At 37.7% G+C, this 72,089-nt stretch overlaps 2 protein-coding genes and 2 long non-coding RNA genes across 6 annotated transcripts in view; 2 read left to right on the forward strand and 2 right to left on the reverse strand.

Annotated features, from left to right (window-relative positions):
• The first annotated feature begins 3,860 nt into the window (after positions 1-3,860).
• On the forward strand, positions 3,861-27,019 carry AGTR1 (angiotensin II receptor type 1). Of its 3 annotated transcripts, none has more exons than XM_062602892.1 (3): positions 3,861-3,992; positions 8,691-8,834; positions 24,844-27,019. In XM_062602892.1, exon 3 carries the CDS (start codon positions 24,897-24,899, stop codon positions 25,974-25,976), a length of 1,080 nt encoding a protein of 359 aa, XP_062458876.1. In that variant the 5' UTR covers positions 3,861-3,992; positions 8,691-8,834; positions 24,844-24,896; the 3' UTR covers positions 25,977-27,019. The 3 variants fall into 3 exon arrangements, with proteins under 3 accessions (XP_062458876.1, XP_062458874.1, XP_062458875.1); XM_062602890.1 differs by having other exon boundaries at positions 3,862-3,992; positions 8,691-8,808; XM_062602891.1 differs by lacking the exon at positions 3,861-3,992 and having other exon boundaries at positions 8,335-8,808.
• A 25,769-nt stretch (positions 27,020-52,788) lies between these two features.
• Positions 52,789-62,955, reverse strand: LOC134155816 (uncharacterized). The gene is made up of 2 exons (XR_009961736.1): positions 61,926-62,955; positions 52,789-53,702 (listed from the first exon to the last, which is right to left on the reverse strand). It is a non-coding gene; the product is annotated as an uncharacterized LOC134155816 (long non-coding RNA).
• CPB1 (carboxypeptidase B1) overlaps positions 53,324-72,089 on the forward strand; it is a 20,500-nt gene continuing 1,734 nt past the window's right edge. Inside the window, exons 1-9 of the mRNA XM_062603388.1 lie at positions 53,324-53,455; positions 53,562-53,637; positions 55,284-55,408; positions 57,661-57,760; positions 59,218-59,319; positions 60,626-60,727; positions 62,984-63,094; positions 63,193-63,283; positions 63,995-64,197. Of these exons, the coding sequence (XP_062459372.1) occupies positions 53,385-53,455; positions 53,562-53,637; positions 55,284-55,408; positions 57,661-57,760; positions 59,218-59,319; positions 60,626-60,727; positions 62,984-63,094; positions 63,193-63,283; positions 63,995-64,197 (981 nt within the window). The 5' untranslated portion in view covers positions 53,324-53,384. The remainder of the gene's footprint in view (positions 53,456-53,561; positions 53,638-55,283; positions 55,409-57,660; positions 57,761-59,217; positions 59,320-60,625; positions 60,728-62,983; positions 63,095-63,192; positions 63,284-63,994; positions 64,198-72,089) is intronic.
• On the reverse strand, positions 62,968-64,001 carry LOC134155814 (uncharacterized). The gene is made up of 2 exons (XR_009961735.1): positions 63,591-64,001; positions 62,968-63,548 (listed from the first exon to the last, which is right to left on the reverse strand). It is a non-coding gene; the product is annotated as an uncharacterized LOC134155814 (long non-coding RNA).

Here is a 72,089-nt window from a genome sequence, read left to right on the forward strand (position 1 = left end):
GCTTCCTTAAAGTCTTCATATTTACCAGCCTCCCCTTTTGCTGTCTGCTGTGATGATTACAAGGGATACAATTAAAGCATACAAGCTGAGGAAGACTAGGAGTTAAAGTATATACTTTCCTGGAAAGAGATTAACTGTCTTAATTATTCAAGGACCTCATCAGACAAAGAATAATAATGTAAATTTCCATAACTCTGGAGAGGCAGACCTCACGGATATTAGCACCACTGCTGCTCAGAAGTCTGCAAATGACCTCCCTCGCTTGTTCCAGAACACATTTCTCCCTTTCACACTCTCTCCTTCACTCACATACACAAATATATATTACTTTCAGTAGAGTCTGTTAGCCTTACCAAAACCTTATTGTTTCAAATGATCTCAAGTAGAGTGGATGACAACAGGAACATATATTCCTATTCCTACAAGACAAGCTACTAACATTATTCCTACAGCTGAAGAAGTTTGGGATCAAGAGAAGGACAGTGAGAGGTACATTTACCTTTTTCACAAAATTTTCTTTCCTCAGCATTTTCCAGTAACTTTCAGTTGAAGCAGACATGAAGGAAGGGAACACTGAAAACACAGTTCATTGACAAAAGAGAAGGAAAAATTCTAATAACAGACGCATTGACTTGGGATTGGTTCTTGGTCCCTTTTCTCAGAAAAGGTTTAGATGTGTAAGCAGGATATTCAGAAATATTCATTATAGCAGAAGGAGTCTTTTGACAAGAAGCATTTGTAAGTTTCTCTTCAGATTTCTCATCAGCACACTCAAAACACCTTGCTACTAGGACATGTACAGGTTTTCAGTACAGGCAAAGACCTACTTCTGAATCACTCAATTTTTTCCAAGTAAACACACAGCTATAGTCTACGCGCAAAAGTCCAATCTATTCCCTGAAAGAAGCAACAGTGGGAAAATGCATCAGAAATGTATACAAAAAAATACAATTAATAGAAACAGCATGCCACATATCTTGCAACCTGTGGTGCTTTCCTCAAGCTTGGCTCTTGATGCCCAGAGGCATGGGAACCTATGTATGGAACAGCAACTGTCACCAAAGAAAATAACTTTCTACTTCTCATTCTCGCATCTTGAAAATGTGAAAAGAAACCCAAACAACCAACCAAACAACCCACAAGCAAAAGGTTAAGTTGTGAATCATTCCAAGTGTATGATTTAGTTTTAAAGGCAATGTGACTTTGTGGTCCCAATGAAGATTTGGTTTAAACAATTTATTCCCAGTATAGTATTACTGATTTAAATAAACATTGCTATTGGAAGAGCTATCTATTTAATTTGATAGCAATCAAATTGTCCAGACCAGTCTGCTTCTTAATGACAACTGTTTCTTCTAACACATGCAGGAAAATGAAACTTGCTCCCTAAGGCCCGTTCTGTGTTATAGACATCACAATCAGTCTGCTGAGAAGAAGCCCCTTTATTTACAGCAGTTCAATGAAAACACAATTCTAGTCATCAAGTCTATTATTCACTGGATGTTCCTGTAACTTACATTTCTATAGCTGGTGCATGTTTCAATGCTTATCATCTTACAGTTCTTTCACTGGGATTCCAGACACAAAACTGCTGGTAGTGATATTTTACATGAAATTACATCTTCTCTTTTGTGTACACCCACCAGAGATGGACTGAACTCAACAGAGAGATACAGACCCAAATTCAATTATACATGCATTTAAAAAAAAAAAAAAATCCAGTTTTAAAAGAAAATTGGGGGTTGGGGGTTGGGTTTGGTTTTTTGTTTGCTTGTTTGTTTTCTTTGTGCTGTTGGTTTTTTTGTTGATTTTTTATTTTTAAATTCTGGTTAAAAATACAGTTATTAACTACTTTTCCTATACCTTTCCTGAAGAGAAGGGATAATGATAGGTAGTGAAGGGAACAACTGATCCCACGCAGTGATTCACACATCCAGAGGCATTTTGTGACTCTAAGTAGCTAATGTTTGATGCTGGCATTGAGATTTGGCTGCAGTTCCTTCAGCTCATCTCTAAGAGAACTGAAAGACCACTATAGGGCACAAGCACCACCTTATTTATGGAGATCTCCTCCTCATTCGCAACATCCAGCTGTTTTTTCCATAGAAAAGACTGATGCAGAATTGTTCAAAACCTGCCAAATACATTGAAACTCACTAGAGTTTTGTAATCAGTCATACATGTAAAAAGTTATTTGGATACAGTAAATGTGTCCCATATGTCAAAAGCCCTATGTAATCCAACCAACAACACACATAGGAATAAAAGAGTACACTGCTGTAGTGTGCACACTTCAGGAACCATAGAATCCTGAACAGTACTTACTGGCAAGTGGCTCCCAGTCTCTGTCATAATAAATCTGCAAATATGCACATAGCTCATCATTAGAAGATATCTCAGCACGAGCTCTTCAGAGAGAAAGCCAATTACAAATTGCTTAAGTGGCAGGAGGGTAGTATGCTGCCAATATAGTCTGCTTCAGTCCTGACTGATGTTCTGATGAAAATGCAGCTGATTTTTCTTGACACAACGTACGTAAGATCAGGACAAAAGATTATGTCACAGGTGAATTAGTGCCTCCAGCTAGGCAACGCACTCTTGGTCCATCAAACACAGCCTGGAACGATTAAGTTCAAGTAATGGGCCTCAGTTCTTCATTTCTATCTGAAGCTCTGATTTGGCTAACAGACTTGCAAAAACAAATTACACCCAGACAAGATCTTACTGATTATACATGTGCAGATGCTGAGAAGAAATTATTATTTCAGCTAAAGTTATTACTGCAGAATACAAATGTTTCCTCGATTTACCTTCTCCTATCACTATCACTAGCTACATCCAAATTACTCTTATCCACAATGAATTTACACTGCCAAGCCTTGAAAGATACTACCATCCTAGGTCACAATGTCTTTCTTCAGAGGGCCTTCAAAAACTCACTAGGTGTACAACAAGATTAGAAAGCCATCTGCATTTGTGCAGTTCCCATTGGTAACATCAGCTTTTTCCACAACTATGATTAGAGGACCCTAAAATAAAACAAAACTTCTCACAATCCTGTTCTTTGTGGGAATGATAATCTCAGAAATCCTTCTTGAAAAGCTGCTCCTTGCCCCGTCTAGTAAAGCAAGGGAAGAGAGAAACAACAACAAAAAATACCTCATACACAAAATCTTTATGTCAGCCAGCAGTGATGTGAAGAGCAGACCTCCTAGGACATGTATTCCAAAGGGGCTTAACATACCTGTTTCCTTCTGCTATAGAATAAAGTTTGATAGATTCATGATGGCAGTTCTAGGTATATTACGATTTCACTAGAGATGATCTGATCATTTCAGTTGGGCTTACAGGTGGCCTGTGGGATTCCTACAGAAACAAGAAATGTCTGTACACTGCTTGAGACCCCTACTTCAGAAAGTTGAAGGCAAAAGAAGCAACGGGCGTTCTATGCCCATCCCTCGCACTTCCCACCCAGCCTGCGCTGCGCTGGATGTCCTCCTTCTCCAAAGAACCCGCGGGTGCCCGGGCGTTGGCTCTGCCCTGCGATGCCGTGCGCCGGGAGACACCGTCCTGCCTGTCCCCCCCACCCTGGACCGTCCCTCGCTGCCGGCGGACCCGTGCGGACCGGCCGCCGCCGCACCCGCAGAGGGCGGGGGGGGCTGCGGATGCGGGCGTGCCAGCGGGCGGAGACGGGGACGGGGAGGGGGGTAGGGAAAGTAGGGGACTTAGAGGGAGACGGGTCAAGAGGGGTCTGTCCCGGGAGAGGGGTGGGGAGAGACAGAGGGTGAGCTGGGCTGTGCTGCAACGCCCCTCGCTATAAATGTAGGGGCCGCGCAGAGGGAACAGAGACCACGCAGGGTCCAGCGCCGAGCCGAGCCGAACATGGTACAGGGAGAACGCTGTCGGGGCTGAATCGCGCCCCACTCCGCCCCAGCAAAACCGTGGTCGCTCCCACTCCTCCTCGCCCCAGGGCAGGCCCTCCGCGGAGCCAGGTAAGGCGCGTCCCTCCGGCTTCCGCGGGCGCGGGGCGGCTTCTAGGAGCCCGGCCGGCAGCCTGCCGTCGCGCCGGTTAAAAAGCCCACGTCTCGCCGGGAACACGCTGCCGCGTCCCGGGACAGGAAGGTGTTGGTGGCTTCCGATAGCGTCTCCTGCTGAATTTAGACTGTTAAGATGAAGTTGTCAGAGGAAATCTCGGTTCCGGGCAAAACGCAGACCCCTAAGCCCTGTGCCCCTCGAAGGCTTGCCTTCCGAGGCCCGCTCGGGAAGCCCACACCCCATAGTTATTTAGGACACAGCTAAATGTTCTGCAGACTCACAGCCATGCCGTGTATGTGAGCTCTCATGTCCTGCAGAACAGGAGATGCCTTTTTGAAGATAAATCAAATGCCCTCTCTGACAGAAGGTACAGCACCCGGGGCAATAACACCTTCTCACCATGAAAGCTCTTCCCACCAGCCTGCAAGAAGCAGCCGCTAACCTCTGGTCATGATCAAATGAGCACTTGAAAATTCTATTACTGTGCTAAACTCATGATATAAATTAATCAAAAATCACTAAAGGCAATGTTGATGATTTTTGAGACTCACACAAACACATCTGGTTTTCAGTCTAACAGGCAATACAACTTCCACTGGTTAGCAACTGGTATTGGTTTCATCAAAATTGGGTAGCATATGCTTTCCATAACCAGACTTACCCATTTTCTATTTAAAAAAAAAAAAAAAATGTGATCTGCAACCAAAGATTAGATTTTAGTTGGTAAAAGTTAAACGCCCCTCTTTTTTTCCCAGATTTTAAACTTAGCATGGATTCTTAAAAATGAAACTGGACTAGAATTCTTCAACATGTTCAGGTGAGCTCCTGTAACATATTTACTGTCCTCCCACTCTCCATACATTAAAACACCTAAAATGTTACCAGTTATTAACAGGTGCACAAGCCCTATATTCTTCTGAGAAAGTCCAGTGGCATATTGGTAACTACATAACTTAATGGGATCACAGTACATACAGGCAGGAAATTTGCAGGATTCATGACACCCATTTATATATTTCTGCAAACCCACCAGAATTAATGAGATGTACAGCAGCAAGAGACAGCAGGATTTTGTCCAGAGTGTGCTACACTTCACTGTAAATTTCCGTCCCCTCCATTAGTAGCTGTGCTTGTTTCAGTTGTGTTGTGTGCATAGCATGGCATGGACTAGTAAACGGGTTCAGTAAAATTACAACCCCCAAAAAAGAGATGAGGGTAAAGAGGGACTTTTGTTCAGTGGGGGAGTTGGGAGGGCTTGACCTGTGTGAACCCACACCACTAACATAAGTAGATTTTTGCCTGAATAGGGAGATGGAATATGGTGTAGAGCAGGTAATTACCGTGGTGATATAGAAAGGCTCTTTTATCTCTGTTTCAGTGTCAGATAAATGTTTCACGCTCCTGACTGTGGCAGTCCATTTTGCTTGTTACCACCATAATCTTTGAAACTACAGCATCTTTCAAAACTATGGTGAAGTGCCTTCAAATAAGCTATCCTTCATATATTAAGAATTTTAATTGTATGCCTTTCCAGAATGATTGTGGTGTTTCTCTACACTTTTCCTCTCCACAACTTGAGCTACATAGCAGAGAAAAATCAGTTACAGCTATGGAGTGCTTCCTAGTTTTTGTTGCTAAACTGAGAAAGAAAAGCAGCCCTGTACAGTTAAGAGTCACATTTATCATTAAATTTGCAAATAGTCGATTTCATTCTCACCTTACTTTTGTCAAGGTAGTAGATAGAAACAAGGGTTAATTCTCACACTGGAGGAGAGCAGAGGTGTGCCCACTTCCGATGGTGTGGTGTGAGGTGTCCTGCCTGCCTGCTTGGAAACGGTACCTTGCTTGGGTTGCACAGCATGTGCAAACTTCACCTGGAAGTCACTGGTTTAAAAGGCAGTAAATACCAGTCTGAAATGCTTGTATCCGCAGCACTGCAGAAGTGAGGAGGGTGCTGCCTTTCAGTTTAAATCATCCCAACCTCACAACCTACTTTTTACAATCTACTTAGAACAAGAAGATGGATGATTTATATTTGTGTTACCTGCTGAATGAACAATATTATCTCTAATTGTATTAAATATCTTAAAATGTATTTCATCTCTTTTTGCTCTTTGTAGCACTATAAAAACAGAGGCAGATGCAGAATGTAAACATGGCGATTTATTTACGCTTTCTAGAATAATTCTGTAGAAACGTGTGGACTGTGTTTGCAGACATGGACATAATATGTCAGAGTTAATTCCTGTTAAAAAAATCTTATTTCTGATAAAGGGCAGTCACTGCGTTTTCCTGCACTGTGGCAGTTCTATCTTGTGTTTGTTAAAGTGATACATTTGGGTAGTCACTCTTCTGGCACTGCCTGTCGTTCCTTAGTGCAGCTCCGATAATTAATATGGTAATTTAAGGTTACATAAGCTACAACCTCTGATTACACTGTCCTAGTTAAACTCTCGTTTTTGCAAAAGTATAGTATTAGTTGAAAACATTTCAAGCAGTCACAAATCACTTTCATTTGCTGACTACTTCTCGTTTTCTTTGGACCTTTTTGAGTGAACCTCCTAGTGTCACCAGGAGTATCGCTAATCTCTCATGTGGCTATTACTGCCCACATTTTAGGGCATCTAATCCCCTTGTGAGAAGGATACTGTTGTTTCTGGGTGCTTGGCACGTATCTAAGTTTCCTACACTTCAAGTCTTCTTTTCTGCCTTGGTGGGTTCATAAAAGGTCATGTTCTATCTTTACTTGAATAAAGAACATGCACCCTTTTAATCAAATACTAAGTCCAGCTTACACTGGATGGTTAACGTTGTGCTTTTTTTACCTGAATTTAATGGTTATCTTCTAGGAGACACCTCAATAAGAGAAGAAATAGACTAAAATTTAATTTGGATATGTTATACCTAGAGCTGAATTGGGAAACAGGTTATCAGGATTCATCGGCATATGACTAGATCTGCTTTGGCAGTATATTAGGTATGCCGAAGAAAGTAGCCAGATGGCTAAATCAGGGGAATGGGGGGGATTACTGGCAACCCAGCAAGCATCATCTTTCTACAGAAAGAGAAGTATAATCTTGGAATCCTTTCAGAATTGCAAGCATGGTAAGAGTTACAGCTTACTGGGAGGACTGGGTCAAGATACAGCCTGGCCATAACAGGCCATGGCTGTCTGTGTGTATTGTAGGCTCTATTGCATATGAACCTAAATCTCTACTCTTTGGGTAATCTTGTTTCAGTTTTCAATCCTCTTCTAGATTACTGCTGATGTTTGTGCTTTATGCTCTCAGCTGTACAATAATTCTATTGGAAGTGCAGTGACACAGATGTTATGTTCTACCACGTGTTGCTCTCAAATATTAATTAACAATTTAGCAGTATCGTTGGATAGCATTTCAGTTTTTTGGACAGTTTGTCCTAAGGGTGACTATGGTATTTTTAAGAACTCAGCCTCTGCATTGTTAGGATCAGGTTTGAGAACCTAGGGAAGATAAAATTGCAGAGCATCACAAAGAGAAATTTTTAGATATCTCATGGAGCTCTGAAAGCAAAATGGTAAATGTGGTTCACTTAAGAGAGGGGAAAGTGGAGGGAAGACTTGCTATGTTTTCTTCACTATTGTAGGATTATCTTCCACCATGCTAACAGGAATAAACAGGTTATTATTGCTGAGAATTGAACCTCAGCTACTTATCTCAAATCAGAATTTTATGCAAAGTTAAAATTTTGGCATGTATACCCAAGACAAGTTCAGCTATATTGGAGAGTTCGAGTAGATGGCAATAAAATTTACTCTAGAGCTTAAAGGTGTACAAACCTCATGCATGAGGCCCAAATGCTGCAGCCTGAAGATCAAAAGGCTCCAGCAGAGCTGTTTTCTTATATACAGCTGTTGTTGCACAGAAATTACTAACCACAGTGTTATTTTCTGTCTCCCTCTGGTCCTAAAAACCCTGCAGTGAAAAGCAAGCCAGTAAGCTTTTGTCAACCACAATATTATTTTTTTTGTTCCCTTTCCATCAACAAATTTGTCTCTTAAGATCACTTTCACCAAGACAGTCATTGTATTCAGAGCACACATACCATGTTCTGTACCATCTTCTAAAACTTATCCTTTGCAAAAAAAAAACCAAAATTATGATTTGACAGATGTACCCTAGAAGAATCTGTGTAATTTCTGAACATTTTAGGTAGTTAACAAATCTGACACACAAGGGGATTAATGATACTTGTTACTTCAGCTATAACAAGCAAATGAAAAGATGCTATCTTGACTGCAAGTCCTAAGAACAGTGATTGTTTTGAGACAAAGCATGTATGAAATAGAATGGCTGGCACAATCATTTATGTCCTTATCTTCAGATAAATGATGGATTATACTAAAATTACTTGGAATTTTCAAGTGAATTTCAGCTATGGGTAGGAAAATACCACGCTGCAAATGGCATGCTGTTAGTATTCTGTATTGCACCATCATCTGAAAGAACTACAGATTTTGGTCTGTCGGGTGTCTCACAATTTTCATTCCATTTGGTTTTTGTTTGATAGCAAAACTGTCCAGGTATCTGCTGTATAACAATGCTAGCTAGAATGCTTGGTTACTATTTGTGGTGTTTATCTCCTTTTATTGTAGTTGAGTGGCATTTCTCTTATAGGCACAAAAAATGGGAAATAACTGAAGACTACCTCACAGCAGGAAAGTGAGATCAGATTGTCAATGGATCAGTGAGTGGCATGACTGAAAACAAGACAAAAAGCAGGCTACAGCAAAAGGTAACTGCCAACCTCTAAAGAAACAGGTACTGAATTTGGGCAAGGTCAATATTCAGAAAGTATTTCACTGTTTGAAATGAAAGCTATAATTAGAGTGAAGGCCAGAAAAAAGAATAATTTCACCAAACACCTCATTTCAGCTAATTCACCTATTCCTTTACTTCTAAGTCATACAAGTTTGTCAGCTACTGATAGATTTGGCTAGTAGACTCTAATAATCAGTAGATGAAGTATAAGACCAGAAACAGAAAACAAAACAGCATTCCTGAGTCCCCTCACTTTTCTGAAAATTGAGAGGGATACACTGAATGAGAGTTCTGTGTCTCAGCATTTCTAGCTCAGAGGGACCCATGGAAATAGTAAAACATTCCAGAAAACCACTGAACAGCTGTACTTTTATGCTGGGGGGCTTACGCAAGGGAGAAAAATGCACAAGTTGACTTCCCTAAAAAATGTTCTGTTGGCAGTTAGCCTCCATTTAACCCTGCTTTAGCAACAGCACAGCCTGGCCAGACCCTTTGCTTGAAGCAGGCAGCACATAATGTACAAAGACACAGCCTGAACTTGTTTACTGAGGAACCATGCATGCCTCTCCCAATCCAAGTTTATAGGATGTATGTTGCCTTTTCATCTTTTTCTTCACAAGTTTCTATTAGTTTTCACCTTCTCACCTTTCTCCCCTCATCCTTGTTACCCAAGCCTAAAAGTTTTCACCATTTTCCTCCCTCCTCCCCCAAGGTACACTGAGCTCGAGTTAGTCTGCTGCTACTCAAGCTGCTCAGAATTTCCTCCCTTCTCAGATTCTTTACTTAATGGACAACAATCAGAAGGGGAAAGCATGGGTCAGGAATCAACCTATGTTTTCAGAGTTGGACTCCAGCTCTGCTGTTAGATTTCTGTCTATGTTGTTTTCCTCTTGGCTTTGTTATTAGCAGCTTATCATAAGGCAATTATAGTGTTTCTCAAATCAGGATTTATTTCTTGCAAAGTATATTTCTTTAACCATGAGCTTCCCAAAAAGCACTTCAAAGGAAAACTCTTCAAAAGTGGTGTCCCTGCCAATGGGGGTGGGGGTGGGGGTGGAACTAGGTTTTCAAGTTCCCTTCCAACCCAAACCACTCTGATTCTATAAAAAAGTTTGCCTTCAGATACATTTTATGATGCTGTTCCATGTTCTTAAAAATACCATCAAATAAAGAGAAAAAAAATCATGTCAGTAGAAGACAGCCACGCATCCAAGCATTTGCTCAGCTCAGTCAGTAATTCTCGCTACCTTTCTGGGCATCTGTGCAGTTATGTTTGCTTGAGAACAAAGACTGCACTTCGTTGAGGAAGCACTGGCTCATTGCATCATAGCTTAGCTGGCACTCTGGCTGTAACAGCCTACTTTGTTTTGCTACCTCTGTTGCTGGTCCTCAGTACCCCCAGGGAGCATCTCAGAGCCAGGACAGTGAAGGGAGTTCACTAATAAGTTTTATTTTCAAAATAGAACAATAAATTTTACTTTGGGGAAAAAACAAAAGCAACAACCACAAAAAAAAAACAACAAACAAACAACAAAAAACCAAAAAAAAACCCAAGAAAACAAGCTGTACAAATTTGGCAGAACATCTATTTTGGTATCATTCTATTAAGTGTGCTGCCTTCCAGACAAAGCACTAAGCGTCACAGTATTTTGGTTTTTTCATGGGTGATAATAGCTTTCTCACTTGCATGGATTAAGGTGTCTGTATTTGACCTTTCATTGTCTTTGATTAACCCCTCAGCACCTCAGTAGTCCAGCTGTACAAAAATCACAGATACATTGTTTGTCTTTATATCTGGCTACTCAAATTTTCTTCTAGTCCTCATAATGATCTGCCCTTAACAGCAGTTCTGTGCAAGTGAAAGCACAATCAGACCTCTATGTTTTCCACTTTATACTTACTAACAGTTACAGTGATACTAACTTCTCTTGGGCTTAGCTGCATTACCATTTTAAAAGATTTTTTTTTGTCTGAATAAACTCTTGTACTTTACCAGTTACTCATACTGTTTTCTTTCCTTTCTGCCTTTGGTTCCCTTTCTCTGACCCTAATGAGGTATTCATTAAGAAGCCTCCATGCTGATCCTTTGCTTTCAGTCTTTTAACTTTTCCCTCCAGGCTGTTCCCAACATTCTCATTAAGGAAGAAAAGTCTTTTCTGGTGCATATTGCCATTGTGTGATATTTTCCCACTGTAAGGATATCTAAATTAATTGTATAAAAGAAAAGTAATCAAGTTTCTCAATCAGACACAGCGAACCAAATCCTATTATGTATTGCTGAAGTATGACATGGAAGACAAAGCTTCCTCTGAATGGTGTTAAATCTAGCACCCATTTCCTTGCACAGAAACCCACAATATAATTGCTTTTGCTTCTCCAGTAAGACAAACATTTTTTCGGATTGAAGGCAAAAGAAAAATAAAAATGTTCAACGTGAGGTTTGTTTTCCCCAGAGCTGTAATGCTTTGTCTAGAAGGATGTTATGTGAAAATCACTACTGGTTGTGTTGGAAATGTAGTGATAAAACTTCCACATTAGTTGGTTTAGTTAACATAGAATCATAGAATAGTTTGGGTTGGCATAACAGATACTGTAGTGATACAGGTATGGCTGTGTCTACACAGACATGCTGCATCTGCATGCGTGTTTGTTTTTCAGTTAACGTTTTTATTGCGTTTAGGCAAAAGCTTTTATCAGTCCCTCCAACAGCAATGGTGATAGGTAGGAAACAGAGATGTGATTTGTTAGAGGTTTTTAGAGAGGGAAAGTCTTTTTAGGTAATAATGTGCAACATGAACTACTCTCAGCTAACTCATCCAATTTCCATTAGATTAGAAAGTGGAACACCTCTGTTTAACAGACATCTCTCTATTTCTGCAGCAGAAGTAGAGAATTTTAAGTGTTTCTTTTCTCTCCAACTTTCTGACGGATTAGCCATTATTGCATATGAAGGTAACTGTACTGCTTTGCACAATGCATTTCTAAAGGTTGTAATTCATTAATTTACACTTCTTTTTTTGTGGGGAGGAGAGAGGGAGAGTAAAAGTAAAAAGCACATTCTGCAAAAGGGACTGCGTATTAAACCTGTAAAGCTCTGAGGAATGTCATGACTCCACCCTGGTGGTTTTGCTTAATGGCAGGAAAATATCACACCCATCAGAATGTGCATTACTTGTGCACAACAAATCCATGTATATAAGCTCTCTTCTAGGACCTTTCTTACTGTTTTACAAGAAAATAGAGAAAGGCATTTCCTTGTACCAGAAAGGTAGAACTAATATTATCTTGCAGAATTCATTGCTCATCAGGTTATTAGCTCACATTTGACTAAAGAAAGTTGTTCAGGGGCTTAAGCTGCATACAGATGTTAATTTTTGCCTCTGCATCTTCTGGCTTAACAGGAGAGTAACACAACTGTGGGAGAGTAGGCAAATGACATCATCACCTCTGAATAAACTAGCAGGACAAAGCAAGGAAGCCTTTAGTTGGATTAATTTGGTAACTTGGATTAACTTCCATAAAGAAGCCTTATCACCTCCCATCTTTGTTTGCACAGCTAAGTTACTAGCAATGTCCCCTACCCTTCTTTCTACAAACACCTTTCCTGGAGGAATCAGCAGGAACTTCAATTAAAACATCACTTTCAGTAGCTTTATGATAGTAACACCACTGACTTTCATAGTAAAGCTAGCTGTAAACTTAAAGCTAGCTGTAAACCCAAAGCTAGCTCTAAACCAGAATAAGGCCAAAGAATTTGCACCTAGATTCAGAAAAGTTCTTTTATCTCAGAAGTAGGTGATTTGGTTTATGAGGAAACAATTGCAGCTTTGGCATTCCCATTCAATTTTCTATTGTGATCTCTGCCAGTGACAGAAGATTTTGACAGTGCTTGCATATTACTGTGCATATCACTCATGCATTAACCATTTTAGAATATTATCATTTCTAATTTAGATGCATGAAATCCCATTTTCTGCTAAATTATCAACAGCCACTAATATAACCAAGAGTGCACAAGCTTAAACAGAGCTTGGTACACATATACTTACTGACTCCAGGATCAGACCTTTCACAGCATAGATTGTAATATCATTCTTTTATAACCAGCCCTTATCTGGCCATACTGTTTTTTGGTGTGTCACCTCCCACCCACCCCTTTTTTTTTCTCTTGCCTCTCCATTATAATACTTATTTTCCATCCTTTAATAAAATATGACAGTTTTGTTATTTTAACACTTTTCACAGAATTTGTGAGACATTTTATTGTTCACCACAGGTTTTTTTGCCTGGACCAAAAAGCAGAAGAAGTCCAGGTTTCATGACACAATATTTCACACACATCACATTGCAGTACAGCTGCCTGTAAAAAACATTTACCTTTGTCATTAGCTCATTTCAATTAATAAAGCTGCAAGTGTGGAGAATCTTCATCATGGGAGGTAGGGGAGTGAGTCTAGAGGAGAAGTGAACCTGTGTGCCTGTACACCACATCCCTGTAGAAGAATCTGTCGCAGAAACTGCTTTGGCCAGCCACCATGTTAAGTGATGCACATTTCTAATATTTTAGGCTTCAAATTAAAATACAACAGCATGTTAGAGTTTTATGTGCTGCAAAAACTGTGAGGAAAATACATACACATGTCCTCTCATGTCCAAGACAAAGCAGTAGTTGTGAGCAAGAAATCCCTATGAGACACTAATATTTTGGGGCTCAGTTCTACAAGCCATAATCTACATGAGTAGCTGTTACTCTCAAGGTCCTCAAACATTACTTACACCATAACTATGATCATCAAATGGTAAATCTCAGAATGCAATTCATAACCTCTAAAGAAGCAAAGATTTCATAGAATGGTTTGGGTTGGAAGGGACTTTAAAGATCTTCTAGTTCCAGCCCCCCTGCCAGAGGTAGGGACACCTTCCACTAGATGAAGTTGCCCAAAGCCTCGTCCAACCTGGCCTTGACACTTCCAGGGGTAGGGCATCTACAACTTCTCTGTGCAACCTGTTCCAGTGCTTTAATGCTCTCACAGTGAAGAACTTCCTAATATCTAACCTAATCTCTCCTTCTTCAGTTGAAAGCCATTACCCCTTGTTCTGTCGCTACCTGCCCTTGTAAAAAGACCTCCTCCTCAGTAGGATTACATCGTCCCTTCCAGTGTGGCTAGGTTTTTCAAAGTTTGGCCAAGTTTCAGGAGCTTTGTAAAATCTACATGGTAAAAACCATATGGTAACTATGGGCTTTTTAAGTTAGCAAAAGCAGCTTCCCTCTTACAAACGTCTGTGCTTTTTGCAGTAGCACTCCAAAGCATCAAACCTTTCCAGTATTTTAGATAATAGAAATTAATCATTTCTGCTGGGGGATCTTTGATATTTGTAGACTACACACATTCTGTTTTCAAGCAGTTGTAAAGCTAAAAGGCTTGCAGTGGAAACAGTGTTTCATCAGAAGACTAACATAGCTATAAGGCAAGTTTCTTGATGCCTGAGTGAAACGAGAAAGAGCAAGTGGCTGAAGTATAGACAAGTCAGCTGGTTTAATCTCAGAATGAGATCATGTCAATAAGAAGAGAAATCAGAAAACTTCCCTTTCCTTGAGCACTGGAGATTCTCTCAGTTTGATAATCATATTGACACCTTTTCAATAGTTTTGAATTTCAAAATGAGCACAAAAAGCCGAAAGATACTCAATTCTGTAAAGATCTTTACACGCAAATATTGTTTATTCCTGTTAGAGCCAGTTCTGGCCTCAGCAATTATTGGGACATTTGGGACCTACAAGTTGCATCTAGAGCTGAAATTATTGTATTTATAAATTCAAATACTGTTAAACAGCAGCAAAGCACCAAGTTAATTGCCTAGATGTCTCTCTGTGCTGCTCAGAACATTGTCTTTTCCTTGAACAATAGTAGAAGAGAAAGGCTCTGTCTTGCATTCATAGCAATTTGTGGAAGTAGCCTTTATTGCCCCCCAAAGGCCACTCCAGATAATAGTCAGCTTCTGCTGAGCCAGTTGACTATTGGCTAAAACTGAGAAGATATGGGCAATGAAACTAAGAACTCTTTCAGTGTTGGATGCAGAAAAACATTACCTCCAGGAAGAAATAAGGATGACCAGAGACCAATGATACTTAAAACAGCATGTAAAATGTCTTGCAACCCCTTATTAAGCTCTGCATGCTTGAAATCACAGTAATATAACACAGTATTTCTCCTACAAGCTGGGAAGGAAGAACAGTTGTTACTGCTATTTTCATGTACTTAGGGAGGCACCCACACGCTTCAGTGAAGACGACTGTGTAACCTTAAAGACAGACTAATAGGTATATGGAATGTCCAGTAAGTCAAATTGTGATTTTTTTTTTAATTTTTTTTTTTCCTATGATCACATTGTATCTGATCTCTGTTCTGTTAGAAGAGGACATGATGAGGTGTGTTTTTAGGGAGTGCTTTTTATTTCACCAAGTTTGTTTCTTTTTCTCTTGCCTCTCCACAGCCTTTAAAATATAAGGCTGAAATATTGATCTGGATGAAGCCCAGAATTAGTGTAAATTCTCTTACTGCTCAGCTTGGAGGAGTTCACAATAGAAGCTTATGGTTCATTCCATATGGGAATAATGGTGCCAATAGAAATTTTAGGTGTGTGGTTAGGTATCCAGAAGCTGCATTTGTGTAGGATGTGCACTGCTGTGTAATTAAAAAAAGAATACTTTAAAACTTTTTATTCCATGGAACAAAGCTATCAGAATAGAAACTTAAAATCCATCAGATGATTTCACTGGCGCTTAGCAAATCTGAGTTTTATTTGTCTTTTATTAAAAATGATCACACGGGGCACACTATATTTTATATAGGCAATTCCAGCTGCAATAAAGGAAATGTGTTAATCCATTTGTTTACTGTCACTCAGAGAAAGTAACTGTGCAGCATGTAACCTTTCACAGCTCAAACTAATCTCACTTTTATTCGTTCTGGGACTTGATAGCTTAATTCTTGTTAACTGTTGACTCTTCCCGGTAGTTCCAAATGCCCTAAAGATACTACATAACCAGGCATCAAATTTGAAATTATGAATGTGCAGTTAGCTGTATATTCATAATGAAACAGTGCTTTATGTTGTGTTGCCCTTCAGAAATCTTCTCATGTCAATGCTGAAAATAGAAATTCTAGCCCTGCCTTGATCTGAAACAGTTTTATTTTTTGTTTCCTGGTATCTATGAACCTTTTCCTGGAATTTGTGATTCTAGGCTCTAATGTGCAGTAGATGGCATTGTTAGCAATATGAGGAAATGACATGTCGCTGGTAAGCGGACTTTAGGTTAGCCTGCTGGTTGTTGATAATTTTTAGCTCCTAAGAAGGTGCCTGTCATCCTTTTTGGTAAGCTGCCTGGTTAGAACAGAGGAACAAAACTCTGTGCTTGACTGATGGTGATAGTTAATGTCCTCATTTCAAAGTCTCATTTCAAGAGTCTAAGGCTCTTCAGTCTCTTTTTGGAAAAAGAGGCAGTTCTTTACCTTGTGATATAAACAAGAAGAGTGACTGCCACCTGCTATAACAATTTTTCATATTTAAATACTAATTCAGCTACAGGTTTGATAACCTAGAAAAGAAAAAGATGATCTTCATTCCTGTCAAGACAGAGCAACAGAGGTGACTAGCACAAGGAGATTCGCTTTTCAGACATTATCTTTTCTGAAGCTTAGCCTTTTGATGTTTAGTTTCAGAAGTACTAAATTATTAAGCTAGAAATATATTTCACTTTGTTTAATTAACTTTTCAGTTTTAAGTTACTGTGAATATAAAATTATGTTCATCTATCTTAAAGATACATAATACCTAAGACATATTAAACCCCAGAGAGGCGCCAACACATTATGCAGCACTGGTCAAAGAAAGAAAATAGAGATTGCTCTGGTGGGTAAGCACGCAGGAAAGAGATCAGAAAACTTTGTGGAAAAATCTAAGCTATCTGGAGTATCAGGTGCACTGTCAAGCCAGAACCAGTGATGTCTAAGACCATCACCTCCATGATCTTCCTCAAGAGATTAGGTAAATACATTGCATGTTGAGAATGGTTAATCCTTCAGTGTTTTGGAGTCCAGTTCAACTTTTCTTGAACCAAAGAATGTTTTTCCTCCCCTTGACAGCAGAGAACAAAATTATGAGTGTACAAAGGAAAAGCTTCCAGAAAACAGTATTTACTTTTAAACCTAAACCTGAAAAATCTGAAAAATTAAACCCATCAACTAAAATACTGAAACTTAACTGAAAGACTTTTGGCTAATGAGTGCTCTGTGGATCAATCAATCAACAAATTTTTGCACTAAAAAAAGCCTCAATCTGTTCTAATCTAATAGTAAACACTATTCTAGTGTTCCCTAAACCACTAAGTTCTAGTGAGGTTGAGAAACTCTAGTGAAGTTGAGTAATCCTGCCTTGGCACTAACATCTGCAAGTAACATTTTATACAAATATGTACATCAGTATTTCCTAACTTCTGGAAGAATACCCAACATAAAGAGGGAATTGGTAGAGTTAACTTTGGCCAAAGAACTTAGTAGCATGAAGAAATATTTCCAATGTTTCTGGACTCTCTAAGTACGATGAGACTATGCAAAAAATAGTCCAAACTTTCATTGTTGCTGCAACTGCTAAAATTCTAACATGATTATACTGTGGGTTGTTAAAACGAGGATACAGGAAATTAGTCACATATTACATTGTAGTATTATTTAAGCATTTAATGTACTGGGAAGATTTTATTCATCACTGCACAGCCACATATATCAGTGTTTTAGAGGTGGCCTTTCACATGCCGATTTTTGCCACTTTCATTTCTAATACAAAATCCTTCAGTGTGCAAATGAAAATTAGTTTCCTTTAGTCTGTGTTTTAAATCTAGCCAGCTGCTTGCTAGTTTTTTATCTCAAAATATCACTTCTGTTCTCTCTAAATGCTCCCTTTTTAGCAGCTTCAAGATATGTCAGATGCTTGTACCCAAACAGACCTTAAGTGCATAGAGGTACACTGACATTCTATAAACAATTTGATACAAATATAGGACAAGATACAAATTATTTCTGCTTATCTGACTTAGGACAATAATAATATTTTTTTTTTGGTTCTACTTTGTTCATATACTTGTTTCAATAAAATAGATGCCACCATAAAACTAACAGCCTTCTCTACCTGATTGAAAACTGTTTGCCCTTACTAGCGTTGGAGAACTATTCATCTAAATAATTTGAAACAGGCTAACACATCACTATGCACTGACACTGTCCAAAGGGGTAATGACAAACCCAGGTGTAAATGAGGTGGGAAGAGAGGGGCTAAAAAGCATTAAATATGATTTCATTTTCAGATTGTGAAATGTGTTACAATTCATGAAATATGTGGTGCTTGAGGTCTAAAAATCATCATTTAGATAACAAAAAAATGTGTAGACTCATGTTACTTTTCAATTTCAAAAAAATCACTTTAAAAAGTGAAGGATTAAACGTAGTTCTGAATTGGCATTTTCAATAATAAAAATACCTTCCTCCGAAAAGAAGAATACATATTTGAGTCAAGTTAACTTAGAATTACTTTCAAGAATACCGCCCTTGCCAATATGTGGAAAAAGAGTTGTATGATTAACAACATGCCAGTAACTAGTTAGTTTTAAAATAATCTTTTAGTCTAATGAGTATATGTCACTATTTCTTCATCTGCATTGTTAAACTATACTTTTAGTCTCTCTTTAAAAATATTCTTTTTAATTTGGTTCAGAAATATTAGAGAATTTAAGGTGCATATGTCTTTGAAAAAATAAAAGGATCTTGTTCCATGACTTAGAGGTGCAAGAATTGGACTGAAGGTTATCAAAACGAGGAAAGTATTAAAGAAAATTAAATGTAAGCTAGTAGATAGTAAAATAAACTGAAAATATTTCACTGTGGTATGTTATACTTCACATAAATGCAGAAGCTGAGTGATAGGTATTTTTCCTTTTGTTTGCATCATAAATAATCGTGAAGGAAGAGGATATTTTGAAAAGTGATGAAATGTAAAATAAAGCAATTCTCTTACTTTAAAATAGGAAATACAGACCTCTAGTGGTTGAAATATATATTATACAAGTTAAACTTCAATTTAAATGTCACTATTTTTAACCGTGTTACTTTCCTTTTACACATCCCCCCATTATTCAAAATTACACATCTCCCCACTTCCACCGTTCAGTCATTCCCCAAGCATTGATTTTTCCCAGGGGAAAAGGTCCCTTCATCTGTCCTTTTCTCACCTAAATTTTATGACAGAAACCTAGCACAGTTGAAAGAGACTGGGGAAGTGAAAGGAAAATTAATCAGAATAGTCTGTGAAAACAAACAGAAGAGACACATTCATTCTTTTCAGAATAAGATATGAAGCCATGATACAGAAGGACAGATTCTTTTGAAGTGTGCTGGAGGAAATAAATACAGAGGAGTTCTTACAGAGAAGGTCAGAGTACATAAACAGTTCACATTTACAAGGTATCAATAACTGGTCCTCCGCTAGCACTAAATAAGTAATAAGCAATTTGGAGTTTTGATATTATAGAAAAACCGGATCCTAAAAAGATCACAGACAGTTATTTTCCAGCCATGTAGAGCTTGCACAAATGAAGCAGACCAGCTTCAGCTCCTGAAAGGGGAAGACACGAAGAATGCCCATATAGGTTAGAGAATTTAAAAGATAAATACTTGTAAATAAACAAATTAAAAAAGCAAACACAACAAAATTAACAGCAGTTTCAACAGACTGGCAGTTGCTTCATGGAAGACTGACCAGAACAGCTATTAAAAATGCCCAGGCCAGTACAAGGTCCTGAAAATTCTGTTTGTTCTTGTGTCAGACCACCTCCTGATGCAAAAATTGCGAAAGCAACAGCCAGCCTGACAGTTACTAATACAGATCTTCTGAAGCTTTCTGTTCTGTGTGCTTATGAACTGATGTTCATGTGTTCATGAACAGTGTTTTGGTCCCATACTGCTTATTGCAGTTCTATTTCAGTGATATTTTGATTTATTGTCATTTACCATGAAGTCAGACACTGACTTCTGTGGAAGATACGGCAGAGATGACAGGGGGCCTATGCACACTGCAAGGCCATGACAGTTCGAATTAACATGCCTTTATTTGCCCCAGTGTTTGCATTGTCACACCCTCTGCATTTCACCTATCAACTTGACTAAAAACATGTAGGAAAGCCATGAATGGGGAATAAAGATGGTTAGAAGGAGCAGCAGAAATAAGGGCTAGGAGAAACGTAAACTTATGGCTTCACAGTGGTGGTACTACTCAGGAACTCCAGGAAAGCAGAGAAGATGCTGAAGTAAGCATATGAAGTAGAAGAAATTATATTAATTAAGGCAACAGGGATAAAGTGGGTTGTTCTGCTGGATAAAGCGGGGGGAAAAAAAGGCTCTGAAATAAAGCATGTAGAAAATGTCATTAGTTTCTCAGCAATTAGGAAAAAAGAAGTAGAAATTAGCAAAGGGGAGGACTAAAGATAAATGAAAAAAGCTTATGCAACCAGTAAACACAGCTACTGTATTGAACATATTGTTCCAAACATTTTTCAGCCTCTGTTCTCCCTGTGCAGTAATTTCATATAAAAATAGAATGCATCACCCTCTTAAACACTGCAATACCTTCTCATTTGTAAGAAAAGCAAATAATCCACCATCAGAAGAAAAAAACCCTCTCATTACCTACTGGTGAGGTGGCTCAGCTGTGGCAGGTTGGTCACCCTAAGTTTGTTTAGTCTTCCTCAAAGCAAACAGCAAAACCACTTTTTTTTTTTTTTTTTTTAAATCTGGCTTGTGACAGCTGCTTGCCTATTTATAGCTGATGAAGTTCGTACAGAAAGCCACAGTCAGTGCTCTCTTAATCTTTCAGTTGGCAAAGTGCTGTTTACCTTGCATGGGCTCAGCATTCCTTGTTTCCATAAGGAGGTTAATTAGGATGCACGTTCACCCAACAGAAGCAACGAATGGCATGGTAAATAGTGGTTGGTAGAGCAGTCTGAAGCATTTCATTACCAGCGACTTATTATAATCATTGTAATTAAAAAAGATAAAAGGTCAGCCAGGACAGTAACATACAACAGGGGTTTGCTGCTCACCAGATAATTTGCTTTGAGATTGATGTTGCCACACCATTCACAGTCACATCAATACTCTAAGAAAAAGCTCCTTTTGTATCAGCCTTAAAATGATCCAATTATCATATTTTAACTCAGGTCATTTGAGATGATTCAAATGGAATTATCAATGTGCATATTTTCAGTACTTGCATTTAACTGGCCTGTGGTTTCACCTGCTCTGGTGAATTCTGGCAGCATAAAGATGCACCAGTCATCTATTCCTGTAATGTTTTAAACAATCTGCTGGATCTTGGGACAAGCAGGTGAGCTGTGAGAATAACAGCAAAAATGACAGTGGTACAGAAAAGAAATCATTGCCTGTAAGGAGTTTACATCACCACAGGTGCGCTGTCTCGTCACTTGGCACTGCTATGGGCCCATGCCTTCTAAAACAAATCACATTTTTCTCATGTGTTGAAGCTTTTCTTAAAGCTCTGAAGTCAGAGATGCCCTCAAGGCAGCAGACCTACCTGAGGCAAGCTCTGAAACTTTAAAATTTTCAGGAAACTTAAAAATTCAGCTTGGTATTAACAGCGCCTTCCTCACTGCATTTCATATGTAAAGCTCTTATAAGGTTCATTCTCACAGCAACATTCAAACTGTTTTCAGATACACATATGGCAACTCATATCTATTTATCCAAAAGCAATCACACTATGTATTCCCACTTCCTTTTTATTTACCAAAAGTAGTGATGGATTTCTTTATTTATTGATTATAATTCCTTAGTAATTTAAAACTGGTAACATACCAAGCACATCCTTTGCGCAACTCACTGACTTAAGTGTTACACCAAAACCTTTAATTCCAAAAGGGCTACAGGGCCTTACAGAGATAAATCAAACTATTATATTATTTCTTGACCAAATTCCTGGTTATTTGTGGGAATTGGTCTGCCTTTTTTACTTCCCAAGCACTCCAAAGTAAGCTCAGAGAATTCAGTACCTTAGAGCACCAGACACAAGTTTCTCAACTCAATTATTTTTTATTTTAACACATTTCTGAAAATATAATCATTATAAGAGTTTCTTGGAGGCATATCTGCTATTAATTATATCCACTAAAGCTACTACTGGCATGAAAAAAATACAGGCCACCATGTGGATAGAAAAGGGAAATTGCAATTTAAACAATGGAACACAGCACACTGAAGGTGTGGATGAACTGACCATGAGAAAGGTGCCTTGGCATCTACTGCTTTGCAAAAAAAATCCCATCAAAGGGGGAGTAATCATCATCAGCTACGTTTGCCTTGTAGCCACATAATCTGCCAGTTAGTTCACACAGAGAATGATGCATTTGCCAAATGGCACCGCCATTGGGTTAATCTGATCACAGAGAAAGGGCTTGATCAGCCTCAACTGGACCCTGATCCACTTTACTGCAGGTGTAACTTGCAGTGGGTAATTTTCTTAGTAGAGACTTCGCTAGTTTCTTAGGGCTGAATTCTCAGCTGTAATCTCAGTATCTAAGTAAGTGAGCAAAGGCTATGATAATGAGTAGATCAAACAGCACTAACATGTAGCTGGGACAGGGCAAATATTGCCAGACCTTGATGTTGCAGAACACATCAGTTATTGTCAAATCTCCTTGGGCACTTTCACAACCAAAGGATGAGATAAGAAATCTTGAAATCTTTTTATTGTGGTTCTCCCTGTCCTGTGGATAACATGACCTTCCAAAGAGCCAAACAACATGTATTCTAGATTTGGCACAGTCTGAAAGTTAGGAAGCTTTGCATTACAATGACATGTGTGATCAGAATGGTGTACATTTCTTCGTGCCAGCTGTATTTGCTCGACTTTTTAACTTTCTAAAACATGTCAAAAATAGCTAGTCACTGAGGCATCTGTACCAGCTGAGGCAGCAGGACTAATTCACAGAATGAATTTGAGCTACTGGGAGGTGTCATATTGCACATCTTGACAGAGGCTTTATTCACTGCATTTAACTAGATATTCCAAACTTGATAGAATTATTAAGAACCTAAATCTTGAGATTACCCACAGCTCTATGGAAATGAATCAGCTTATTAATGCAAACACATAATAGAATGTGAGCTAAGACAGAGAAATATCAAGTCTCTGAAAGCTAATAGAGAGCCAAAGGGTGACCTTGATCACAAGATTCTGCCTGCAATCCATGTTCTGGGTTCAGTTCCTGCCTCAACTTCATACTTCCTGTGTGGGCTCTGCCTGTGCCTTGCTTGCCTATTAAGGAGATGGTACATCTGCAGTAAGGTTTGTCTCCCAACAAGAGCATGTCAAACACTTAACAGCAGCATTCTGCAGTTAACAGAAAAGTCAGTGCTGCACAATGCAGATAATGAGCAACCACCTAAGTCACAACATAGGCAATATTTCTGTAATGACAGGCATCTTTTCTTCCTGAATGTGTTTGCACTGCCCAGAGCCTTGGGGCATGTATATTTATCTACATAAAAGGACTTTGTTTTGTTTTTTTTTTTATGTTTGTGCTTTTGTTTGGTGGGGCTTTGGGTGTTAGTGGTTTTTTTGGGGGGTTGTTTTGTTTTTTGTTTTTTTTAACACCAACATATTTCACTTTATCTGTGTTTGAGACAGGGCAAGTTGGGTTTGGCTGACAGCTGTCAGGCTCCTGCAGCCAGCAATAAACACTACTCTGCTACCAGTTTTTTATTTTAGTTTTTAAAATTATGACTGTTTTTGAGGGAAGACTATTTGTACATCCTGAAAAGATTTCGTGTAAACATTACTTAAGAGCATATTACTTGCTTCCTAAAATCATTAATAAGGAAATCATTCTTGCAGAACACACAAGCCCCGGCAAACCAAACAGGTGCCCCATAAAGGAGATTTCATACCATTGTCATGCACTTAATACAGTCTAGAAATATTTTTCATACACTAAGACTACAACTTCAGCTCCTGGTAACATAACTTCTCAGTAACTGAAAAGGCAAAATAAATTTTCATTCCCCTTGCACCCTTCTTAAACTTTTCTGCAGTTACTAATGTGCAACAAATTTGCATGTGTCTTGATTTTCACATCTTTTTTTTTTCTCATTAGTAGTTAAATACTATAGTTCCAAGCCAGATGGGGAGCTAGGCAACTTCTGAATATTTAAGGTATTTGTGGTACAACATAACACTAGATTGTGTGTCTTAGTCTCTCTGTGATGTAAAAATTGTTTCAAAGGATTAAGCTTAATGTATAGAAAAAAATTCTAGTGATTCACATCAGAGATCAAAATGAATACCTCATCTGTATTCACTTATTTTTGTAATGCATTAGACTTTGCATTTACAGGATGAACTAGTATTCAGAGTGCTTAAGTGTATTTTCTGAGATATCTGAATAACTTTGTTCATTACATATATCACATATTTATGGAAAGAAAATAACCTGCTAATCTTGAATTTATTTTGAGTCTATATTATATTTTCATGACGTATGTTCACTAACCAGTCTTATTTTAAATTGGAATCTTGTAATTGAAAGAAGCGTTAGATTTCATACATGTTGAAAAGAATTAGACAGTGTTCAGTCAATTCCTAACATTCTCACTGCTGTTTTATTCTGCAAAGTGTATATTAAAACAACAATTATCATAGAATCATAGAATGGTTAGGGTTGGAAAGGACCTTAAGATCATATAGTTCCAACGCCCCTGCCATGGGCAGGAATGCCAGTGATTGAGATTGTTTGAGAAGACACTTGAAGATGGCTTATTTTTAAATTCAAAAACATTGACGCATTGTGTTATACACAATGAAAAGAGCTTGACATTTTATTTAAACTTTTTAAAAATAAAATCCCTGTCATGAACAATATTTTCTTCTTCTTTTCCCCTCCTAGGAGTGAACTTCGTATTTTCTCCTTGAAGCTAGGTTACAGCTCAAAAGGTCAAGATGATTCCAAATTATTCCACTGAAGAAACCATTAAAAGAATCCATGTTGACTGTCCCGTTTCAGGAAGGCACAGTTATATCTACATTATGGTTCCAACTGTTTACAGCATCATCTTTATCATAGGCATATTTGGGAATAGCCTGGTCGTTATTGTCATTTACTGCTACATGAAATTAAAAACAGTAGCCAGCATCTTTCTTCTAAACCTGGCACTGGCTGACTTGTGTTTTCTCATAACTCTGCCACTCTGGGCAGCCTACACGGCCATGGAGTACCAGTGGCCTTTTGGCAACTGTTTATGCAAGTTAGCATCAGCTGGGATAAGTTTCAACCTGTACGCCAGTGTGTTCCTCCTCACATGCCTTAGTATTGACCGGTACCTGGCCATAGTACATCCAGTGAAGTCCCGAATTCGACGTACTATGTTTGTTGCCAGAATGACTTGCATTGCCATCTGGCTTCTCGCTGGTGTGGCCAGTTTGCCCGTCATCATTCACCGTAATATATTCTTTGCTGAGAACTTGAATATGACAGTCTGCGGTTTTCGGTATGACAACAATAACACAACGCTCCGGGTTGGGTTAGGCTTATCCAAAAATCTGCTGGGCTTTTTGATTCCTTTTCTGATCATATTAACAAGCTACACCTTAATTTGGAAGACCCTGAAGAAAGCATATCAAATTCAAAAAAACAAGACTAGAAATGATGATATTTTTAAGATGATTGTGGCAATAGTATTTTTCTTCTTCTTTTCCTGGATTCCTCATCAAGTGTTCACTTTTCTGGATGTATTAATTCAATTACATGTAATAACAGACTGCAAAATCACTGATATTGTGGATACGGCTATGCCCTTCACCATTTGCATCGCTTACTTTAATAACTGTTTGAATCCATTTTTTTATGTTTTTTTTGGAAAAAACTTTAAAAAATACTTCCTTCAGCTAATAAAATACATTCCACCAAATGTCAGCGCACATCCAAGCCTAACAACAAAAATGAGCTCCCTCTCATATCGGCCACCAGAAAATATACGCTTACACACTAAAAAGACTGCTGGGTCTTTTGACACTGAATGATGTGTCCTGCAATATGCTGGTTTTGAACAACCTGGTGAACGAAGCAGCAAGAATGACAAAATTCATCTGCAGTCCTGAACATCACAGCTTACTGCTCATTATGGAAACATTAGATCACCTCAGGGAAATCATACTGTAAAGATTTAGCAGTGGCCTTTTATTTCACATTGTGAAGAGGACTGCTGGATTCTCATTTTGTTTTTCTTTACTGAAAGCAACATTAATGGTGGAAAGGCACATCACAGTTTCTGCCAGCATCCTGCCATTTACTCAGAACTACAGACAAAGGGTAGAGAAAACTCCTAACTTAAGTTCAGAGGTCTTTTTTAAAGAAAAAGCTTGTATAAGTTACATGAATTATGAAGGACCTCTTTTGCGCTGAGATGAGCTATTCTGAATTTTGTTCAAGGAGCTGATGGAGCTACACTGCTTGTTTTGTTGTTTTTTGGTTTTGTTTTTGTTTTTTTTAATGACGTCATATTGTCATATTTATAATGTATTTTCAAATATATGCTATATAGAGAGGCCAAATTTTAAACTCAAAAGGAAACTTAAGGTCCTTGAAATTAGTCTCATTCTGATTTATGCTACTATTTTAAATTTTAAAATGGCAAATTTTTTCATAATATATGCAATAAAATGCAGATTTATTTATTAAATATAGATGAAATATATTTTTAAACCTATATTCCTATTTGGTTCTCAACCATTGCTTCATAAATGTACATCTATATCCCAGTGAGTATTTTTATAGCAGTATAAAAGTATATATATACACACACACAAAAGAAACAGGGTTCACTCAGTCTTTCTTCGTGATATGACACACTGACTTTGAAGAACATCACTTATGGAGGTGGTTGACTCCATAGTCTTAGACTAAAAGTAAAATTCTGTATTTGAAAAGGATTTCTGGGACAGAGGTGATCAGAAAACAAAGCTGTGTTTGTGTAATAACCAGTGCACTCAGCAAGAGAAATTACCATCTATTCAGTTTTTCACATTCCTGGACATTAAATAAATTCACGTTCTGATAAGCAAAAGCGTGACAATGCTTATATTACAGTTTAACTAATAATGCTTTTAGTTACATCACAAAACACTTGAGACCAAACTTTACTCTTGATTTCTAAAGAATTTCTCTTCATTTATATAACTAAGCCTAGAATATTTCTCCCTGTAGAATTTTTTCTTATGTATAGGAACAAATTCATACTTATACTAGCATAAATCGGAACAAAGGTCTGGATCAAACTTCCCGTACAAATGAGGGAGGAAGGGCAATAAACACTGTAGGAAGTTTGAATTAATAATATCTCTCATGTCCTTTTTATCTCAGATAATGAATTCCAGATTCTTAATTCACACTCTTTTATTGTCTTCAAAGATAAACGAGTTCATAAATACTTTCTGACATAACAAAACTGAAGAAAAATTCTAAAGCTTTATATATCATGAATATAACTGCATGACCCTTCACAATTTGCAATATTTACAATCTTCAAAATTACACTTCTAATGCAGTTTTTTCTCAAGTACCGAGTGGCTGGATTATCCATATTGTCCAGTTATCAGTCTCTTGCATACACACAAATATTTTTAATTATTTTTATACTTTAGAAAATTATTTAAAGAAAACCAACGAAAAAGTTATGTAATTTAATACTTTTTAAGAAAAAAATGGGACTACAGCCAGATCCAGGAACCCTGTGGCTCTTCTGCTTTTTCATTCACTTTAAGACAAATTTCTTCAGTTTTGCCTTTGTTCTTCCAGCTGCAAAATGGGAACAATTTCTACTTACATGTCACAAGGTGCTGGGAGGAATCACTAAAACTTCTAAAGCTGCATATTTTCAAAAAAACCTCTATTCTTTAAGATTTAAGTTAATTTAATTGCAAGCTAGTCTCTCTAAATTTGAAACCTGAATGTGTCATTTAAAGACACAGTTAAATCATTATATAGAATAATTTATATTTAGCCTATATCCTTATAAGTGAGACAGCCATTGGTTAAAAATGAATATGGCAGTAATCCCATGCATTATAAATAGCATCCAGAGCAGTACCACTGCCTCACCACTTGGTGAGCTGATGAAGTATTGGCAGAGCTTGCCATTTATCTGTATGATATTTTGGTCGTGTACACACCAGGAACTTCCCCTGGAGGAAGTAGCTCTGTCTCAGACATAATTCAGTGTGCTGTGCTTGCCACCTGCTGGATGCAGCCACAAATATGTTTTTCATCTCAAAAGTTGTTACAGGAAGAGACAGCAGTATTTCCCTGCCTCCTGATGGATCTGGAGATCCTTACCTGTGGGCAGATCATGTAGAAACAAAATACAAACTTGTCCATCTGGAAGGCAGTTAACTTCTTTGACAGGGGTTAGACAAGCATTTCCTCATCATTTTCTCATCCCTTTGGTCACCAAAATCCAGTGTCCCCAATGATCACAAAAGGTAGCTCATTTGCGAAACATTGATTACATTACTACAAGAGCCATCCCCAAGAGAAAAATATATATGTATTAAAAAAATCAAAATCAAAGCATATTTGCATGGGTGATAACTGAGAAATACTTAGCTGAAAGGACACATTTATCACCAAGAAGAAAAATAAGCAGAATCAGTAGTGACTCTGAACAATAAAGATGACAGAGAAAAAACGAGAAGCCATTGGCTAATGATTTTGATCATTTCAGGCTAGATCCTGCATTTTTAAGAGCCTGTGTATCCTGGGCTGCTGGTGGCACCCGTGCATACCTGGGCCACCGAGAAAAGCACAAGCATGCACATTTGGCTGTGTTGCTGCAGGAAAGGTAGGAAGGACTTACAGCTGGTGTGCTTTGAAGGCAAGACTGACCTTGAATTGATAAGCAAAGAAAGTGGAGGGCAAAGCTGCCATTAAATAATAGTAGGAAATTTTTGTTCTTCTAAAGGATAGGAAAATGGTCATCAGCTGACCAAATATGCTGAATCCTGGTTTAGTGTTTCCTTAAAGGAAAAAAGAATAGACATACCAATAGATACAGAGATGAAACTCTCCAGCAACTATATCTGGCGAGCAGCAGAGAGTAAACTCTTTTGGAGCAGAGAGTTACTGCATACAGCCACATCCTGCAGTTTCAGGCATCCCCATGAAGCCCCAAACTGAGAGCTAGCTGGAAAGTCCCCATTTCCCTCAGCACACCCACACCATTTCCATCATGCACCTAGCTGCAGCCAGTACAGGTCTTCAGAAATACCTTGATGCTGAGCCTTAAGGTTCCCTGCCCATATACGCTGAAAATACCATGTTGGAAAGCTATGCATGGGGCATGCAAAGCAGCAGCATGACAGAGCGCACAATCTGGCCTTTGTTGCAGACCTTTGACTCTATGGCGCCAGTGAGGGTCAGGTAAGAGACGGCCAGGACATTCTTTGGTGTAAGAACCTACTCCTTGCCAACAGAGGAGGACAGAATAAGATTTGGTTCTGTATGACTGCCATGTGGGGGGAACTGTGGGCTAAGCCCTCTTAATTTAAGATCAAAATAAGAACTAGGTATATATATTTAAGAACAAACTCCCACTATCTTAAAGAACACAAAGTTAAGATGCGATAGTATGTTGTTATTTTTGAAAGGAGCATCCAAAATACTTTTCATTCTTGGGATGACCAAAGTAAAATACTTGGCAAACTCTTAGTCTGTCCCTGTGCACCCCTATTGCAAAGAACTCAATTAAAGGAGACAGCATACAGCCCTAAATACAGGCATCACAACTCTTGTCCTTTCACAATTATGTTCCGTTGACTTGTTTAAATGAATACTTTCTTTCTGCTGGCAGAATAATTACTAAATCAACATTATGTTTGACATGCATAATATTTATTTCTATTTATTGTGTGGTAATATTTTATGTGACTCATGTTTATGTTTATATGACTCATACTCTGCTCTCTGCTTCTTGCCTATTACACACCTATCCTAAGTCATTCTGTATAATCTGCACTGGGCAGCCCAAATTCCAACAAAACCGTTAGAGATACAGTAGGGATTAATTTGCCTTCTCATGTTAACAATCTCCTCATGCTTACATTGTTAATCAAGAACTTGCAGATTAAGTACGAGGCCAAAAGTCCTTTACTTTACCAGAATTACTATTCAGGCGATGGTTTTTATCATCTTATGTGGCAGCAGCAGAGTACATAGTAGGATTCCCTGGTCTGGTTTAGTTTTGCTTGCATAGCTTCAGGAATGGTTTATCTTTATGACCTCCTTTTTGACTGTACTGAAGCACAGGTATTCCCAGCGAGAAGTTTGCTGTGGAAGGCGGCCAAAAGCAGGGACTTGCTGATGTGGGGAATATTTAGTGTTAAATGTAAATACTTAATTTTATTTTTGCTACACATTAAAAAAACAAACACAAACAAAAAAAAAAAAAAAAAATCCACACCACCATAACCTAAAGCAGAAGCAAAGAGAAACCCTTAAGAGCAAATCTTTCAACTAAGTACTAAAATCTTCCAAAAAGTTTTGAGAGGCTCTTAAGTTTCTTAGTAACATCCTGATCAGTTTGGAAAATACCAAACTATTCTTACCCTGCTGACAAGGTCAGGGTCTCCAGGTCTACTCTTTTACATCACATAACAGGCTTGGCCAGACCATCATCCCACCAGCTTGTACAAAGCGATGAGGCTGTTCTATCCATCGAGCCCATTTCAACAGAGACCTCACTACAAGGCTGAATTAACAAATCCTCAATGTTAATAGCAGAGCTGTCAAGCTCATTCTTACTGAGGGGTTCTGCAGGTGTGGCTGGACACTTGAGAAAGAGGTACAGATAACATTTGAGAGCAACGTTGTGTGATCTTTTTAATGGACAAGTGCCATGACCTGCAGCTTTAAAAGTATTTGGTAAATTAAGTAACAAGAACTAGATACTATTTTCTGTCAAATATTTATGTGCAGTTGTAATTTGTGAAGTAGTAAATGCTAATGTTTCCTATTTCAATAGAGCTAGTTTTATATTGCAGAATTTTACCCCTATAAGAATTTCCATTGTCTGAAGCATTACTAGAAACGTGCACGTCTTCAACAGATGTCTTTGTGAAAGCCATCTCCACTGCTGTATCAATCCACCCAAAGCAAAGAAATGTTTCTGTACTATTGTAAGTACTATGCTATTATCCATGTATCTATAGCTGTGTATCTTAGGCAATATCATCCTTACCAAAGTATTTCTATGTAATGTGGTAATATTTTATCCCACCATTCCTTTTAATCCAAAATCTAACCCAGCTGTAATACTGCAGTTCAGCAATTCACTTGTGTTTTCCAGAACTGACTGTTAATAAAATTTCCTGGGAGTGAGCATTTTAAAAATTGCTAGTTTTCTTATGTACGGGTTAGAGTTTAAAGGATAATTTAGGCTTAAGTTTTTAGAAGCTAAATTAAATTAAGGGGACAGATTTACCCAGAATATTGCATCAACTGTAGGATCACATTACAGTATGAATAGCAGCCCTGAAAAGATAGGCTCCTGCAGCTGAGTATTCAGTGTACATATATCCACTTACTTAGAATAAGCTTTGGTGTTTCTAAGCAGTGCCACGTTGTAGAGTGGCTTCAGTGGAAAGGGGATCAGGTTCCAGCACAGTAAGAGGGGATTGGTGCTCTGCCTCCCCCAACAACAGTCGAAGGCTGGGCCTAAGAAATTCTGATAGCTTACCTACTAAATAACTTACTTATTTGCTATGTATTTTAACTATTCCTAAGCTTTATATGTTGGCACTGCTGTGAGGCTAAAATCAAGCACAGGCCCTGGTGCAGAAGGTGGCATACATAAACAGAGACATACCATCTCTTGGAGCTTTATAGCCAAATCAGAAAGTGAAAAATTGTTAAATTAGGGTGGAAAGCAAAGATTGTTGTTGAAAAAATACAAAACTGTGAAGGTATTTCACACTGTCATTAAATAAAAAAAAATATATGTAGAGGGTTTTATTTAAGCAAAGAGCTAAAAAGCTTTTTAAAAGTAGAAAATACTGAAAGGTTTTACGAGCAAGGAACAATCCTGCACAAACATACACATAGACTTTCAAGCATCTCCAAGCAAATGTGAACTCCACCATTTTTATGAAATTGAATAACCAGAAATGATTTAGTCAATAGATGGATATAAGACATTAGCAGCTGATTTGCTCCTATTGACTTTTATTTCAGCAGAAAAAAAAAGTTCAATTACGCACTAGAAACCCATCAGGTAGTTATATGCCCATGAAAGGAAGGCAAGGTGCTGCATATAGTTACATGGGCTTTCTCTACCTACCCTGAACTCCTCCTCATGCTTAGTTGTCACATGATACACAAATACACACACAAACAAAATAAAAAGAATCCATCAACAAAAAAAAACCCAAACCAAAAAACCCAGAAACTTAAAAAAATTTCACAAAAATATAATATATACTATAGTAGTGCTATGTATATTTGATTTTGTTGAATAGCTATGAAATACTAAAGGATCTAAAATATGTTTGGAGTCACAAGGTTTTATTCATTTATATAGCTTTTTAAATCTTTTATAAGGATTCAGTGTTGCACTGTCAGAAAACCTACCAAGTATGACAAAAATTTGCAGACCCAAAGTCCCCTTTCTATATAAAAGCACCTATAAAGTGAGAGAATGGGTATGATTTGCACGATACCTTTCAAACACAGGTCACAGATAAATGTACATAAGATGTAATTGCACCGACTAGAGAACTGTTAATGTTGAGCCTGGAGTTTGTGATATGATTACTCTAGATAGAAGTGTAAGGCAGCATACAGAAAGGAATATTTTACATTATAAACTAGACTGTACAGTGCAGTATATACATATTAAATCCAGCAAAACTATATTTCTGTTATTTTTTCATTTCTCTGCATATCTATGATAGCTCTCTTTACTGTCATCTGTAATTTTTACATGAGATTAGACAGTAGATATGCACTGCTCTGTTTCAGAAAAAAATTATCACATTTAAAATGGATTTCTGTCTAACATAATTGTGGGGAAAAGCAAGCATTTTTCACAGAAACACCTAAATCAGACCAACTGTATTTTGAAATACTGAAAATATTAAACAATCTGAAATAACTTTAAATAAGTGTTGGTTTAGCTTAATCTTCATGCCATCTGCTTAGTTTGTTTCTTCCAAGTTTTTTTTCTCAAACCTACAAGTACTGTGTTTTTAGCCTTAACTCTGAACACAGCAGAACAAAGCAGTCCAACTAGAACACTGATGAACATGAAACAACATTGATGAACAATGAAAATGTACATTATCTGTACACCTCATACCCCTGAAATTCTGAAGTTGCACATAATTTTGTTTTGATCAACATTTGTGACTACCTTGTTTATTAAAGAAAACTTTAAATGTATATTGGAAAAAAACATCGTACTTTTTGCTCAAGTCTAGATACATTCTACCAAGGGATATGCTCCTACAGTTCTTTTGCCCATGGCCCCTTGTGGGACTCACCTCTAATGTGCATATCAAATCTGTTTCAAGAGCTTCACAGATCAGTGCCAAAACATCAGCATTCATTACTGTGATGCGCGAATATGCACTGGATTTAAATTTATTTAAAAGTATACAGTACATTAAAAAAAAAAAATCAACAATAACAAAAAAATCACAAACAAAACCACCCAAACCACAAACAAAACAAAACAAAAAAACCTTCACAAACCTAACCAAACACAAAAAAAGCCCCACCACGTCTAAAGGCATGTTCTTGCCTCCAGCCCAAACGATGACTGCAAACTTTACAAGCAATATAAAATTTTCCTTACACTTCAATGCTTATCTTGGAGCTGTTTAAAGGCTGAATTTTCTGCCAAGTTAATTCAAATATTTTGACAAGGTTATTCCATGACACAACATGCCTTTACCTCTCCTGCGATATCATTTGATTGATGATCTGCCTATGTCACAGGAGAAGCTGATCAACACTGCAAAGCTCCATAATTTCCAACCACAAGCAGATCAGCGCCCCCAGCATTCAAGCTTACACAGAACATTAATGTGTTCAGTGCACATTAATGAAATCCAGTTTCATTTACAGAAAATAAAGTTCACGCCTCTGGCCCAAAACCACCATGGAGGCAATGGCATCCTGAAATAACAAAGTGCGGACAGGGACATGGATAAATTTCACCTACAATGGAATACCTGCATTTACTGCTAATATATATTATTGACTGCTATCCAGCACACACCATACACATGCTACTGCTACATTCCAGCATGCTGCAAACATGCACTAAAACACACTATGGCTTGTTTTATTTGGCAATGACTTGTATTTAATTAACCATGTCTAAATTTAACATTTGTTCTTCTATGATATGTTCTCCAAACACACAAAGAGTATTTCATGCATAGCTGTTAAGTTCACCATAAAAGTAGAGAACACATGGTCAGTACTAAGGATGTGTTCCGTATAACTGTGTTAATCCCACACTGTTTTTAAATGTGTGTTTTCACAGAAAACAAAGAAAAGCTTTCTCTATATGTTTTTAATTTGGGAAATACTTGATTTCCCAAAAGCATGGTACAATTCTCTCAGGAGGGCTCTACCAAATTTGAAAACAAACAAACATTCTTAGGCACAAGTTTCAAATCATGATTTAAACATTATTTTAAAATTTAAACAAAGTTCCTGGTCTGTTGTTCATTCTGCTGACTGTGCATTTGACAGGTTTTTGCTGGCAGCAATTCAGTATTTCTTCCTCCTTCAAGAGGCCTAAGTAACAGGAGATAAAATTTATTTATTTTTATACAGAGGGAAAAAATAATACACAGAACAAAAAACATGTGATGACAGGGCATGCAGACATGGTTCCTACAGCTGCATTACATACTATTAGTTTGTTACGTTGAAAATGGGTAGGATTGAAACTTAGAGCCTATCTAAGAACTTGTCTGGAAGCTCAATATTATTTCAGGCTGTTTGAAAGGCATAAATCTTCAGGCATCAGAGGAATCAAAGTTGCAAATATGCATTTAAGTGTATTTTAAACCCTTTGATATTCTATGTTTAGACTTTCAAATTCCACTTTGTAATAGCAAGCATTGCCATTGATTTAGAGATGTCAAAGCAGTTCTGCAAACATTGGCCATAAGCCTGTCGCAGCTGTTCCTATGAGCAAACACTGCAGTCTAAACACCACTCCTAAGACTTCTGTAATGCAGTACAGAAAGAAATCTGCTTTATTTCCATCTAAAATGGTATTGCTGTTTGGACAAGATTATAGTTGCTAGCCCATTAAGTAGGACTTCACATTTTGGGAATTATGGGGGAAAAAAGAAGAGGAAAATCATGCAATCCCCTGAAATACACAATAATTAAGAGCTTTAAGAATATGGGGAGTGGTACAGTGGCATGCAAAAGAAATTTATGGTGCAAGCACGAATGTTGGTTGAATCCTGTTCACTCTGAAGTCAGCTGGAATTTTACTATTGGCTTGAATGAAAAGACAACACTCAGTTCTAAAAAGCCTCACATGCAACCATTAATTTCGGAATGGAGTGAAAAAAAGGCATTTATGTCCTCTGCATAAAGATGAAAATAGAGCATGCAACCACAAGAAAACTACTTGCATCATCATGGCATACACACTGCACAAACAGCTGGGTGGCTCAACACACAACAGATCAAACCAAAACGATGGAACCCTAGCATTTGATCCTTCTGCTTGGAAAGGTTGTTTCAAATACAGATAAGACAACCTAGACAATAAAAACAAACAAACAAAAAAAAAAAAACAAAAAACACCCAAACCCAAACCAAACAAAAACCAAAACCAACCCCTCCCCTCCAAAAAAATAAAAAAAAAAAAAAAAAACAAAACACCAAACCACCAACTTTATTTCCTTATGCTATGAGGCAGCTTTCTAGCCATCTTTGTTTTTATTAGTGCACAGCACTTCTTTGTAGCATATATTAATCAGGAAATTAACCTGATGTTATTCTGCCTTACTACCAGAGGGTTTGAAGTCATTTGCATTAAAAACATGTACAGTGTTGCTTAGTAACAGAGACAGTGGAATAAAGCCATAAATTGGGAGGAGGAAGATGAGGCAGGAGGAAATCATAGCAGCATAAAAATTTTTATTGGCACTTAAGCATATTTTTCCCTGATTGAAGCAGAATTCATGAAACAATTACAAGCCCATGACAAAGGCTGGTAATGATTAGCCCTTAAGAGCTACTGTTACTTCTGATAGTTGGGAAGCTGGTTTTGTTTATTTCAGGAAAGGAAACATCAAATCTTCTTTGGACTATCTAAAACTGAACACACAGATTAGCACCAGTTAATTATCCAGTGTCAGCATTTTACTGATGCTCCCACTGTAGAACGGGAGACTTGTGTAATAATTTATAATTGTAATTAATTCTTGTCACCTAATCAGTTTTTAAAGTAATAATACGCACTTCAGTACCTAGTACTTACATTATGCTGCACAACAATGGAAAATATATAATCCAATTATAGTGAAGGAATTACTGGAAGGGAAAAAAAGAAAAAAAAAAAAGAGTTGTGAAACAATTTTAATAAATTCAGTGAGAAATATTGACAGAAAGGTAAATGCTATTTAAAAAAAAACAGTGTTGTAATAATGTCAAGCCTACACAAAGTCTTTCAGGCACTTCAACATTTGTACAATGACATAAACAAAGGCACACCTTTCTGATATTAGCTAATTATTACATCTATTCAGTCATGGAATGTAAAAGTTTTTCTGCTTTAAGGCAAGGCTTGCATAGAACTTTTAAAATTCCTCATAGCAGGGACCATGTTTCAGACCCATCATCACATGGATCATGTCCTTTTCTAATCACCAATCTAGTAAAAAAATCAGAAAGTATCCCTGATGCAACTAGACTGCAATACTGCTTTAACTGCTTAATACAGAAAAGCAACATTGAGAAATCATCAGTGAGAGGGTGGTGAGTGGGCTCTGTTGGGTTTCACTTATTTACTTGTTGGGGGGGGGGGCACAAGTGCATGTGGATGGGGTGCACCTATTATAATTATCTTCTCATTTATGAAAAGCACAGATCTTGCTGCCTGTTTTTGTTTTCTACTTCACATGCCTCTTCTAATTAATCTTTTTATTTAGGTATAAGCCCCCTTCTTCCTATTCTCCCTCCCCCCAAACAAGGCACTCTGTCTTGGTATTCTCTGATGTTAAAATCTTGGCTTTGATTTAATCGCATTATCTCAGTAAACTTCAAAAGGCCTGATCCTAACTTTATGATTCAAAAAAAATGGCTCGAAACTTTAGACAACAACATATTCCAAAAGCACTTCAAAGCCCACCTTCATCATGTAACCATTTAAGGAAGATAAAAATGCAACAGTCTTACTTCCTACCAACCAAGCAGATACATTTAACAAACAGGTAAGTACTGCAGGCCTTTGTCCAGAAGACTTCCTGTCCCGTGCTTATGCCACCAATTTCTAGAACACGCATGCTTTTCCTGTTATGTTCACTGTTCTTCAAGTGAGAGCACAAAGTTGTATGGAGTTGATAAGGAGAGAACCCCACAAGAGCAAAGAGCTCTATTCTCTTTTCTCTTCAAATTCTCATGTGTACCCAGCTTCTCCTGCTTTGTTGTTGATCTTGTTATGTCTAATCTTAAAAAGAAATGTTATGATGTGGACAAGAGAGAAGAATGCATCCATTTGCTCTAAAATTAATTTATATATTTGTGATGCTGGATAAACAGCAATACAATAATCTGATGTTTACTTAAGAAACTCAGAAACAAGACAGTATGCATTTGAGCCATTGGGAAAAAAATATGTATATAAAAAAATATATACTTTCTTATCACAAAAGTATCCGAGCTTACCTCAGGACCTACCCAGTCATAACTTTAAAGTAATAACATGAACCTTTGAAGATTTCTCTTTACCACAGTTTAAATGACCCTTTTGATAATCATTTTTAGACTTTTTTTTTTGTCACCTCAAGAACAGGAAAGACAGGAGGGCTAAAACTACTTCTCTTCATGAACTGTCATCTACCATATGAAACACGGAAGTACTACAGAAATGCAAAGTATTGGAGAAATACTAAGACTAGACTCAGGCTATCCCTGCTTCTGTTTATACATGTAGTCTGCTATTTGCTAGAATACATTTCCTCTCAGGCAGCTTCAAGACAAAAAACCCCCATATGATCTTCTGACCACAGCCCTTTAAAATAGCTACTTAGTTTACTACATCACGCCCTTTAACCCAATCCCAAGTGCATCCACAAAGTCACAACGAATTTCCTTTAAAGTTTCATTGAAAAATTGTTAAACACTCCCCAGTTTGCTGAATTTTCCAAGAAATACAAATCCCCATTAAAATATGCTGCTGTGAAAGACAACTCTGTGCGAAGTTAGATACACAAATAAAAATAAATCAAACTAAGACATCGCCCCATGTGATTTCCTAAGGGCCCATACCCCATAGGATTTCCCAAGCTGGGAACCAAATAATAAAGAGACAATCTGTGAATTAATGCTCAAATCCAAACATAAGGAATTTATCCTTAAATGCTTTTATCCCCCTTAAAACTTTTTAAACTGTAAGGACTATTATTTATCAGCTCTCTGGTGAAAAATATTTGTGGTTTTCTTTTAAAAAATGATGAAGCAAAACAGATGCTGCAGTGCAGAGAGCACAGCAAAACAAGGAACAGTTGTTTGCTCACTCTCCAGTGTGCCATTCACATTATTTGCGATCATGCAAGACCTCATTAGGCCATGTGCTGAGCCAGGATGCAGCCCTACTGCCTTGGGAGCTGCGCACGTGCAACTGAGATCAGGATTTGGCCATGTACTTTCTTTCCTGGGCCAACAAGCATAACCCCCATGACATAAATTCTTACAGATGCATGGACAAACTCAGCCATAATGTAACTTCACCAATGGCAGAGATCACATTGCCTGTGTCAGATACAGCTCACGGCACGTTTGCCTTTTATGAGGACACTGACCGTGTCCCCAGTAATAAATAAGAAGTAAAACCGCCTATTCACTTCATTTATCAGCTAGCACAAAAGGCAAGGATCACTTTAATTCTGTCATGTCACAGCCCACCAAATGATCAGCTTACCCCAGAAAGCAGCACTGTCCTGTCCCTGTTGGGCTCTCAGCAGCTGGTAAGGCATTAGTCCCGCGGCCTCGCATAAGTCCCCAGCTGAAGAGGAAGGCAGTTACACCAGTCTTTCACTCCCTCCAGCACAAGGAGGTTGTTTTCCACCCAGCACTGGGCTCACGGAGACCCCAGGCCAAACAGGGGTGCCCCCCACAGAGAAGAGGAGCAGCTGGGTGCTACACCCTCACAGCCCCTGACAAGACTCTGCCCCAGGGCATGCCCTAGGCTGCAGCCCAGCTCCTGAGGGAGCAACCTTGGGCCCCTGAGGATACTTAGGGACCTTAACGACCCTGATGAGCCCCACCCAGAACCTCTCCACCCTACCCTCAGCCCAGGCCCCCATTTCAGCCCAGCCTGGGGCTGTCCCAGCTTCTGTGACACTGAAGGACACTGGTCTCCAACCCTGTCCCAACCCAGTCTGTCCCTAGGCTATCCCCATCTCCATGGCCCTGCCTGGCTGTCCTACACTGCGTCTGACTCTGGTGCCCCTCACCTGGCACAATCCTGAAAGAAAGCTGAGAGGTTTGAAATTAGTCTGCGTGTGGTCTCTGGGGTCAAGATCTGGCTGAAGGTGAGACACAGGTATAAAACACAACCTCACCTAACACTAGCATTGCGTCCTACATAAATCACGCTTCAGAATTTGTAATGAGGAAGTGGTTTGGTTGTGATCGCCAAAGTAATTTCAGTCATGTTTAACTCCTTTTAAGACTCAGTCTCCTCTGGGGGCAAGTGTGAGCTTAGTAGGAGATTTAAGGTGATTTAAGATAAACCAAAGGTTTCTCCCAAAACCAATTGTCCACCTGACAGGCATTAAAAATAAAATAATAATAAAAAAAAAAAATCCAACCAGGAAAAATTGTGCAGCTCAGTCTTGTTCGGCCTTGTGATAAATCTCCAAAACTCCTTAGCAGGCAGGACAAGTGGGGTATTTACAGCCCTGAACTTGCCACTACAAGCCTCTACCATTTTCTTTTCAGCTCATTAGACTAGAAACCATGTTCAAAGGTCAACTAGGTTCATCCATTCATAAACAGCTTCTTTCAAAAGGTTACCGTTTCTTTTCGCAGCACCTGCGAGGGGAAATTTTGGCATCTGTAGCACTGAAGAATTAAGAGCAGGTAGTTTGGACAGCTATCAACAGCAACACAGGTTATCCAGCTTTGGGTAAAAACAGTGGACTAGCTAACTTGTAAGAAGCTTTCTATTGTTCTGGAGGCTACTTCTGAGGCAGAGGGAAAAGTGATGGAATAATTTACTTATTATACAGCTTCAGATTTCTCACTTCTTGCTGCAGTTCGTAACAGCATGCAAACTCACTGCCGTTCATTAGAAACAGTGTTGGCCTTGTGCTAAGGTTGCAGTTCATGATACTGACAACATTAATTTAGAGCAAAGACAGCTTGTGATAAGCTTGGAACAATTAGAAAAGGCCTTGGCAGAGCTTCAGCACACACTGTGATATTTTTTGACTTCTTGTCCCTTGGGATGGTATTCCTCTTGGACTACCTTTCACTCTTCCAGAATGTGCTGTGTCTCCCACCAAACACTTTACAACTCTGATAGAAGATATACAGTTCAAAGATGGCAGGAGAGACTGCTTTATGCTGTTATTTGTACATTCTGAAACAGGCATAAGTCATAGTGACATACTTATGATTAACCGTTTGTATTGTGAACACGTTTTACAAGATTCATCATTTTCCCTGTGGAGCTTGTAAAACCTTCGAAAGGACTCTAAAGACCTGCAAAAAGTAAAAAATTCTTCAGACCTTGTGGATTTGCAACGAAGATTGTTCTTAGATTGCAAAACCTGTGAGTTATTTGACCCTACATGTAAAATATAACTCCCTTCTCTCTACAGCCTTAAAAATTTGGTCTAGCTGGCAGACATATCAGAAACTACTCTCAGGATCTACACAAGAATTAAAAACAACAATCTGAAAGAATTTAGTTCTAAATGATATTTTAAAAAGACTCAGAGGAGCTAAGACAAAAAAGAAGTAAACAAAAAGTTTCATTTTTGTTATTTAGAGAACTTCAATTTTCTTTTTAAACAAACAATTTATTTTTTTTTTTTTCTCAGTACTGGGCTATTCATAACAACATGATCACATTTTTCCTAAAGAAGCATAAACTTTAAACAGCTATTGCATTAATGTGCAATTTGCAACAGATTAAAAAAATAAAATCAAATAAGTACCTGAAGTAGTATTAATGCAATTTTTAAAAATCAACTTGTAACTTTATATAACTCCCTGTAATGATCTGCAAAGAACTCCATACGTTTGCATCCTTGTGACTGCATGGGATTGTGACCTAAGTCAGCACTTCTCAAAATGTGGTCCCTAGGAAGCAGAATCTTTCCTCCCAAGTTTCCAGATGCTAAACTGCATAAAAAGAAGTATAACATCCATTAAATCCTTTTTCTACATAAGTAATTGCTGCTGTAATGTGAGAAAATTATGAAAGGAATGAAGGTCAGCACTATTTCTGAATGGAAAACAGACGATACAAGGCAATCTTCCTCTAACCATGTGGCCTAGCCCAGAAACAAGCTTAAAAACTCCTGATGCAAGTCTATTTGAAATGCAGATTTTATTTTTTTTTTTTTTTTAATGCTTTGTGTTTGTCAGGGTGCTACATATGCTTCCATAGTCTGTCTGCATTCTTCCAGTCTCCTAGCCTTCTGCCTGACTGCAGTTCCTCAGGGCAGGGTGAGTTATAAAAGAAAAATGTTATAAATCAAAAGTCCTTGCAGATTATTACACTGTGGGGGAAAAAAAATATAAAGAAACATAATGCTTTTACCACCCAACTCTGAATTATAGGAAAACATCAGTGAGAAAATTACTGCTTTCATAATTACTCCTCTCAATAACTGTTTTTTGAAATTCCGTGAAAAGCTCTCAGAGGATATTTTAAACTTTGAAGCAGTGAAGTAGATCAAAGTACATGTATGTTTATTCTCTCTTATTAAGGAAGCCTTATGGTATTTGACAGCTACAGGCAATGTGAATTGTATGAAACTTGTAAGATCATAAAAGCAATAAACCTGAAGCAGTATGTGTCTTGATAGATTTAAATACAAAATAGGAATGTAATGTTGCTAGTTAAATGGATTGTGGTGTATTTTCTCTCTTTCTCAGGCCAAGCATGCAGTGGTTTAGAGAAGAAAAAAAACAACAAAAAAAAAAACCCCAAGAACCAAACAAACCCACAGTTAGTAAAGAAAATTATACCTCTTTTAGTCATGAAAAGTGTAGCTTTCCGGTGGTTTAACCAAACTGTCCCTGGGGGTTGGGGGAAATAATTTTAAAACAAAGTCTGAATTGAAGAGATAGGAGGTAGGACATGGTTAAACGGATTAGATCATCTCTGGAACACAGAGTTTCATCAGGAGCATGTGTCACCAAATAAATACAGTCACCAAATCCTAATACAGATACAGTTCTATGAATAGGAATAAGGCAGAGTCAGGGTTAACAGATGACAGTATCTTCTTTAACAGAGAGAGAAATTGCTGAGAGATTAAGAAAATTTTTTTGCCTGTCATTCAAAGCCTTGAAAATTAGTCCATCAGCATATCGGTTTCTTACAAGACATGCTTGGGCTAGGGCTGTATCTGGAAAAAATGTGACCTCTTTGTGTTATTGGTCCAGCCTTTGCAACGAGAAACTCATAGAGAAGTAAAATATCGAGGAAGATGTTTTGCCTGAAAGCCCAAGTTCATCCTCTGAAGCAACATCTACCCTTCGTTTTGTCAATTTTCCAACAACAGCTGCTAGTTATCTGTTATATCAATATGCTTCCAATATACTGTGCTTTAAGCAGCTGGATGAACTTGAAACCAATTTGAAAAACATGTTTATAGAGAAAGGCAAAGGAAATGACCTGTAACATTGTAGACACAGTATGTTCCACATGAGAGCTCCATCAGTTGAGTTTTTACTAACTCAGTAGTTTTATTATCATTCAAGGACTCCAGTTTTCATTGTGCTGCTGTTAGTAGGTCTGGGATACCTCTGAATTCCAATCTGGCTTCCCAGTATTTTCTGTGGTTCTTTGGTCATCCCCCCAAAAAAAACAAAAAACCAAACAGCATTGAAGCAGCCATTTAAGTGAACATCTCCCTCGCACATTCCTGTATCTGCAATGGCATTCAATGACTGAACCACAGTTTGTTTGCATAGTAGTTGTGAGAGAATAAGCAAGCAGGTATTTCCTTTCTTTTGTGGCTATGAAGATACAAGAATGAGCTTCAAAGAATAAGAGCTACAAAATGGTTCAAAACAAATGTTTTTCCAAGCAACCTCCCTGTAAAATGTGAAGAACCTTCCTTGTAACAAAGTGATCCACCTCTGACCCATCCACCACTCATGACATAAGAATTTACTGAAATACAACAGTTATATCACAGTTTTAACTATTTTCGATGTTAGGGTCACATCTTAGAAGGTAATGAAGGAGAAAGTTGATGAAAAGAGCATTTTTTCTTCTTTCATTCTGCATAAATTCTTAATTTGATCCAGAATTACTTCTAGTAGGCAAAACTAGTCATTTTTCTTTCATGAACTTTGAGGCTGAAAATGTAAATCTGAAAAGAAAAAATAACCAAACTCACAAACAAATATTTTCCCTACAAGTACTATATTTTTTCCACTTTTCATAAAGAAATATCTATATGCTTTTAAATAGATATTTGATAAATGAAGTGCTGTAGGCCCATTGTTTTTGCTTGCTACCAATAATTTTGAATGTTGTGGTGGTTTTGCATTAAAATTCTCAAGCTTAATGCCAGCATTTACAGTACACTTCCTTTGCATGTCCATGCAATTTTAAAAAGGAAGTTATAAAGTGACCAGTGGCATTGGGCATTGAAGTAATGAGCTATGCAAAGTGTCAGTTAACTACAGAAAAGATTAAAGTACATGACTGAATAAAACACTTAGCCCTGCATGTTCTTCATCAGCTGATTAAGATGCTGTTGCTCTGCAGAAACATACATGTTTCAGCTGTGGTCAATACCAAGCTGATCATAAGCTCCTGATGCAATGCCATGATGGGAAAGCTATTGCAATGCTACAATATGTGACAAGAAGTGCTGTTAGGAAAACACTCATGTTATTAAGCAAAGTCTAGTGGTTCCTTCTCTGAAATGCTAGTTTGGTTAGTCACTGAAGCAAAAGTTGAGAGCACAGAGGAACGCAGTGAAGAATGGAGTGCACGCCTCTCTGCCAGACAAGCATAGAAAAGCTTGTTTAATCCAGCAAATGCTTTGGTTTGTTTAGTTTAGCAAAATAGAATCTAAGATAAGATAGGGTTATTCCTCATAAATACATTACAGAAAAGAAAATGAAGCTTTTCTAAAGCTAAGGGATGACACTGGTACTTGAATAATTATCAGCTTATCATGAACAATTTCAGGTTGTAAGTTAAAAGACAGTTTCAACCATCAGAAGAGTGATGTTCAGAAAGAGTTTGCAATGGTAGGAGTGAGAGCACTAGGCTAAACAGACCTAAGGTGGCAGTTGATATGATTGTGAACAGGATAACACAGCATGATGCCCAAGAAAGCAGACAGCAAACCTGGGTTTGAAGCACAAAGGTCCTGTTCCCCTGGTGAACTGCATTACACAGATTCTGATTTTGAAGCATTCATTAATCTGGAACATCAAGGGAAATAGATATAAGACCAACTTTTTGTGTACGTTGAACATTTTGGAGGTCTGTATATTACCTTTTTTTTCTTGCTTTTATTCTTTTCTGGCAGCTGAAGACAGCATTTATTTAAATAATACTTAGACATACAGTAAACAAACGTGAGCATACACATAACTTACTAATGACAACCAGGTTTTGGGGGGTTTAGGTTTTGGGTTTTTTTATTTTACTTTTTTTAACAGGACTGCATCCATTAATGAACTGAAAGTCTGCTGATAGTGCAGTAGAGATAGGATAAGACTTCTAATCATATTCTCAACTTGGCTTCTCACTTTTTATCATGCCTTCAGAATTTCTTATCTCTGTTTTGCCTTTGATCAGCCAGGGGACAAATTCAGGTGGAACTCAGCAGCATCAGTTTTTAAAGACTGTTTCTAATTTTCATTCAGCGTGTTGGCTGAACTGCTTTGCCATCCAGTTAGAACTGCTGATACTTTGATCCCAAATCTTTCATAAAATGTTGGGTCTCACAAACAGCACTTTTTCAGATATCTTCATTTTACTAATAGCAAAGCTCTAAGAGTAATTGTCTCACTTCTGCCAGACCACAGAATGGAAATGCAAAGCGTATTACATCAATCTTTGGCATATCAGCTTCAGCAAGCATATTAAGAGTAACCCTGAATCTGTAGAAAAACCTGCAGCAGCAAGATATCAGGACTTAAACTAGCAAATCTGCATTGCTTTACCTGTGCCACAATGGCCTCATGAGCTCAAGAGCCTGAAATATTAAGCAAGGCTGCTCCATGCTCCATTTATTAGTGCAGAGGGTTTATATGGGTTTGGAAATCTCACCATCCCGACAGACCCCTATAAACACTACCCACGATAAAAGTATGAACAGCAACTCACCTTGAAGACATCTGTGGGCTTTCCATGTGTACAAAGTCTTTGGAAGTCTGTAAATCCACTCATAAAATATCATGGAGATGTGTGTTACAGGACCAATGAATCCTTACCATATTTTTCATTCAAAATGAAAATCAGAGAACAGCAGTAGGGTAAGGAGAAGCAGATTTATTTCCCTTGGGCCTAGGTATTCTTTCAGCAGTGTTGTTAGTCAAACCCCTCTCTTACAGATTACACTGCCATCGAGTATATAACAGCCCTTGCCCATACAAATCTGTAAATCTTAAACATAAATAAATAATTTAAAAAATTAAAATCCAAGTATTATATGTTCCATTAATACGTTAACGTGTTTACTAAAAGTGTGATGAATTCAACTCTGCAATTCAAGTTTAAATCAGATGTTAACTGCTAGTAAAGCAAATCATTTAAAAACATCTCTCCTTTAATCTTCAATACCTCTACATTCAGCATAATTTGGAAAGCTTATTCTGGGATTGCATAAACGTTTCAAGGACACTTTTCATGCCTACTAAACATAAGAATTGTCTGTCTGTCTCCTATAATGTACACCTCATTGGCTTGTTCCACATGGATCACTCATGAAGAATAGGACTTTCCATTAGCATGTGCTGGAGCATCAATCTAGACCTTAAAATGGCCAGAGGGAAGGGGGAAAGTTTCTGTATCTCAAGGGTACTGGGGTATGACTGACAACCTTACTGGATTCTATTTCTGTTATTTAGCCCTGACAAAACTTGTTATTCAGTGAGGAGGAGGTATTGGACATTGTGGGCTGTTCTTATTTTTCTGGGTTGAATAAGAATTACCGGTTTCTTCAAACATGTGAGAAGTTCCAGCAATTCAACTAATTCAGAAAATGGGGTGGGAAAAAGGCAGCATAAAGAAAGCAAAATATTTAATTAAATCTATATATGAATCTGAAATACGCAAAATTCTAAACTTCACATATTCTGTTGTAAACCTTTCAGTGAGAAAGCAAAGTCAAAGGTGAGTGACATAATGAGCAAACCAAGAGGTACCTTTGCTTAAGTAGGAAAATCTTTGGCAGCAAAGGAGAGGAAATAATTCTCCCACCCTTCTACAAACAAACTACTACACAGTAGTAAAAACCAGCTAACCACAGCAGGGAAGGAACTTCACCTTTCACTATGAAACATCTTAAGGTAGTATTATGGGGTTTTATAGAGCAAAAAAATAGTATTTTTTTATATATATATATTTTTTTTTTTTTTTTTCTGACTGGCCAGGCTCTTGGACCAGATCTTCTGATGACATTTGCACCAAAGCAGCAACTGAGCTGCTGTATTTCATGGCTGGAGTCCTCAGTCACAGCACACACAGGTGTGCCATACTGGCTTTAGAATACAGCACAGGGCCTTGCAACACCTTTTCTATGATTTTCATGAAGCACTGTAGCAACAGTTCCACATCAAAATGTATCTGTTTTTAGAAAATGTTTTAAATAATTCACAGAAAATATAAGGACTTCAAGTAGCCATGCTGTTTCAGGAGGCAGTGAATCAAAGCATGGTCTCTACTTCTCCCTTACCCCTTCCCAGTAGATCTGATTTCAGGGTTGGAAGCTGAGAACTGCAGAGAACTGTAAGTAAGAACCAAGAAAAATTAGTAGCATAAAGCCTTTGTCTAAAACCAGACTTGCATGGTCCCAGTGTTTGAAATACCTGTATTACAAACTAGTTTTACAAACTATTTCCAATCAAGCTGGTGGAAAATAATATTGTTTCAATCATGCTCTACCAAGCAAAGAAGCAAAACAACTGAATTTAAACATCCAGATTTGCATGGGTATAATAAAGCAGAATTTGGACACTGAATTTAAAGCAGCTATCTTATCTCTGGTGCCTAAACACTTCCACGTGCACAGATAAAAAATTTTCCCAAGAATGGTGATGTTTTATTTTCAGCAGCTTGCTTCTTTTTTGGTTCATCAAGGTCTGTTTCATACATGTTTAACAGAGATGTGTCCAACTGAATTAATTTCCAGATAAATTCATGAAAGCGAGATTAGACTAAGGCTGCCTGATGAAATTGTTTGATGGCTGCATGATGAAATTGTTTGCATTCTGTGCGTGTTTTTTGTTCTGTGAAGCCTCATGTTTACTGAAAAATAGAAAACTATTAATTTCTTGAGAAGTCCAGTTTTATTTTTATTCATTGACTAAATAAAAAAGAACTAAATAAAAAGAACTTTTTACCTAGAGAAAAATCCACATCTCAGTCACACTTCAGTACTGTTAATTTGATTTCTTGTAATTTTTTTCCTTGTAATGTCTTACAAATAACTAATACACTTACGTAAATCAGACAGAGGCTCTCCACTCAGTTTGAACTTTGTGTACATACATATTCAGAGAGGAACAAAGAGTGCCAAGATGAATTCATTCAGCTTAATTTGCTACCCCATACTCTTATAATGAGCGAGTTATCACTATGTTTTTTGCAATTAGTGTGTTTTAATAGTGCTGTCTAAGTATAGGTTATTAGTCCAATTGCTTTGGGAAGAGTTTTATGAGTACTTCTGATCATTTAAGAACCATGAGTCTTTTGAAAAGGAACACACTGTTACATGAAAAAATTGATGTGCAGAGTACCCAATTAATCTATTTGGACTTTTTGGGTTGGTGGTTTCTTACATGATTTTTTGGGTTCTTTTTTCCTTTTTACAATATGACATATAAAATCCAACTACAAACTCTGGTAGAAAGCAAGAAGGGAACTAATTTTAATGATGCTTTAATGTATATGTTTCCCTGGGGAGGAACCCAGAGAATTAGCTGAAGTTCTACTCAATCAGAGTAGAGTTCTGTTTTCTTCTGCAGCTTATGACTTTGGGTTACTTCAATAAGTGCAAACTGAGAAAATTTCTAAATGGTCTTGGTTTTCTGAAGCGGCAGAAATCCCTGACCTTTACCCAGGTATAACTGCAGTTGATAAAACCTGCTTCTCAGAAAAGGGCTCCAGATCATTCAGAGTTGAAGGTAAGTATTCAACCACTAAGCTCTAAACTTTATCAGGTCTACAGATGAAAAAAAAGCTATACAGAAGATGAATGTTCATGATTTACATCATCCATGAAGGCCACCAGATACAAAAAGCAAAATGGAACATTAAATTACTCAGCAAATGGTAAAAAAAAAAAAAAAAAAAAAAAAAAAGAATCAATTAGGCCTAAGTATGGAATCAAGCTGCTCAGTCCATTCTCTTCCTCAAACCATTCTTGCTGATGGCTTTTTATGGGTCCTGGTCTCTTCTGTTATCTATCATCTGTCTACTCCCACTCATAGTGATCCTGCTGTGCTGTGTTAACTCCAATACAGCATCGCTATCTGGATCATATTTAGCTGGATAAAATGGAGATTCATCTGTCTAAACCCTTCTGTCAAAATGCAAGGTGGATGATTGCACACTGACAGCCTGATTTACCTTCAGCCCCTGCAGAGCCTAGAATGGGAACTAGGGGAATACTGAGAAGACAATGTGCTAACAACCCACGTTAGATGTACTGAAGAGGCCTCAACAGTGGACAGATACTCCTGTGTCTCATTACAGAGTAATTCCAGCACTGCCTCAGCAACATCTGGTTCTGACATCAGTAGAGAAATTATATAGGTGTAAATGTTGTGCTGATCTATACCAGACGAGAAACTTGTACACCCTTCAGATACTGCAAGATGAAAGTTTCAACTGGCTTCTATTAGTAACAGCACTGCATGCCTACTTACACATGTACTTTATAGATTATGAACTTTTCACTGTAGGTGTGATCTCTCACTACCTAACACATGCTGATCTCAGTGCCTTAGAGTTGTAAGGGGAAGGACCTTACAACTTATTTTGTACGTTGCTAACTCCTAGCTGTGACCCTGCCAGCCTTACAGATGCCAGTGAATAGGCTTGAGTATGACAACCCACCACACCTTTGTACAGAAGGCCCATCCCAAGGACAAGCTAACCCAGCAGAAGATGTCTGTAATCAATGGGTGTGAGGTCAGTCATTCTCATTTCTTCATTATTTTTTTCTCTGTTTGGCTCTAAACAGATTCTCAGTGCTTGGCTTCTGGGGATTCTGGCACAGCCAATACTTTTATTCACTGCTTGTATTTTAGTGTATTTCAGATTTCTTTTTTTTTTCCAAGCAAATAAGAATCTGAGTATGGTATATGCAACAACTTCTAGCTAGGGATATAAAATACCTTTTAAACACTAAGCAATCTGTGCATTGATCACATAATGAATATATTCAGCCTTAATCCCAACTACTAGAGGTCAGTGGTAAAAATATGATACCTATTTCACAGGAGAATCTTTGGCAAGAATCCACCAACCCTAGAAAAGAACAGTTACAGGTTTTGTTTTTTCTCACCTTATGAGTCCATAGCAGAAGTAGAACACATCCCAAAGTCATGAGAGCCAGCTTTTTTTACTCTATACTTTAGATCTCATCACTACCATTCTTTTATCTCCTTATGCAGTTACTGTTCACATACTAAGTAGCATCCGTGTATCTGGAGTGGGGGGGAAGAAGATACCTACACATAGCTACCAAACAGTTTGATATGAGCATGTCCCAGGGCACTAAAGTTGAAAAAGCATCTGATGAATTAAAAGATGCAATATTAATAATATATAAATACAGAAAAAGTACCAAGAAAGCTTGGAGCACATGCTGGATAGCAGATTCTGCTGATCCTGACCTCTTCAAATTACTCTCAAAGGTCTTCAGATTATATTCAATATTATAACTTCAAAACTAAGGTTAGCACATATTATCTTAACAAATAAATAATGTTAAGAGGGTCCCCATAACACATGTGGCTGTTCGGGGGCACATGGTAGGATTTTACTACATTGCATACATAAGCCATGTTAAGATTAAACAATATTAAGAAGATAAATTTATCAATCAAGGACTATAAGAACTGATGGGTATTTTTTCCTTTTTTTTTAGCCTGCAGTTAGCCCTCAAAGTGGAGCATCAGAGTATTTTTATTCCTAAAACTGAAATAAGAAATTACTACAAAATTTAATTTCAGCTGGTATATAGCTAATTATTAGCATCAAACTTTTTACAGTTTATGTCACTAAACACAGGGAACAGTTTTTGTAAGTGGAAGCATTACAGAAGCTCAATTTTTAATCATCACAAAAGCAAAGAACTGCAACAAAATTGCAATAGCTGACACTTCTTTTCAGCTGTGCTTACATTTAGTGTAAGACAAAATACATATCCTGAAAGAAAACATTACACACACTCCTTTTGGGATTCAGCTGGTTTTGTTACTTTCTTGATTAAAAACAATTAAATCTGCATTCTGTATGTTTTTAAAATTATAGGTGAAACTTTGCTCCTTTACACTGAGTACAGAGGCAAGGCCAAGGTTTACTCAGCCATGGCCAACTGATGCACTGCTTATAATCAGATGCTAAAAAGAACAGATTTGCTATTTTATTTACCCTTATGCTGCCCCTTTATCATACAAATACTAAACATTTATATAGTTAGAAGAACAAGACAATGTTTAGATCTAGTTTCTGAGCTAATCTGACAAATAATCATAAATTCTGAGATGCAAAATAAATCACTTAAGTAGGACTCCAGATCACTGTTTTTTCCTGACCTAGTCTGGGATGGAAACAGCAAAGACTGCCATTAGAAATTATAGTACTCAATAATGCTTGCCAGCTCAGTAGCTGATGGCAGTAACGCTGCATCAGTGATTGCTTGGAAAAAAAAGCCCTGTACAATTAAAAAAAAAACATCATCTCCAACTGCACGAAAAAGCAAGGAGTTTCTTAAAAGTAAATTCAAGCGCTGAAATCTGGCAGTCTTCTGTTTTCAAGATGCTTCTCAGTGCTCAACAGAGAATGATGACATCTGCAATTTGTTTGATTACTTCTTCTGATCATTTATTCACTGCAAGATATGGGCTTGATCATCTCCACATTATCGTCTTAGCAGTGTTCATGGGATCAGACCATTTTCTCTGATACAGTAGATCTCATCACCATAAAATTAAAACTTCTGAAGACTTTGCAGTATTGTTTTGGCACTCTGTCAGAATAACTCCTGCTGTCATCCTGCTTAGGAGACTTGACTCGAAGTAAAATTATTGCTGGGCAAGGGCCTGCAGTGCTACAAATTAGGTCATTAATTGTAAAGTAAGTTCAAATCCTATGATTTGGCAAAGACAGTTTTGGATAATTAGGCTCAGTGCAGTTTTGGAGTCTCCTTTTTTAGGAACATATCATGAATCATATTGTTAAGCATAAAATGCTGCCTTTTATCTACACTGATTTTAGAAATATATTTCTTGGTATTCTGTAAAGATGCTGCAGCTTTACTGAGTTGATTCCAGAGAACCTCATAAAAAATTAGGTGCAGAGTCGGATGCTACATTCATTCTTAAAATGGTCACTGACTAAGTTTTCGCATTTTGAAAATATAACTATGTCTTTTAATCTAAGGTGAATATATGTTAATTTTCTAATAATTTTTCACATTATATGATATGCATATATGTAGATTTCTGCAAAATAGCAGTCTTGGATTTAAAGAACATCTCCAAGATTACCTGTGTCTGAACCTCTTTAATTTGTCTAGTCACTTAAGCATAACAGAACACAGAATGGAGCTCATAAATTCCATTCTTTATATATTTATACACCAATCCATTTACAGGCTCCCTGTTGAAAACATCAGTCATCTCATGACAGCCTCAACAAACAACCGACGTTACATTTAACGCCAAGTACTCAAAAACTAAACAGATGCAAATGCAGTGATGCAAACACACTACTGTTTCTCAGAAAGTTTAGGCACAACATGAAAGGTAAATCTAAAAATGCTTTTGTATGACTACATTTCATATACTCTTCTTGGCCTACATGTACGCTTAATTTAAGATATTTGCCTCTGATCCTTACGTGATTAGAGAATATGCAAGATTATTATTACAGTATATGTGGAATATAAGTACCACTGCACTGTTACTGGAAGTTTGTACACTCTCAGTTCTGTAGACACCTGAGAAGTTTCAGTGAAATGGCTCAGCAAAGAACAACTTCAGGACTTTTCTGTTGGAGGTGAAGAAAAAAAAAAGGATAAATGGTACATCCCAATTGTGTTTCCTCTTCCTTTGTCAGTCAGCCCCATATCATTCAGAAAAATGGATAATTCTGTGTGATTTAGACCATTTACACTGCAACAACATCTCACAGACATCTACCACTACATAAAGAAACAATGAAGTATTATAAAGCCTGTAATTCAGCAACCAAACATTTGGGGGTTTGGGGATGGGGGAAGTGTTCAAAATTCACATCCAACAGAAAAGAACAAAGTAAATTAAATTCACTTTCTTATACCAAGAGTTTATACAGCCCAATAGCAAGATTCTGTAGCCGGTCCCCCTTGAGACTTTCAGCTGTTTTCACAGGTGTGGAGTAAAACACACATCATAAAGAGTACACACATAAAACGAGGCCAAAGGAATAATCTATCAGTTGCTCAGTGGCTTGTTCTGATATATGATTGATAAAAAGCAGGACAAAACAGGTTATAAAAGCAGCATAGAAGAACTGAATTTTCTTCACAAAAAAAATGTGGGCGCTCTTGGTTCTCGTAGGTGCTGCAGCTGTTTCTGCTGACCTGCAGGATCTTGCCTTTGATAGGTAAGAACAGACATCAGGTTTTATATCTGCACAAATTCTTTTGCATGAGCAAAAGCCTTTCAATTGACTTACCTGTTTCAATTCCAATCTTCTTCTCTCCTTTCAGGCAAAAGGTGTTTCGTGTGATTCTGCAGAATGATGAGCAGGTGGAAATCATCAAATCCCTTAGCAACAACATGCAGGTAAAGAACATGGGCTATATTGTATTTGAAATGAACGTTTCTCCTTTTGTTCAACTAACATATATCTTAGCAAAAAAAAAAAACGAAACCATGCTACTGAGTTAAAGACCTAATCTTGATACCATTCAAGTCAGCTGAAGTGTTTATTCAGAAAGAATAGGACAAGGTAATAAAGCTAGAGCAGTACAAATACATTCCAATACCTTCCTAGAAAGCCTGGTGACCCCAGTCCAAACATCAAAGTGTCCACCATAATTTATTAATAGAATAAGTTAATCTGAAAAGCTGTGTTCAGTGTGGAGTGTTGTCAAGAACACATTAGATAAAACATGGAAATTCCAACTACCAGAACTTTTACCATTACGGGCAAAACATTTTGCTCATGTAAATAATATAAAAATCCCTACTCCCAACAAATTATCTTTTCTTTGACCTCTAGTCTCTCATGTCATCTTTTCTTCTCTGACTTTCCATTAAAGCTTCCTTTCTCTCCAACCAAGTTGCATCTTTCTTACTGACCTTGAAGTAAATATATGATGACACAATGACATGAGAAAAACAATAAAGACAGCAAATGTGTTTTCAATATTTCTCCTCAGCTTTGATGTTGCAAAATAGCTGTTGGTGAAAAAGACACCATTATCTGTAGGATAAAAAGATGGTATTTTTAACGAAGTACAGATGTGGAGAACTATCATCAACAGGCTAGTACAGCATGCTGGAAGAGTATTCTGCAGAAGTATATACTATTGCAATGATGCTGCCAATATTAAGAAAATTAATATACCATGCTGGCTTTTAAGTGTGTATATAAAGGGATTGTTTGTTTTCTTTTAAGCAAAGAAAGGATCTTTGAACTACCATTGTTACACAAAGCAATCAGTCAGGACTGATGTAGTAGTATATCCTGGAAGAGCCATCTCACTCAAAGACACATAGTTCATGAATATGCCCAGCGGCCCCAATTTTCTTTGCACTCACTAGATGAAAGGCTGAAAAGTCATTAGGTTGGCAAGCCAGCTTTGCTTTCATTGGCCTTTAATAAGGCACTAAATCCTGAGGTCTGGAAGCCGACTTCAGCAAAAATACGTCAAATAGTAATAGCACTGTCATTTTCCCACCCAGAACTAAATACTTTCCAAAGATACAGGTTCCTCATACCGACTTTAGTGAATTGAGTCTTATAGGCATTCATGCAGACAACAGTCTTTCACAGCTGATTTATGTAAAATATTCACGTAGCATCCCTCTGCTACTGAGTAAGGAGCCCACTTTTGTCTAATGCTTATATGCAAAACCTCCAAAGAAATCTGTCCAAAGAATGAAAGAAGCTGTAAAGATAGTTATACTCACAAGTCTGTATGCACTCTGATGCTACAGAATACTTCCCATTTGTGAAACTGTCACTGCCATTTGCAGAACTCTGCCACATAAATTGCAGGGCCTAATAAAATCTTCTTAATCTATTTCCAGTTAAAATTTAGGTTGGTGTTTTTGGCAAGCAAGGTTAGGTCAGTGTAACAGGATATGAATGAAATTCAGTAGATTAATCATAGTCAACATCACCATCACACATATGCCCACCTAAAAATAACAGTCATATGTATGTATTTATTTGTTTATGTATTCTTTTGGTCTTCTTTCAGGTTGACTTTTGGCAGCCAGACTCTGTCACACTGGTAAGGCCAAAAATGCAAGTGGATTTCCGAGTTGAAGCTGACAAGTCTTTTGAGGTTGAAGATCTTTTGCAAGAAAATGGAGTGGAGTACAGGTATGTTTGTTCTCACTACCGTATTTTAAGTAGAAGGAAATTAAATACTGGGGAAAATGTGTTTGATCTTTTCATGTTGGTCAGCTTATCTCCCTGTCACAGACTTCATCGCACCTGCGGATGCTTCTTCTGGGTTCAGCTTTCCCACAGCTGTTCAAATGAACTGTACCTGCTCTGCTTAAGGGGTGAGGTGAAATGTTGGCAGACGTAACAGAGAGGAAGCAAAGACTTACTACCAGGAATTTCCCGGAGGTGAAAGCTCATTGTGGTACACAAAGCTGGACTAAAGGAGGGAAAAAGGAAGATTTCTCACTAAAGACAAAATGCAGCAAAGGTCTAGAAAGAGCCAGAAAGTGCACCAGGTAGCTTTGCATGATAGTATCAGGGAACTGAAGCCAGAAAATGATGAGCCCCAGGGACCATAATGAGGGGATCCCCACTGAGTTCTCTAGGCTGCAGAACAACAGCTAGAGGGGCAAAAAAAAACCCAACTTGTGACAAAGAGAAGACAGCTACCAGGTGAAGAACTAAGACAGTGGGGAGAACAGATTCCCAGGACAGCCTTGGGCTCACTCAAGCAGATACATGGCAAGGATTCTCCAGTGAGAGATCTCTTAATTGGCTTAAATATTTCACAAGTATATTACCCAGAAGTAAAAGAGCTCTGAGTTTCTGTGACTGAATACAACTGTAGCCTAAGTGGAGGAAATAGATCACACTGCTGCATTAAACACCCCTGAGAACAGAAGCATTGTAGTGAGCAGCACTAATTAGAACATAAGGAGAAAAGAGCAGGACCAGCCAACTGCTTCTACTTCATGTCTTCCAATTAAGCTTTAACCATAGATTAGAAGTTGACTTTGGGCTGAAGTGGAGGGGAGTTGTCTGTCTTCATTCTTCTTTTAGCTCTACCTGAGCATTGCAGATTGGCTCAGCCCAGCTTGATTATCAGGCTTCTTCAATGGGTAATGGATATTTTGTCAATGTCATGTATTCAGACACTGAAAGTCAGTGTTACGTGATCAAATTCTCATGACTTCATTTGGCTGAATGGAGAGTTTTTGTCTCTCAGCTCCACTGTTGTTGCCACTAGACCAAACTCCTTCACTGTACACAACACAGTTTTCATGAAACATGGCTTTTACAGTCTGCTAAATCTGAGGATAATCCATCCCTAAGCTTACTGGCCTCATGTTAACCATGTCTTATTTGGATGCCACTGGGGGAACGGAATCTAAAAACACTCTAGAAGAAATAATTTTTAATAATATCACATCCCACATACAGCACAGGAATCCAGTTTTGGTGGAATTTCCTTTTTGGCTAAGGAGGAGTTACTGCACATTTGTTAGTTTTTCCTGTAATATTCATGAACTCCCTCAGGTCCATGCACAAATCTTTTGATTGCAACAAAGGCCATAATGTCTGGAAGGCGTCCCTGACAAATCTGAGTGGAGCGTCCTTGTGACAACCCAAGCTGTTACAATTCTTTTGAAGTGCAGCTGCAGTGCCATGACATCATGTCAATGTAGTCATCTGCACTGTTTGTTCTGAAGGCTGGTGGTGTCTCTCAAACTGGCCTCCTGCTCTTGCTTCTATCCAAATCACAAGTGATCAAGGACATATCCTGGATCAGTAAGATTTGTAAAAATGTTAAGACAAGCACTGGAAAAACAAGAGGACTTCATTTTTTTGATAGCCAAGGTTGAAATATAAGCAAAAGGTCATCAAGAGTACGCTCAACAATGAGCTGTGCCTTTGTGTCAGCCCCAGAGAAAAATGAACAGTAGAGTTCCAACCTAACCAGACAGGATACTGGGGTTTCCTTGCCATTGTGTGTTCTACTTTCACAGACCAACTCACATGCAGTAAAGTAGCTTGGAGGATGGATAATGCTATCTGCAATAGAGCTATTAAACCACACCTAAACTTTGGAAGCTTGGTTGGGTCTTCCTAAACCAAACTGTTGCCACCCAGGAGGTTTGTTAGTATGGGAGTAAGTAGGCAGGTGCTACTTTGGAGGAACCTATTGCTCTCTGACCATTCTGGTGGGAAGGCTGAGACACAACGTAAGTTGAAACTTGAATCTAATGTATCTTATTTTCAAGTGCATAAATCGAACACCCCACATTTCACTTCACAATCTATGTGGCCTTAATTCCAGGAAGACCCTGAAATGTCTACCTGCTGCTTACTTCCCTGTTAGCAAATTTTATGTTTCTCTTTACACTTTTCATGGTGCCTTATTGCAGAGTTCTGATCGACAACCTGCAGGCTGCACTGGATGCCCAATTTGACAGCAAAGCTCGTACTACCGGACACAGCTATGAAAAGTACAACAACTGGGAAACGGTAAAGTCTAGAAGTTTACCATTTTATCAACCCCTGTGCTCAAAATGGCTTCTGATATGCTTCCAGCCTTTTTCCCTTTTCTTATTCTGTTGCATACATTAATACGATAACTCCTTTTCCAAACTCTCCTTCCTCTTTTTCTTTATTGCTCATTACTTGGGTAATCTGTATAACCAATGCCCCTACACCTATTTCCTCTATTTCTGCTCCCAGCGCTGTAAAGAAACTGTCAGAAATCCAATGACCAGCCTGATGTGCTTCACTACTAATTTGTTTTTCCCTTTTCACTCCTTCTCTCATCTCCTCTGCTAAAACACCTGATTTCTTTCCCCGTCCCAGTTCTAGCTCTTCATCTTCCACAAGTCTCGCCTCCTCCCTGCTTTTGTCACAGCCATGCTTATTTTTCCTGTCACGTAATCTTGACCATGTCACTCTTCACATCTTTGCAGTGGCCCCTTACCATGCACTGCATCACAGTTCTTACACTTAAAAGTATGACAATCTCCCTTTCAAGCCTTTCCTTGCAAAAATATTTAATTTTTGTGATGATCATTGCCCACTAAGCAGCCGTTACATTTTCAGACAAGAAAATGTATTTCCTTTCCAGGTGGTATCTATAAAGCATATACAGAAGTAATCTATTTTCTTCCACCACAACTCTCCTAAGAAACAACAGAAATAAAATTCTCCTTTTACAAGGCTATTTAAAAATAAGAACATCTCTGACTCTGTAAAGCTTATTGGCATACAAAAAAAACCCAGTAACATCCATAATGTTAACCATTATTTCCAGTATTTCCTGGCCAGTTTGTCTAGATCTGTCTGCTGCTTCCTGTATTTTTCTTAGTTTCTAGATAGCTCTTTGGGTATGAAATGTTTTTTTTGTGTGGATGTGACAACATTTTTTGTGAGCTTCTGAAGGCAACTGTAACAAAGGGAATCTGCTCCAATGTTAAGATAATAAAGGCTATTATTACTTCCCTTAAATAATAAATAGAATTAAGGAGATATTAATTCTTTTGTATCTGGCATTTGTGGACTGTTCCTACAAATCCCTGCCCAGAACTTCTGTCAGTAATTCAAAAGTGATGATGAATAAAAGCCATACACTGAAAACATTACAACATATAGAAGATTTAAGGCATTCCATCTATTTAACTTAATGAGAAAAAGTTTTCTTTTGTTAGAAGAGTTTTAGGGGTGACAAGGTTAGAAGTATATAGGATCAGCATTCAAAGGCTATTGTAATCCAGTAGCCATACTCCAATGACAGGTTTAGAGAAATTCATGCTAGATAATCTTAATTCAGCTCTAGTACAAGTTGTAATTAATTCTTGGAAATCTACAAACTATTAAATATGAGGTCAAGTTACACACTCTGGCTTAAAGTCTGTGAATTAATTAGCCTGGACATGAGGAACAGAGGCAAAAGTAAATTTAACCTCCTTACTGAACAGATAGCTGCTTGGACTGCTGATATTGCTGCTCAGAACCCAGACCTTGTCTCTCGCAGTGTAATTGGGGAAACATACGAAGGACGGTCAATTTACCTTCTCAAAGTAAGTGCTTAGATTTCTTTGTGCCAGGCTTCTTCTCTGTTAACCTCCCAAGATTCTGATGTCTATTAAACCACCAATGATGCTAAGCTAGTATTATATATTTTGCAGAAAATATAACACCTTTTAAAAGGGGCATAATGAATTATTAGAAGTTCAAACATATAAATCCAATCAAATTCCTAAGAGCTGTTTGAATGATCATCTACCTTTATGTTCTCTCCATCTGTTGTTTTGTAAACACATTTACCCTGAAAGGATCTATAAATGTCAGTCTTTCTAGCAACAGGGAACAAATTTGTTTGTATCTTCATGAATGTAATTCTCTGCTGGTTTTAGCTGGGGTAGCATTAATTTTCTTCATAGTAGCTGGTATGGGGCTATGTTTTGGATTTGTGCTGGAAACAGTATTGATAGTTCAGAGGTCTTTTAGTTATTGCTGAGCAGTGCTTACACAATCAAGGCCTTTTCTGTTCCTCACACCATCCTGCCAGCAAGCAGGCTGAGGGTGCATAGTAAGTTGAGAGGAAACACAATCAGGACAGCTGACACCAACTGACCAAATGGATATTCCATACCATACGGCATCATGCTCAGCAATAAACTAGGGGGAAGGTTAGCTAGGGGGGCTGCCACTCAGGGATTGGATGGGCAATTTTTTTCATTTGCATCTCTTGTCTTCCTTGGGACTTATGGCTCTCTCATTGTTGTGTTTGTTGTTTTTTTTTAATTTCCATTATTAAGCTGTTCTTATCTCAACCCACAAGTTTTCTCACTTTTACCCTTCCAATTCTGTCTTCCACTATCCTGCCTTGGAGGGAGTGAGTGAGTGGCTGCATGGTGCTTAGTTGTTGGCTGAGATTAAACCATGGCTATTTTTTTGGTGTAACTCTTGTGAATAAATAAGGTGCAATGACTTAAAGGTGAAAGGATAAAGATTATTTGCCCAAAATTGCATAAGCATTTATAATAATCATTCAAGCAAACAAGATTAGCTCTTAGAGACAGTACAATAAGTCAACAGTGCAGAATAATCAAATAATAGAGCAAAAAGCATCTCTACATTAATAAAAATTAAATTATTAAGAATCTATTGTTTTAGCTCAAATCATGGTCAGCTACAGATAGAGCATCCTACAGGTTTCAATTTAATCAAGGAATGCTGTATTTGTATAAATTTTGACTTTTTAGGTCAGGAAGCTGACTGACTTGTTCTGCATACGAATTATTTTGTTTAATACCTGTTTGGTTTTGCTGCTGTTGTGTGGGTTGGTGGTTTTTTGTTTGTTTGTTTTTTTTTGTTTTCTAGGTGGGAAAAAGTGGTCCAAATAAGAAGGCCATCTTTATTGATTGTGGTTTCCATGCAAGAGAGTGGATCACCCCTGCTTTCTGCCAGTGGTTTGTGAAAGAAGTCAGTGAGCTTAATGATGAAAAAACAATTTTAAAAATGCAACTGTGTTTAAAAAAAAATCTGAAGTGAGCAGTAGGAGTGAGGCCACTGCAGATTAACTTTTTACCTCTAAATACCTATCTGCACATCATATGGTTAGGGTGTATCTACTTAAACCAGATCTTAATGGTTGGACTTGTAATCTTTCAGTAGCTTAAGACTACCTAAAAGCATGTGTAAGAGACAAGCAAACAGGTCAAGTAATGCTATAAACATAGTCATGTTCTCTATATAAGGAGAATAAGGAAATTCAAGGGGACATCAGAAAGCACCTGAATGCACATTAGAACAGCCATCTTCCTACAGCATCAGGTGCTGTATTATACCCTGCAACCAGCTTTACTCTGAAAGGCAACAGAGAGGGTGGAAACCTGCCCTCAGCTAAGCACAGAGTGCACTGAGCAAATGTACCCAAAAGAGGAGGAAGACAACTATATATGAAGCTTCCTAAATTTCACTCAGGAAGAGGGAAATGCATACACATCCCTTTGAGCTGCCACTTCAAGTTGCATGGAATGGTGAAACCATATTTAGGACAGAACTACACAGGTAAAAGTACCTTCACTTCAGGCTGGGATAGTTTACGCCTTGAATTAAGCGATTTTATCTCTTTTGTGTTTTCCTACTCCTCACCACCAATTTAAAGCAGGTGGTGAGGAGAGATTGGTTTTGTAGAAAAAAACATGCAGCATGCTGCATAAGAAGAGGTATATTCCCCCTCAGTGGGGGGAAGATCAATCAACTTAGCAGAACAGTTTTCTGGCTGAATCTCAACTTTTTTAAGAGTTCCTGCCTGAAGAGTGAAAAAAAAAACCCCGAAAAACAACACCTACTAAAAGAACCCAAACCAAACAACAAACCTGGAAACAGCAGCTTGGATTTAAAACCCAAGAAAAGGAAAGCCACATTACATGAGTGAGCCATGCTGGCAGAGGCATTTACTGGTGGCAAGTATAATCTCAGTCTTATCAGCTAGCCATGCGGTTTTGTGTAGGGAGCAGTGGAAATTGAAAGTGACATCTCAGTGGAGTCAATGGGAATGTGATTTCATTATCCCCTAATAAGGCTGCAGACAGTATGTGCTAACATTTTTCTCTTAGCAATTCACGTCACTACAGCTGTCATTTTCACTGTCTGGTCACTTAATTCATGGGTATACCTGACACCAGCAGTGGCTCTGCTCAGTGGATCCAAGTGTGGATAGGCAGAAGTGCTTTAAAAGTGCAGTCCTCTGAACGTCATCAACGGTTCACTTGGGATTGCTTCTAGACATCAAAGTAAAAAAAAACACCACAGAAAAACATGAGCGGGGTGGATTGTTATATATCTTCCCCCAAAACGAAGCAGGAAACAAACAAATAAGCAAGCAAACCAAAACCAGGAAAAAGTAAGTTCTAGTAATCTAAAACATCTTTTCTAGCTTCTACATATGACCTTCCCACTTGCTAGTGACAGGACAAAAGATGCCTTTCTCTATTGCATTGCTCCCTGTGTTGTCCTTTATGTCTGTGTAAAAGAAACAGAGCAAATTTCCATGATCACTGCATGCTCCCTCGCCACCGATATAAATCTGCAAACAAGCATACAAACACTGGGCCATGAACAGTCATGATATACAAGTTATGGCAAGAGTTATGGTTATTATTTGATGTATGTGTCTAGAAAAGCACAGGGAAAAATCTGTCTCCTTATGAATATGTGCATCCACAGCATTATGACTGGCAATGTGTAAGGATGTTCTTTGGAAGTATTCTCTATAATTCTGGTTACTGCTGAAAATTTTCTGCAACACAGATATAAAAAAATATTTTTTCCTTCTCACATAAATTAAATCCAAACCTCTAAGGTGACAGGATGTAGAGAGAATATATGGACAGAAACTTCGTCTGTAAAAAAGAAACTAATAGACAAAAATCTCTGTTTGGTGAATTTTTATCCTGCTCAAAATCGACATTGCCTCACCATATAATTTATCTATGAGAATGAGATGGCTTTGTAACAGCAGTGTGGTTTGAGTCAGTGTAAATCCTTTAAATATATGTAATACCAGAGAGCTGCCATCTCATGTGGTAGAGTGACCTGGATGACTTTGACCACCACATTCATTAATTCCCAATTTAGACCCAGGCCTTTAAATCACATGGAAGATACAGCTCTATGAAGGCATCATAATCTTTTTCTACTTTTCTCTAACTTCTCTAACTTTTCTCTAACTAGGCTGTTGAGACCTATGGAACAGATACTGTCCTGACCACACTTCTCAACAGCTTGGACTTCTATGTTTTGCCTGTTGTCAACATTGATGGTTACATTTACACTTGGACAAACGTAAGTACATTCTTCTTTCTCAAGAGATTTATTGCTGCAAAAGCCGACTGTTAGAGCACTTTCTTAGTTTTGATCTGTGCTTCACCGTTCTATTTCAGGACCGCATGTGGAGAAAGACACGCTCTAAAAATGCTCGTAGCCTTTGTATAGGGACAGATCTCAACAGGAATTTTAATGCTGGCTGGTGCAGTAAGTGTCTCCTAACAATAGCTGCAAGTGATCATAGGTGAAATAACCAAGATAATTAATTATGGATTTTCCCTACCCTGTGGTTGGTCCAGCTCAAGCTTGAGTGAACACTACCAGTATAGCATTGTAGAGTAGCTTGTGTTCAATTTTTTGAGTAGTCTTGGGCAAAAAAACAGACTTTGGTTATTACTAGCATCATCGGTATGGCTACTTCTATGAACATATATATACACACAAATGAGCATATATACGTATACACACACGTCTACACACACATATGCATGTATGTATATATATGCACACACACTTCTATGAGTTCAGAACAGAAACCAGAATAGTTTTCTTTTAGTTGGTTTCACTAGGTGGAGAGGGGTCTCTTTTGAGTGGTTTCACTTGGTTGCTTCCTGGAAGCACCTGAGAAATGGGGGAGATATGTTAAGTACTGAAGCAAATCAATATCCCAAATCACTTACATAACATAGGGCCTTACATCAATATACATGTTCTTCCAACTACGCACACTATACAGGGCATATTTATTCAATGCTGTCATGTTGCCCAGGGTCTTAACTATGCAATAAAACATCCTTTCTGATATGGCACGTTTGTCAGTAGGATTTCCAAGGCTTATCTACAAAAGCGGTGTAACATGACTCTCCTAACAACAAAATTTTGTCATTAAATACTTAATAAATTCAACTTCCTTCCCAGCACTTGGGGCCTCAGACAACCCCTGTGATTCCACTTACTGTGGCTCTGCACCTGAGTCTGAAAAGGAGACCAAGGCTGTGGCTAATTTTATTCGTGAACACCTTTCTACAATCAAGGCATACTTGACGATTCACTCGTATTCCCAGCTGCTACTGTTTCCTTATTCATATACTTACAATTTACCATCGGATTATGAAGAACTGGTAAGTCTCTTTCTTTGTCATTTTGACATAATGGAAAGAGTAAGAAAAAAAACATCACTTACTATTTAGGTCCATTTAACTTCAAGCAAATCCTTTAACATCTGGAAAGAATCTGTATTGCCAGTTTTTGAAAATACTTCAGTCTTTCACAGCAAGAACAAGGGAAAACCATGATGGCTTCAAGATAGTTTAAGCACAGGAGAAACTTAAGAGACTTATTTAATTTCCCATACAAAATGAATTTTCCACAAGGTCAGGTCTGTCTTCCAGTCATGCTATACAGAAATCCACTATATGCTGTGCAGCACTGCTTCCTCCTGACTCAAGAGGTGGCTGTGTATGTAGCTTTAATACATTATATAGAAGAATTATGCCCTATAAGTCAAGCTAACAGCTTGAGAGACTGTAATAACTATGAAATGACTTGAACTGGTATCCTTAAAAGCTGATAAGGATCTCTGTTTACCACTTCCTACCCAACCTTAGTTCTCACTGAAGTAAAATGGTGAAACTCCTGTTGATACAGGTTCAGTACAACAAAGCAGTTTTTGTCAGAAGTGTAACTAAAAACAGATTATAAAACAGCTAGTTTAAGAACAGTTAGGTAAAATGTTTCAGCTCTGAGGCCTTTCTAAACAGGCCTTGATTCAAACACACCTTTTATTTGGAAGAGGAAAGGATGAATGTGGTGTTTTGAAGGACAACAACTCTTTTATTCACCCCAGAGAAAGGCCATGCTCTAATGCCATTTAAGTAAGATAATAGTCTGGAGAAAATACATATAGATATATATGGTGAGGGTTTTTTATCCTTAAAAAACAGAATGTCTATAAAAGTTGTAAACATTTTATAAGGCCAGAAATCAACAATGAATAATAAAATTACTTCATTTCTCTGGCATATTAGCAATTAGAAGTTGTTGGCAGGGAAAACAACACAGCAAGACAAAACAAACAAATCTTGATTCCCCCTCTTTCCTGGATGTTGCCAAAAGTCCAAGGCAACAACACAGAGTGTTGATCTGCTGTGCAGGTTTGACAGATTTATGAGTGCTCCCAAGTAGATGTCTTGATTCTGAAGCACAAATACAAACTGGAGCCAACAGTGAAGTTTCTTGCTACATTTTTTTTACATATGAAAAGAGAGGATTAAATTAAGATGAAATTTTGCTTTTTTAATTTATATTTGAGAAACTTTTTAATTGTAATTATTCCAGGGAACTGTAGTAATTTCTTATCTTCAATTTTTACAAAAGCTTCACAGTTTACACACTGCAGTTCAGTCTACAGTAATAAAATAACACAAAACTCTTGAAGCTGCTTTGTTGTCAATATCACAAAGTTCCCATGTGTTAAAGATTTGCATGACATTCTGCCCAGTTTTTTGAATCACTAGCAAATGTGATGAAACATAACTAGAAGTACAGCACGTTTCTCACAGTATTAAATGAAAAAAGTTTACATTGATAGCTCATTATTAAAACAAACCTTAACAATGAGAAAGAACCTATGTGCTTTGCAAGGTTTTCAAATTCTTTTGTTAAATTAAAATTTCAAACTAGCAAGATTCTATTCTAATACACAGTAAAATTTAGTGAATCACCCATACTAAGGTTCTACAACTGTTATCAATAAAAACTCTCTTTTCCTGCCATAGAGGACAATTCTGCTGTTACCATTCAGCATTAAAAAAATATAGCTCAGGAATGCAGGCTATATATTTCCCTTCAACCATTTGATTTCACTTTTAAAGTTAGTCTGTCCAACATCACTATATCCTATATTTTAAACCAGGCAAAATGATTTCAGAGGGAGTTCCATTATTTTCTACTACAAAGTAATCACAAATCTCACAATCACAATAAGGTGACCTTATGAGTGTTTTTCATGTATTAATTGAGGGGAAATATTTCTTCTGTTGGTGATCCCAACAAAAAGATAGCAGAATCACAGAGCTATTCAACCTGCGCGATATTTGATTTTAACGTAGGAAGACTTCTTGCCAAAAATGCTTCTTTTGGAGCATGAGATCAGAACATCACCCAAACAACACTGCTTGCAGTTGTTATAATTAAAGAGAAAGAGCCTAATTCATTCCAGTGTCAGTCAATTAAATAGAAAGACTGACTTCAACAGGCTCTGGGTCAGGTTCGAAAGTGCAGCTTTTCAGGTTACTTTAAATAAGTAAAACATATTCATTTAAGCTGCAACTAAAGAAAATTTAAGATTTTCAAATAACAACTGCACTTGCTTGAAATGAGACAGCTACAAAGAGAGGTATTATTTTGTATTCCAATTGTCGTGTTTCATGACTAAAAGTTCTGTCTAGATTCAGAATTTAGAAAAATGCTGAAGAATGAGAATCTCAAATTTTAACAGAAATCATTTAGGCAAATAAAAGGATCATAAATATTTTTTCTATTGAGGAAACAAAATTTATAGTGCTATTATCTTATCTCAGATATTATTTTTACCCTGACAGATTTAATAAATTAAAGGAAACATAGTTGTGATTTCTTATCTTTTTCTTATCTTTCTTATCTTTTAAAGAAAAACCTCACATGTCTGCTTATCATTAACAAGATTTTTTTTCATTGTATTTAATTAAAGGTAGCACGATAGCATGGGGCTTAAGCTATATTCCAGTGTCTGAGATAAAGAAGGGCACAAAAACTGAGTAATTTCATATTGAAGTCACTAAGTCTGCAGAAAAGAAGGATCTAGCAAATGCTTGTAACCTTCCTTTCCTGCAAGCATACTGAATAGCATGTCCTTAGGGCTCAAAAGATTTTATCTGTTCACAGCTTCAAGAAATCACCAGAAAATATAAAACCATTCTGGATTTGGTTTCTCAAGTAGAACAGAATCTGAGAATCTGAGACATGCTTTATGTTCCACTGCATTGCCATAGAACAACCTCCAACTTATTTGGTGTTGGGGATTAGAACTATCCCTCAACCACCTCCAGCCTTGGGGTGTAAAACATGATGAAAGTCATGTATGTCTCTTCCTTTCCACAACTTCCAACTCTTCTTAGATGCAAGAGGATCTCTGAGGATTTAAACCCCACAACTCCCAAGGATTTTCCTAAAACTTTTCTCCCTTTATTCAGGGTTGTCATTTCCCACCCCTGTCCCAGGGGTGTTGCACAAAACTTTCACTGTTATCCAAACAATACTTGAACAACAAAAATAAAAACACCCAAGACAGAAAAATCTAGGTCAGGAATTTCTCAGAAGTTACACAATACTCTTGTGATGACACCCTGAAAGAAATATGTACTCCTTTTGGTGAATCACATTTTGCCTCCTTCATAATCCTCTTGACTCATTCTTTACTATACCCCGGAGTGTTACCCTGCACACAGAACACACAGTTGAATCCATTTCCTACAGAGAACAGAAGCATTAGATTTTTTAAATTAAAAACCATGCTTGGCAAGACCAGTATCTCTCCACACCTCAAAAACATTATTTTCATCTTTATTTTACTACCCACATTTTCGTCCTCTTGCAATAAGATATTCTGCATTTAATTGCACTTGTCATAAACAGTTCATTTAATTGTATTTTTTAATCAGTTCATATCCTGGCCTTAGCTTCCTACTAGGTCACCCTATGCTTTCCTCATTTTCAGCTTTATCTAGCTTTATCATTTCTTGTTTGTATTTAAATTGGCTCTGAACTATGGTTTGATAGAGCAGAGGAATGTGCATTGTGCCCTTCCTTCCTTCCTTTCCAGGTTCAATTCCACCTCTCAGTTAAACAACAAACTCGGTACCAAATACATGTCTGCAGCCAGCTCAACCTCATTGTCAGATTAAAGTATGTGTATTATTTTACTTTAGCAATCTGCAGAATATTGATTTACAACCCAAAATAATTTTCTAGATACAATATTTCAGCTTGTATCATTTTAATGCATACTGGCCACATTGTTTATTGTTTCAGCTCACCAAAATTCACCTTTCGCATCAGGTTGGTCTATCATTTCATTTCCTCTTGAATGCTTAAAATAGGATATGGTAGAAAGCTGAGATATGCCCAGAGTCTGTACAGCCTGCAGGAAGACCGAATTTCAAATACATTGCATAAATTCCTGATTATCAGTCTGATTACTTAACCTGACACCTGGGAGCAAAGTCCTAAATGTCTTTTAAGACATATGATGACCTCTTGGTAAGAATTTTTGAAGAGGAAAAATCCTAAGAGAGTCAGACATATCAGTGAGGAGTTACAACCTATGCTTTTGTTGTACCTGTCCTGTTGCAAACTCCTGTGATTATAGTATTTGTTATAAGTGAATATTGTTAAAGTCAACTGGGAAGCGCAACAAACAGGAAAGTGGGCAGAAAAGCATCATTTGGAATTGGCTTCACAGCTCCTCCACCAAATGTACCACAACAGATATCCACAACAGAACTGTTCTGTACTGACAGTCTTACAATTATGAAAAGGATGGGGTTTAGTAGTAGCATCTTTCAAACACAGCTCATGTATGAATCAGGCTGAAAGACAGCAGTCTCCAAAGAGGTGTAGGGCACAATCACCTTAAGTCACACCGGAAAGCCTCTCACCTGGGATTGCTTTCTTAAGCACCGTGAGACTGCCACAAAGAAACAGACTTGCAAAGAAAAAAAAAGTTTCATACTAAAGTTCTCCACCTGGCTGGATTCCCTGGACTCCTGGGGGACATGCTAAACTATGAGCAACAACAGAATAGTGAACTAAATTGTACATCAGTCATGGACGCTTTGGAGAGGAGTCTGTTTTATTGGCAAAACAAGAAGCCTCAGAAGTTTAGCTTCAACTTTGCAAATACCACATTTTCACATCTTCCTTGAGGGTCACTTAAGTAGCATATGAGAGCAAGGTAAAGTGAAAATACAGTTTTCAGCCTTGGGCAAATCAGTTTGCAGTCCAGGAAGCGAAGAGAGCAAGAGGTCCAGTCAATCAGTGAAGAGGCTTCCCCAGAGCACTGTCAGACTATGAGGGCAAAGGGAGTCTTTCATATGCAGCAGCTGCATAATCAACATCCCTGAAGTGTTTCTAATCAGCCACAATATGCTGGCAAACCTAGCCTGATGATACAAAAGTAAAATGAGGGAGATGCTCCCCAAAAAATTACCCATTAACATACAGTTAGACTGATAAGTCATCTTTAGTTCAAACCTCCAGATGTAGTGAGAGAGGCCAGAAACATATCTTTCATTAAAGGCTAATAACTGAAAAAATAGGTTTAAAGGTTGTGAATTATGTAAGATAATGGCAACTAAGAACACAACTCTGCTGTCTCACTGGCCCATGCACTCTGTACAAAAGATAAATACTAGTAATTGCTGTGTAAACAGATGGGTGATCAGTGCAGGGAACACTACCTTCTACTGCAATAACCAGCTCAAGAGTTCTGCTGCAAGTCAGACCCTGAAAAGCCATTTCTGTCCCCAGTTACAAGGTATAAATTTGGAGTTATTTCTAGGACTTCAGGGCACCAGTTGTGTCTCTGCTACCATAACTCTCAGCAAAATTTTCCTTGTAACAGAGGGATTCTTAACAGTAAAAAAACCCTCAAACCAACAACCAAATAAACTCCAACCATAATAATTCCATTAAGCCAGTACTGCAAAGATCTAGAAAATCACTCAGCTGCAAAGAGTAGCTTCAAAGGTCAAAAAGATAACGAGGTTTCTCCTTGCATCTGTATTCCAAAAAACACATAGACTTGAAAATCCAAACTGCTTTTCAAAAGCTAAATATCACTATTCCTCTTAGGAAATGTTGGGCATTACTTATATACACCTCCATAAATCTCCATGTTACTTCTTTTTATGGATGGTTTGAAGTAATTGTGCTATCTTAAAACAAAAAAGCAATGAAAAATTTTTCCTCATATTTTGAATTATACTCACAAGTATTTACTTACTTTTTATTATTATTGCTGGTTTAGATTACATTATTAGTAGTGAGAGGTTACTTTAGTTCCTCTAAAGCTGAAGTATTTTTTTTACTTTTAGGTTTTAGACTATAAATCTATTAGGGAAGCAAATGTAAGTCACTTAAAGGAAAAAAAATCAGATACCAGAACTTCTGATAAAGTTTCTTTTCTTGATGAAGTCATAAATGTTCAGTCATGCTTTTCACTTAGAGAGGGTCATTTAAAATACCACCTTACTCTCCAACCTGGAGAGCTTCAGGAAGTTGTTTATTTGGATTCCATGCTCTTAACAGCTGGAAATCTCAACTGCTCTTTCTACAAATTTCTCTTTTTACAATTTCCTGGCCAACAATAAAAAATCTTTTTCTGGTATGATTTAAAGCCATCATCTGGCAGCTGAGTGAAAGGAATGCCCTATTCTTCCCAAAGACCACCTCTGGTATTCTATTGTCCCTACTGTGCATTTTACTGAAGAGAAAGCAAACCCTAGTCACCCACAGATCCATACGTAGTATCAGACTATCTTTCCAAATTTGATTTCCCGTTTGCATATATTTGAAAAGAGGAAAAATCAGTTGACATTTAAAAATCCATTTACTGTTGAATGAAAATTTGACTTAATCTCAGCTGCTGATTAAATGTATATATTATAGACAAAAGATGACTGAAGAAAACATGGTATTACTAACAGATAGCCCCTACAATTCCCTCAATGTGTGTTAAAAATTATTATTGATTTTAGAAAAATCAGCTTGTTAAGGAATTAAAAAAAAACAACCAACCAACACTGGAGAGCGCTCAGCTCCCCCACTTACTCTGAATCCGTGCTTATGAAATGCAAAGCAATGACATTCATCCTACAATTGCTTGTGTTTGGACAATGGGGAGGCCAGGAACCAAGCCTCACCTTCAGTTACAGCCAGTGTTACAGGAGACACTGTAACACTGTATTATAAGCTTCAAATATTCTTTGGTCTGCCTTGCTTAAATATTCTTAACGTGCTAAACAGCTATAAATTCCTACTCCTAATTCCTATGGGATCAAACTTCTATAATTCTAGAATGTCCAAAATCCAGTATTTGGGAATGGGGAAACATTTGCAGTTCTGCAGTAAAGTAGGCCGCCTGTGCTAACGCAAACATATTTTGATGCTCTTCTGTAGAAGCTGAAAAGCTCTCTCACTTAACTAAGATTTTCTAAACACATCTTCAGGAATTCAGAGGAACACTTGCAACATACAGATGAATATTTTATGATATATCTTCCAAAGTATAACCTACAGAGAAAGACATGCTTGAGGATATCCTGAAATAGTGAGCCATTCAGCTGCAAGCTATAAAGAAAGATATGGCAATCCATTGCTTATTCTTATACTGAACATCTGCTTTCAAAAATCATTCATATTTATCATCTGTTAGTAACAGTTTTCATGTTTTATTACCAACATGCTGTATAATGAAGAACTTGAAAAGCCACATGATCCAAAGAAAAGTCTGTAATTTTGTAATTTTCCTTAATGCAAACATACAAAGCTTTACAGTACTATTGATGGGAATGATCCAACCCTCACTGAAATCAGTGGGAGTTGAGGGAGTCCCTGTGCGCAGGAAATTAATTTAAATTAATGAGACTACATATGGTTCCAGAGTAATTTATGCCTTTTCTGGCTGTTAATATTTATAAGACCTTAATCTGCTTCCACTTGTATCAGAGTTCAACTCCACTGACTAAGCTGACTCTAAATTTATAGCTGCAAGAATAGAAAGAAAGACTATTGCACGTTCGTAATTTAATGTACCAAGTTATTACTATTCTCTAAGATTCTCGTATCTCTCAATAAGATTCCTTATTTAGTTTTAATCTTGTACAAGTTTCTTCTAAGTACAGAGAATCCTTTCACCTAGTGTCACCTTACCTATCCAAATGCTGCTGGACTATGCAGCAGGCTGTTGCATTAG

The sequence above is a fragment of the Pezoporus occidentalis genome, unplaced genomic scaffold (assembly GCF_034315485.1).
Source record: "Pezoporus occidentalis ecotype Australia unplaced genomic scaffold, CSIRO_AGI_Poc_V1 ctg8, whole genome shotgun sequence".
In the NCBI taxonomy this organism is placed as follows: domain Eukaryota; kingdom Metazoa; phylum Chordata; class Aves; order Psittaciformes; family Psittacidae; genus Pezoporus; species Pezoporus occidentalis.

Bases quoted from the DNA above. Each gene is read 5' to 3' on its own strand.
- AGTR1 (XM_062602892.1), top strand. From the start codon at position 24,897: ATGATTCCAAATTATTCCACTGAAGAAACCATTAAAAGAATCCATGTT.